Source organism: Chionomys nivalis, chromosome 23, assembly GCF_950005125.1.
Source record: "Chionomys nivalis chromosome 23, mChiNiv1.1, whole genome shotgun sequence".
Classification (NCBI taxonomy): Eukaryota; Metazoa; Chordata; class Mammalia; order Rodentia; family Cricetidae; genus Chionomys; species Chionomys nivalis.
In genome coordinates this window covers 22,560,512-22,632,600 of record NC_080108.1, presented here as the reverse complement: position 1 = coordinate 22,632,600, position 72,089 = coordinate 22,560,512, and the positions used below count along the sequence as shown (strand labels likewise).

The 72,089-nt window shown below is 44.6% G+C and overlaps 1 long non-coding RNA gene across 1 annotated transcript; it reads right to left on the bottom strand.

Annotated features, from left to right (window-relative positions):
• Nucleotides 1–18,879: 18,879 nt before the first annotated feature.
• On the bottom strand, nt 18,880–66,159 carry LOC130865327 (uncharacterized). The gene is made up of 6 exons (XR_009056093.1): nt 66,018–66,159; nt 22,161–22,272; nt 21,928–22,060; nt 21,605–21,676; nt 21,037–21,149; nt 18,880–20,795 (listed from the first exon to the last, which is right to left on the bottom strand). It is a non-coding gene; the product is annotated as an uncharacterized LOC130865327 (long non-coding RNA).
• Between the last annotated feature and the right edge of the window lie 5,930 nt (nt 66,160–72,089).

Genomic DNA, 72,089 nt, shown 5'->3' with positions numbered 1-72,089 from the left:
TAAGTTAGACCATACTTTTTCAGGGAAGATTTTAAAAAATTGATGCATCTTGCTAAATATTAGATTCCAAATGATACTAATTTTCATAGGAATGCAGAAAAATCAAGCCTTAGTCATTTTCTTCACAATGTCTAATATATATTTTTCATATTTACTATTTCCTTTTTAGGTACTTCTTTCTGAGAACTCTTTGCTTACCATGTGTTCTCTATTTCTGGAAATATATTATTTTTCTATGATCAATGTGTAATTATTGTTCAGATATGGTATACTCTAAAGGCTACATTTTTTCTTGCATACACAATTGTCATAGACCATTTATGGAGCAAAATTTTCCTTCTTACCATAAAATAAGTCTCTGTCCTTGTTGGAAATCAACTGGGAGTGCACAGATGGGTCTGCTTTTATAATGTGTTGGTTCCAGCGGTTTATTCGTCTGGCTTTATTTGTCTAACTTTTTCTGTTTAGTCTTTACATTTTAAAATATATTTCATGTCAGATGATGGTGGCTCACATCTTTAATCCGAGCACACAGGAGGCAAAGGCAAGGAGATCTCTGAATTCGAGACCAGCCTGACATATGGAGGGAGTTTCAGGACAGCCAGGGCTACACAGAGAAACCCTGCCTCAAAACAGAGAAATAAATAAATAAATAAATAAATAAATAAATAAATAAAGTAAAATACATCTCGTAATCAACGCATCTGTTTCTTTAAAGTAAAATATCAGAGGGGTGTAATACTTACCGTGTAATTCCTAAACAGCCCACAGCTGAACTTTTCCATGGGGGACAAATTAAATATATCTCTTTTTATTCCACTTCCATTTTGAATCCTTTAGTGAACACCACACCAAGCCCTGCCACCAGCACAGGTGAGTCCTGACAAGCCCTTTGCGGAACCTTAAAACAATCCCTGTGACCAGGTAGGCATGAGGAGATGGCTTCCCGAGAGCAGTAAGAGCTGATGGTGGTGACTGTGGTGAGGGACCTTTCCTCAAAAACTCAACTGGAGAGCAGCTGTGGAAGACACCCACATTCACACGTGTTCACACGCATGCGCATATGAATGTACACGTTTATGGAGCAGAAAGGCAGTGTAGAGAGAAGAGAGAGAGAGAGAGAGAGAGAGAGAGAGAGAGAGAGAGAGAGAACACATCCCTACTCCTCCCCAACGTAGCCCTAAAATTAAACTCATTTAAGATTGTACATGCCTTGATTTGTTTGTGTTGATACTGTCTGATTTTGGAAGAAAAAAAAATCATTGGCTTAGAAAAGAGTTTTTTTAGCTATGTAGCATGTATAGATTCTGAAATACATACAGTGGCACCCAGAGTGACATACACAAAAGAGAAAGTGTCGCAGTGGTCCAGAGATCTCAGAGCTTGGTTTGCTGCAAGGACTCAGCAGAAACTCTTATACCACCTGGCACTGGTTTGCCTTCTGGATTGTGCTGAGGAGTGGGCTGGTTTATCTTTTACACCAGTCAAACAACACACCTAAGCAAAAAGAGGAAAGGAAATGTTTTTCAGACCATGAGTAGTTTTTTCCAGAAACTGAGAGATAATTGGTGGGTGACAAGCACCTAACATTTTCTGGAAGTCTGGGTAAAGCTCTGATGCAATGGATCTGCAGAGAGTCAAAGCCAGGCTAGTCTCCCCAGGAATGCCTGAAGACTCAGCATGAACACTGTGTTTGGAATGTGATGTTGAAAGATGACTCAAGTGATCCTGCTGGCAGAAGATCTGCATTCCTTGCAAGTGCCTTCCAGCCTGGGCTGAGGCTCTGCTTGGAGCTGGTGAGCGGATTTCCACAGCACACACAGCTATGACTCCATCCCCTGGGACTGCTTCAGAAGCAGCTTGGCTATATCTCAGATGGATGCTTGGCTTGGTGCTCTGAGGATTACCCCTGTTTCTCTTTTTCCCATCTTCGAGTCCATCAAAATGTTGACTAATTAATGCTGTTGCAAGCATTCAAGCCAGAAAGGACGTTAGAGATTCGTAGAGCCCCAACCTGCTCATTTTCAGATGAGAAAACTTATGTTCTTAGCTCTCTGGGAGAGGGGTGGGGGGGACCTAGGTGAAAGACATTTCTTTGCCCTTTGCCAAGAAAACTTTTGTGTTTGTCTTACCTCCATGACTTTATTTACTTCCTACTTGCCGAGGGTGGAGCCCATGATCCCTCACAAGCTAAGTTCTACCCCCAAATTATACCCACAGTTCCCCAAGACTGTTTGTTCTTCTGAAACCATGTGTCCCAACTCCTGTTCTATTTCAACCAACCAACTGCACTGGCCTCTAAGCAGAATTTGAAGAGCAAATAAAGAATGACTTCAAGGGTTGAAGAATATAATAGGCTCTATCTCACCTCTCATTACCTATCGGGTTGCCTTGTTGAGCTTTAAAAGGAGAGAAGATGCCTAGTCTCACTATAACCTGATATACCATGGTTGTCTGATATCCATGAAAGGTCTGCCCTTTTCTAAAGAGAACTGGAGGAGGAGGAATGGATGCAGGATAGAAAGTAGAAGGTCGTGGTGGAAGGACTGCGATAAGAGAGGGAAAACTGTGGCCATTATGTAAAAACAAATAAAAAAATAAGTACAAAACTAAATCTCTGTGATGTATTATGATCAGCTTGTTGGTATTGTTTTAATGAAAAGCCTGACCTATCTGCCTTTGGTGCTATGACAAAGAGTGTCAGAAGGAATTAAATAATAGAGAACCCTAAGGCCAGATTTACAACTCAGGTATGATGCCTTAGAGCAGTGAGCATTCCTCATTGGCACCCTGTTTTCGCCATCTCGAGGATGCAGGTAGGTCTGTGAGCACCACCATAGCCATCCTAGATAGTCCCAAGCCGAAGAATGCATGAAAGACCTGGACATCTGGATGACACTCTTTGGACAGGTAAGACAGCCCCTTTCGCGTTTGCATCTTCTCTGCCCTTCCCTGGCCTTGCCAACAGCGTGTAACATAGAGCCCCTAAAGCCTGCCTGTTCCGCAGAAGTTCAGAGTCAAGTTCATTATGACAGGCAAGAAACAGCTTTATGAACACAATTTATACTCAGTCTTCCTTTTCTTATGATCATATTTCATTTGCCTCTAGTTTATTTGCCAATATAATTTGAATTTTTGTTGACCATTTTGAATCCTATTTTTTTTTTCATTTGTTTGTTTTTTTCAAGGCAGGGTTTCTTTGTGTGACAGCCCTGGGTGTCCTGGAACTCACTCTGTAGACCAGGTTGGGCTCAAACTCACAAAGATCTGCCTGCTTCCCTGCCTGTACTGCTTCTGTACTGAGTTTCTACTGTCCCTGGTGCTCATTTTTTTCTCCACATGTTAGGATGTTGCTTAGAGAAAGGAAATGGTGCTTTGCTGGGTTTCTTTTTTTTTTTGGCTTTTTGAGACAGGGTTTCTCTGTGGTTTTGGAGCCTGTCCTGGAACTAGCTCTTGTAGACCTGTAGACCAAGCTGGTCTAGAACTCACAGAGATCCGCCTGCCTCTGCCTCCCGAGTGCTGGGATTAAAGGCGTGCGCCACCACCGCCCGGCTTGCTGGCTTTCAAAGGCACAAACTGCAAATGATTTCGCTCTCCCAGTGACCACTCCATTTCAGCATAACATGGCTAAGGTGTCTCATTTCTAACAAATACCAGAAAGTATACTCGTAAACGGCATATTTGGGTCTATGAAGGAAGGCATTTCTTGGATGACTGTAATACGGATAGTTAAAAAGTTTCTCAGGTGGTTCCATTTTGTGCAATCACTGTTGAAAAACAATGATTTTAGTAACACTGGTACAAGTGTCCTTTCTCTGCCACCCTGACCCAGAGCAGCATGGTCTGACACACTGCTGTCACCAAGCTGCATTGTAAGGAAGTCCTCTTGGCCAGGTGTGGCGGGGCACACCTTTAATCCCAGAAATCTGCAGGTAGAGGCAAGTAGACCTCTGTGAGCTCAAGGCCAGCTTGGTCTGCACAGCAAACTCCACGTCAACCAAGGCAACACAGTCTAAAAGTAAACATGAAAAGAGAATCCTCCCTGGATTGCGTTGCTCTCCGGTTAACTATTCTTTCAGTACTAAGGCGATATATTGTACATTGAGATATATTGTACTCACCATGCTCGGGAGACAGTATTTTTGTCATTGTTGTTGGGTTTGTTTTTTGGTTTTGTTTTGCTTTGATTTTGAAATTGTATCTTGTACCAAATATAGAGCCTGCAACTTTGGGTCCTTTCTTGGCAGAAAAGCAGATTTTATTTTTTAACTGACCAAGATTGAGGACTGAGGTAGTCCTTTTAATAAAAGCTGTGTGTGTTGGAGAGACTGCCTAATGGTTAGAATCTTGGCTATTATCCCAAAGGACCTGGGTTCAATTCCAAGAACCTACGTGGCAGCTCACAACCGTCCATAAATCCAGTTCCAGGGAATCTGGGGCTCTCTTCAGGCCTCCAAGGGCACCAGGCACACAAATGGTGCACAGACATACATGCAGAGAAAACACCCATACACAGAAAATAATAAATTTAAAACTTTTTAAAAACATCTTTGCTAGGCAAGCACATTGGGTAGTTGAATGTGAGCATAATAACCATTTAGAGTAGAGTTCTTCCATCAGATCACTCTGTTTCCAGGCTTCCAATTAATAAATAAAGCTTTACTTCATTTGCCTTAGACTCTTCCTTATCCCATAGCGTGCATGCCCAGAATCGTGCTAGACTGAGGGAGAAGATTGTTGGTCCCTGAAGTATAGAACAAGAGTCTTGACAAGCAAGGTGGTAACTGTAGTTGCAGACAAGTGAAAACTCATTGTTAGGAGGCCACAGAAGGGCTGAGTGAAGGAACTCAATATGAGTTTGAATATTATTGGAAGGGGAGAAACTGAGTTGGGACTAGAGAATTGCTCCAGTAACAGAGCGCTTGACTAGTGTGATCTAGGCCATGGGGTTAATCGCCAGCCGCATATAACTAGGTAAGTAAGTAAGGAGACTAATGGATGGATGAATAACGTGTAGACCCCATATAGAAATGTGAAAGGGGAGAACAAGTCTAAAATGTTGATTTTTTCAATTTTTCCTTTGCACTCGCGCGCGTGCGCACAGACACCACACACACATATACACCTTATATTTTAGTGTGTGAGTGCATATACACACACGCATATGCTAAAGTGAAGGAGCGTATTCGTGTCATGATGCCAATATGAGGGTCATGGAAGAACTTGTAGAACTCCCACCATGTGAGTTCCAGGAATTGAACTCTTAGATCATCAGGCTTGGTGGCCAAAACTTTTCCCTGCAAAGCTATCTTGCCAGCCATGTGCATACACATAAAAGGTTTGCTATTCATGGCGGTGCACATATTTGATCCCAGTCCTTGTGAGACTAAGGCAGGCATGGCCGGTCAGAGTCAGTTTGGTCTAAGTCTTAAGTTTCAGGTCAGCCAGGGATACATAGTGAGATCTTGTCTTTTAAAAAGAGAAAGATCGATGGTGGTGGTGGTGTTGGTATATGCCTTTAATCCCAGTACTCAGGAGGAAAGATAATCTCTGTGAGTTCAAGGCCAGCCAACCTGGTCTACAAAGCAAGTTCCAGGAAATCCCCCCAAAAGATGTGTGTGTATGTTTGTGTGTGTATGAATACACAATGATTGTATGCATATATATATGCATACATACACAATGGCACATAGTTGTATGTTTATAGAGTGAAATTAATATATATCATGAGTAGAATTTTATTTTTGGCAGTTCCTCCTTTCTCTGCATTTCCTCTTCCATTTTCCATTTAAAATAATAATGGCTTTGTAATTCAGAAAACAGTTGGGCCAGGTATGACGGCACTTGGAGAAATAAAGATGAAGAAGGATTGTGAATTTGAAGCCTGCCTGCACTGTACTTCACAATAAGACCCTATCTCAAGGGGGGGGGGGGGGACAGAATGAGTGGTCCAAGAGCCCCAAGGTGACTGCTGTGTAACTAAGGCACATATTCTATTCCATGGATACTGTACGAGGAGGGGACGTCAGGACACCTCTGCATTCCACATGTGTTCCTGGTGATGATAAAATAATTCCAGAGACTTCACAGGTTTATAGAAGGATTTTATTACAAGCCATGGTACCTTTTGTGACAAGGATTTTATTTGGAAAGCTTTTGGGGAAATATGGCTTTTACACTATGAAAGAAGATTGGGAAAAGCATGTTGAACACTACGTGGTAGATACTGCCGGCATCTAATCCCCCCAAGTGCTTAGCGATCTTACATAATACTCAAAGGAAAATTAAATGTGGAGTTTAATTTGTGTTTTTATTTTTAAATAGCCGATACAAATTGATTCCTTTTTAATTGAAAGCTACATGACTTGGTTATGCAGCCTTGATAACAAAAACAAAGTCAGTTCTCAATCGCTTGGTTTATTTGAGTTTTGCAACCTAGCCAGCGCTAAATTACTTCACCTTCTAATAAAAATAATTCCTAATGTTGAGAAAATACAGACTAGTAGAGTGAAGCTTTATTAAAGTCGTCAGTATTAGAACTAAATCCTTTTTTCTCATTAAAGAAGATACTGTCAATTTAATTAATGCACATTAATCCCTGGTTGACATTAAATTCATCTAAAACTCTACATTCATATAGATTATTAACACCAAAGCACACAAGTGTTTAAATTGATTCATATATAGAAAAGGCACAGTTTGAGAAATTCACGTGATCACATTCTTAAGTATTCTATAGATGAACTAATCATTGAAGGTCATTTATTTAGTTTATTAAACACTTTTAATCTAGAGGAGACCAGAAAAGTAGTATTTCTAAGGAGAAAATTAGAAAATTTTTCTAAGGTATTAATTTAGAGTTTCTATTACCTTACAAATTAGCCGTGAGTCATTAAACTGTTAAAGCTGAGCCCCAAATTACAGTGGTAATAATAAAAAAATAACTAAATTTTTATTTCAAGAAATGGCTTTACCTTGTGATACATTTAATTTTATTCTTTTTCCAGAAAATAAAGATTTGTATAAAGCAAAATATAGTTCATCCCCAACATTTACATTTAAACATTTTATTTTTTAAATAATTGGTGTGTGTATTTGTGTATGTATGTGCATGTGTCTGTGTGCCCTCGCAGGCCAGAAAGGGGAATTTGGGTCCCCTGGACCTGGAGTTACAGGTGGTTGTAAACCACCCAATGTGGGTGCTAGGAACCGAACTCAGGTCCTCTAAAAGAGCAGCAAGTGTTCTTACCCCCTGTGCCATCTCTCCAGTCCCAATCCCCAACATTTTAAAAATCATTGTAAATTATAAAGTCATTTGGTTTACTGAGGCATGGTCTCATATACCTTAGGCTGCTCCCAAACTCAATATGAAAGTGAAGATAACCTTGAACCTCAGACCAGATACCTGCTCTGCCCTCTGAGTGCTGAGATTATAGGCATGTGCCACTGTGCCTGCTTCAAACAGCACCAAGGACTGACCCCACAGCCTCATTTATGCTAGGCAGTTTTCTACCAACTAGACTGCAACCCCAAACTAGTGATTTTATTTTAAAATACCTTTATGTATGCACTTATATTACCTGGAGTTCTAGAGCAGACCAAGCTCCCATTATTTAGTGGACTCCCAGCAGAATATTTGTGTTGCCAGTTTTATCAGTCTCGTTGGGGCCACAGTCGTCCTTACAACGTATGACACCTACCATGTATTTTCTCACTGATGTCAAATGGTGTTCTTATTCCAACAGTACACGGGGCAGGCCTGTAAAGGCTTAACTTCGACTCAAGAACTCCTTCCCATGGAGCCTAAACTTTACAAAGGGGCAACATGAGGCCAGCAAAATCACTGTCTTTTCGATCTCCACGAACCAAAGAAACTTACCTCTCTCACCCAATCGTTACTAAAAGAAACAGACTTGAACATTATCCAACTTTTCAATTTCACGATAAGCTCTGGAGCTAATTAATAAAATAGACCATAGGATGCCAATTTTCTTTATTTACCTTTTTTGGTCTTGATAAACATGAGTAAGCTTGAATAGACACCTCTATTTTCCTTCAGGTTTGAAAGCTTGCTTTCATGTGTGTGAAAAATGGCTAACCATGTCAGGGTTTATCAAACAGAACCTTGCATTTGTGGCTTGGTCCCTTTCCCCTTATCTGGCAAACACATTACCCTCTCCATCAAAATGGGGCAGAGCAAACACCATAGCCACCCGCATGCATAACCAGGGCTAACTTAAACAGCCTCAGCACTCTGTAAACTCAGCAAGAAAGCTGATTAGGCTCCAGATCTTTGGGCACTATCTTATTTTTGATAGCTCTGCTATGGAAAGGGAATAAAGAGAAAGCTATTCACTATGAAAGCCGGTTAGGGTGTCTGCTTACTTAGGAGCTGTACTTAAAAGGAAGGGGGGGGGGGAGAAAAGAAATGTGTAAACTAGTGGAACTATTTGCTAACTCTCAAAGGGAGCAAGGTTTAAAAAGGAATTTATTTACAAATTAGAGACGCGCTACGGTACTTCCTTCAACCTCACTTTCTCCATACAGGAAACAAGGGATCGTAGGGTTATCCTAATATCTGTTTGGTAGTATAAAGGCAATTTGGGAACTGCTATTTGCTTAGTTATAAGAAAGCCCAAGATTTATTTCAGACTTTTGGAACAACAGTGAAAAATGTGAGGAGAACGATTACACATTTCAGTAAGGTTTTCTTCATCTTCATCTTTAGTTAGGGAAAAGTTCAAAAAAAATGTGTAACACTGAAGCTGAGTTTAAACACCTAAAATTCATTTTTAGTTCAAGTGAAGCCATAAGAATGGCATTTGAAAAAACTATTTTATCGGATGCACAGAGTCCATCCCGGGTTTGGATCAGTTTACTGTCCACAAAGTCCAGAGTCACGGGACTTCCTGTGTTTCTGGTATACATACAGAAGAGAAAAGTGCTACCTTCTGAGTATAAAGGCATTGTAAAGAAAAGACGTGAGTTAGGGCATGGGACACTGACTGAAAGAGAAGAAGGGTGTGGTTCTAAGTGTGAGGGTGATGTTAACACTTCTGAGAACACCAGCTCCTGCCCTGGCTTGATCCAGGCGTTCCTTGGAGGAGAAAGAAGAAAAGAAAACCACTCAGACCTGAAGTGCTGGGATCTCACTGCAACAACAGCAAGCCTTGTTCTGTGTCCACGGAGGGTGACTCGCAGAGGAGGGGAGGGCTCTCTCTGCTACCTCACAGGTGCTCTACTTTCACTTGAACCCTCATCTCAAGTTACCACTGGAGGTGACAATAGGCCGGCTCACAAACAAAGAGGCTCCAGAGTCTGGCAATGCTGCCACAGTTTCGAGTGGAGGTCGGTGTTGTTATAACCCCAAACTCAACATGGATCAGGAAACGATCAGAATCTAAGTTTTTTATTATTATTATTATTTCAACCTATCTATTTTTCACATTGATGCCCTAGTTTTTAATCACCTGTTACCAGAACAATATCACTTTCTCCTAGAATTTGGGAAACCCAACAGTACACAGATAAAGCACATATTGCAACAGGATGCTTAACAAAAAAGGGGGAAATGCCCCTACTATGTTAAATATTAACAGAGGGAGTTGGGATGCACTATGAAGGATAATATACCAAGCACACAGCGAACATGAGAAAGAAGCATGCTGGTGTCCTTATGGAGTAAAGGGGCCGGAAACTGAGAATATGGCTATTTGACTCTCCCAGCCAGGATCTTCTGATTTGGTGTGCAGACATTCTGGTGACATTCTCACCACTTTCTGGAGCTGAGTGTTTGGGTAGACTTTACACATTAGGACTTTTTAGTGTGCGTCGAGCATAAGGACACAAGGAAAACAAAGATTGCTTTGCTTCTTTGGGGCTGCTTCACTCTGCTGACACTCGACTACAGTATAGTGTGTGTGGTTTTTTTTTTGTTTTTTTTTGTTTTTTTTTTGCAGTCATATTGGAACAAATTCAACCTTAGTTTGAGTTTTGGGGTATGGTCATGAAATTATAGGTGACCAGGAGAAAACATCATCATTTTCAATAGTGATATTAAAAGAGTGCATACCATGGGCTATAACTGATTTTTTCTTCAAATCTGTCTAGTGATAGTAAAGAGTTACAATAGAAATTATTAAACTTTCCTTCTTCGTTTTTTCTTTGTTCTTGAACAAAGAATCAAGCTTCTGGATGGCTAGAAGTGACACCTGCCCAGCTCTGCTTTAAGAACCTCTCAGGAATTAGTTCACATAACCCTTTCATAAGCCCTGGTAACAGGTAGAATTATTATTTCTCTACAAAAAGGAACTTGGGGACAGAGAAATGGAGTAACCTGCCCAGAGCTATACAATTAAGAAGTAGCCAAACTTCAAAGGCGTTAATTTGTATGTGTATCAGCATGTATTTAAACTAATCAAAATATTCCCTCAAAAATAGTTGGGACCTTGCTGGATTTGATTTCCCCAGAAAACAACATATAAAATGGTTGTATTCATTTTTGTAGATAATTAGCATAGTGTTTTATTATGAAAACTGGTGGGGCTGGAGAGATGGCTTAACGGTTAAGAGCACTGACTGCTCTTCCAGAGGACCTGGGTTCAATTCCCAGCACCCACATGGCAGCTTAAAACTGTCTGTAACTCCAAGATCTGGCACCCTCACACAGATACACATGCAGGCAAAACATCAATGCACATAAAATAAGAATAAATAATTTTAACAAAGAAAAAAGAAGAAAAAAGAAAACTGGTGTCAAATGGTTTTTCAAAAAGTTCATTCCCAGGCCTGGGATATGGCTTGTTATTAAATCACTTAGAGGTATGATGGTACATGTCTGTCACCTCACGCATGCCACAAGGCAGAGGCAGATACCAGAAGCTCAAGGTCACCCTCCAACTACATAGCAAGTGAGAGGTCAGCCAGGCTACATGAAACCTTGAAAAAGAAAGAAAGAATGAAAGAAAGAAAGAAAGAAAGAAAGAAAGAAAGAAAGAAAGGAAGGAAGGAAAGAGGGAGGGAGGGAGGGAAGGAAGGAGGGAGGGAGGGAGAGATGGAGGGAAATATTCACTCTCAAAGGAAATCAGTGATTTCTAAATGTTTTGGGGAATGACCATCAATGGATTCACATGACATCTCAATGCTTCCTAAATATGTGTGACTAAAATGCATAGAATTTCTTCACTGCAAATAAATCACCCTTTACTTCACATCACTGGGTCTGCCTTAGTTCACCTGGCTGCCATGGAGGTATGGATAAATATTTCCTTTGCCAGCTTGCCTTTCCTTCTCTCTAGATATTGTGTCTGTACTTATATTTTATCGTGGCTGCTTTCTTGGCAAAGAGATGCCTTTCCTGGAATTCTCAAATGTTCTGAGTATTTCTTTTTTTACAATGAGCATCATCTAAGGATAAATAGCAACATCTAGAGATAAAAAGAGTTGTTGAACATGATATATATTGTCGGCAAAGAAAATGTGCCATTGGTATCTCCCTAACCTGCCCCGAGTATGAGATGATAGAAGGAAGGCTTTAGTGACAGTATTAAAATTAAGGGACATTTAATAAAATAAATATTGATCAAAAATGGGAGGGGTGTAGGAACTTTGGTCAACGTCTTTGTCCTTATTTAAAGGCACACATCATGTCCAAAAAGAGCTTCTGTGAATATTCTTCAAGAATAAAGAAGAAATGAAGCAGGAAGGTTTAATAATTGCTATTGCTACTATCTACTATCACTAGGAAGATTATAAAAAAATCTTTTTCTCCCAATAATAACCTCAGAAGTGAATCAGAGGACTGCATTGGCTGTATTGACCTATGCAGTGTTAATTATACCCTTGACATCTTTCTTTAGTGTCTACATATCTACACCCTGGATATTCATACAACTGACCGTTTAGATAATGGCCATCCCATCTGACCTAGAAACCCCAAACAAACTCTGGAGAGGGGTGTTAGATGTCCAATACTGCCAAGATGACCTTTCGGGATTCGAAAATCTCTAAAAATCACAAATGCAAAACTCACAAGGCACAATAAACATGATTTTGTCACTGGTCGCAGCATACATTTCAAACTTGGTTTTTTTTTTGCATCTTAAAAAAAAATTACTGGCCAGAATAGCAGCAATACAAGAAGAAATATGTGTCCCGTTTTTCTCCCAGCAAAACAACTGTAAAAATGCACATGAGTTAAAGGATGTGTTCTTGCTGTTGCAAACAAATATGATTTTTCCCAATAAACTTCCTTCCTCTTAGAAATCGCTTGAGAGAAACTATTTATTGGTCCTATACTAGGTCTTACTAACTTCGGATTACATTTTTGCGATAATGAACACACACAGCTGAGATGTTTTTCTTTTTAAAGTACACAAATGTTTTGAATGCTTCTTAGGTACACTGAGGAGTTTGTCTCCTAGAACGGGGCGGGAGGGGGGAGTCTTTTCTGTTCGTGGAGTTAAATAATGGTAGCAATTCCAGCAAAAGACCTTATGAACTACATTCCAAAGACAGACAAGAGGAGCATCTGTGGGAGAAAAAAAAAATTCTTTTCTATCTATGTCTTCTATACCCCAAAGCCTGTTAATACAAGAGAAAGAAAAGGGGAAAAAAAAGAATTCTAGGCTATGTAACCCTGTCCCCGCTACTTCACCCCCAGTCCCAGTTTAAGAAATGCTGGTTCAGCCACAGACTCAAAATGAATTCTCTGCTACCACTTCGGGGATACAGGGTAAATAACAGTTGAATGTCCTGTGGTTGTTAATTATATAAATTGAAACATTTGGAGAGGTGTTTAAAATATTTGGGGGTTGCAGGTAGAGAAAGGTTTGTTGCCAGTAGTTGTTCATTCAAAACTCTTACAGGATTTTTTTTTTCTTTTAGCCTAGTCTGTGATGCAGAGCCTGCTGTGCTAAATTATGAACCAAAGGCTTTGGGGTGGGAACAATCAATCAAAATACCTGGGGTAGTGTGTAATGTGCACGCTCTTGTCAGCATGAACAGGCTGCCCCTGAACACAGTCCCCCAGCAGGTTAAATAAATATGATACTATAGACAAACCGACAGGATCACACGGGCATCAATCAGCTGTTGATAAAATACAATCTTCCTTTAATACATGCTGGGAAAGTTATTTAACGGTTACAAAACCTATATCCATTTCTTGCCTTTTTTTAAAAAATAAAGTCTTCTTCGAAAGTGTAACTCTTTTATAGGGGCAAGGCGAAAAATGACGAGGGTGGGGGGTGCGTTTAATGTGTCTCCAAGACACATTGAGGCTTAGCTCGATTAAGGAGGAGGGATGGACTGGCCAAGGGATCCTGACCTGCAAACCATACCTGAAACAGTGCCAGCGTCCTGTAATACAGGGTTAGCTTGTTGAATCAGTCTCTGCCTGGAAACCCCTGGTGCATTTCAATCCCATTTTTATTTCCCTTCCTTTGAGCCCTGAATGTTTGGGTACCTGGAGAACAAATGAGGTAACGGCAGCAGCGCTACTCTCGATTGATTCCGGGGGAGAAGAAAAACAGGGCAGGAAACAATTTAAAGCCGGAGAGGATAGTTGGAATTGAAGTATCCCCAGCCGAGCCGGTGGTAAGAGAGAGGTGGGGACTGACTCTTCTTCAGTCAGCGGGCCGAGAAATAGGAGGGCTCACGACCCAAGGGCCGCGGAGCACGCTGCGCTTGGGAGCTGAGCTTCGTGTCTCGAAAACATCCTTACAATGAGAAAGCGCCCCCTCTTTCGCCCCTTACAAAGAGGCAAAAATAAAAGGGGAAGACTCCACTATGGTCCTGAACTCCCGCAACTTTGCTCTCATCTCCTGAAGGGGGGTGGCAAGGCCAGCCGTGTCCCTGCTTTGCTCTCTGGTGTCGCACGCCAGCTCTGCACGTCCCCACAGTCCAGGTGGAGCTCAGGACACAAGCGGCCTTCAGAAGCAGAAAGGCCCTTGTTCAATGCTGACAGCCGATCTCCTAACAAGTGAAGATTAATGTCGCATCTAAATACTAAGTTCTCCTAAGTGCTGTCGGTACAACTTAAATACGGGGAGCAGGCAGATGCGTCGCCTGCTGCTCAAATCTGGATCGTGCCGATCCTGTAGAAAGAGCTCGCAGCACAAGGTGTTGATGGCCACATTTGTCTGTGTGTAGTCCTCCCTGTCGGTGAACCCGGCTCCTAAAAAGGCTGAGTCTGTTCCTCCGTGTCTGTAAGAAGTGCCGCGACTCCCTTAGTCTATCTGCACCCTCCCTGGTGGTTTCTGGAATATTCCAGACTGGAAAAAGGCTGAGCTGCTGGCTCCAAGGCCTAAACTCTGAGAGTTCACACAGCGCTGTAAATGGACTGTCCGGGGGACTTAGGCTGGGAGCGGAGGGAATGGGAGCTCACGGGTCAGTTTACGATGCCAGAACCGCTCCGCGACTCTGGAGGTGATGGCAGCTGTCTCCCAGAAGAGCCTAAGGCGGATTCTGAGACCAGTTCGGAAGCCTAGGACTGGGGCTGAGTTGGGGATTGAGGGAGGGGTCCATGGGTCTAGAAGAGAGTGGGAGCCAGGCTTTCTCAGTACCTCTTCCAACCCCAGAAAGCCACTTGAGATTCGTTAACACGCGCGGTTGGAGTTCTCTCCTCCCTCAGGTCCAGGGAGCATTGACTTGAGGAGGCACAGAAACCGCTGCAACCTTTTTGGAAACCTGGCGCTCTCAAGAGCTCTGTGCCCGAAACTGACACCCGCAAGCACTCCCCGGGGGCCTGTTGGGCAGATGGAGTGGCAAGGCCAGGCGGGGCCTGTTGACGAGACACCGGGACATTTGTCATGGGTGACCCTGTGCCTTGGCTTCTGAGCCCACTCCGGCGTGGGGAGACCAGCACTAATGTAATAAAGCGAGAGCGACAAGAGGAAAGGCCTCTCTCGCCCCGGGGCCGCCACATGCTCACTCCGTTTTACTGTCAGGGCTGGTCGAGGCTGTGCCTTCATTTCATATTCCATTAATATTTACAGCAGCTATTGAATTTCCCATTACAAAGTTCACCATACACAGTGCTAATATGAAATTTTAATAGTATTGTGCACATTATGAAAAGTCCCGCCATTAAAAGGGGAGGGGGAGGATCACAGGGAGAAGTTACCCTGAGAAGTTACTTGCCACTGAACGCTGGAAATGCTCCCAAGGCGGGGGATGGGGGTGGGGTGGGGGAGTCGTACTCATTTGCACCTATTATCATAAAGATGCGAAGCAGTGGGCTTGTTATCAATAGTGAAATCAAAAGAGAGGGAGGAAGTGGAACGTAAAAATGCAGGCTGACTAAATTGAGTTTTCCAAGTTGTGTGTGCCGGGCTTTGCCCTCACTTAGAGAAAACGATTCTGTTCTCGTGCTTTGTATGAGGTGTGTGAGGGACAAGGAAGAAGATGTCCAGGTTGGCTCGGGTTCCAGCAGTTCTTGGTAGTCCCTGGGGCTGTCCAAGGGCAGGTGTGCCTTCCTCAGATTCTGTCCCCTTCCTGCCAGCCCCCAGGGTCCTCAAGGTCCCTGCCATCCTGTCTGTGATTCCAAGGGAACAAACTTGGCTAAGAGTCGTGGAAATAACTTATTTCTCTATGTGGAGTTCAACTTTTCCGGGTTGTTATCTTAGGAGCTGCATTGGGCTGCTGAATGGCTTCCTTTACTATACCCCAAGGGAAGGCCAACTTGGGGTGAAAAGGAATGGAGACACAAGGAAAATGAGGCTGCCCAAGAAAGTGAGGCAGAAAGTGGGGAATCAGGTTAGGATTCCCTCTTCTGCCTCCCGAGGGCTGCTTAGGAGAGTCAGATCTGCTACAGCTTCCGGCTCCAATTGATAGCCCACCTTCTGGCACTCAGGAGCAGGTGGGCTGGAGGGCTCTGAACAGAGGCAAATGGGTCAGTTCTCAAAGGTACCCTTCTCTGCTTTGTCCAGATGACCAAGACCTTTGTACAGCTGCTAGCCGGTGTCACCAGCTCACTGGGAGGTATGCTGTCAGCCTATCCGGTGTGAACTCTCCAACTGTTCAACTTCCTAAAACACCCCAAGTTTCTTTTAAAATATCATCTGATCCTGCAGAGTGGGCAGATCAAGTGGAAGGGAAGTCCCCCCCTTTTTTTTGGTTGGGGGGGTGGGGATAAACTGTCTGCACTGAGCTTTCTCGCTCTATCCACCCACCCTCGCACCATCCCTCCTCACTCCTCCGGGTGTGAATTAATGGCAGTACTGCAATTTTTAATAGGCTTCTATTTCTGCAAGGAAAGGGCAATTCCTGAAACTTCAGGTTACTTTCTAGCTAAAGGAAGATGACGGTGACAGAAGGTAAAGATGGGTGACAGTTCTTCGGAATTGTCTGCTGGAGACACCTCCACTCACTTTTAAACCGTATTACCATTATTACTATCCCCCATATTCTCGTGAGTGGTGTGGTGAGTGTTAAAGCCCCTAAATGTGTCACACTTTGTCACATCCTCTGTGTGTGTTTTTAGAGAACCTTTGAATGAAAGGCTCAATGCCAGGTATTGGTGACACAGGGGGTGGAATTTTCAGCCGTTCCACAAAGAGTTGGCCACCTCTATTTGCATAAGGTCAGAGTAGGGCTTGTGGTAGAACTTCACCAGCATCTCTGTCTCTTAGCAACACTCTTGCACTCTTGGTCCCTGCATTAAATTGACTGGTCCCTTCCTTTTCTTCCTTTCATTGGGAGGCTTACAATAAAATGTCACCCTTCCAACCTGTGCCTGTCACCCAGTAGGTCATCTGTATCTCCCCCACACACACACACATTTTCCCTCCCTCCCCTTCCCCTCTCCTCCTCCTCCCCTTTCTCCAAAGCTCCAATTAGAGACTGAGAGGATTCACTGGGTGAAATCCCAAAACTGTTTCATTTTATGGTGTTAATTAATATTAATACCAGTTCTCCCTTTGTTATTAATTTTAAAAATCCCTCGTAAACAGGCAAGATAAAAAGTAAATTGCCATCACCTGCCAAACAATGGGTTTGGAGAGGGGAAATAAGGCAGATGGAGAAGGAGGGAAGAGGGTTTAGTCTCTACACCATTCAAATGATGAGGGGTTCAGCACAGCCTAGAAACCCTGGAAGTGCTTGGACTGTGCCAGGAAGCCCTCTTGGCTCTAGGATGGGGACCAGTGACAGGATCCAGATGCTGATAGGTAGTGTTAATGGAGGGTCACGTCTGGACAATAGTATCCATCACTTGCCTCCTGGCTCTTCTGTCAGCTGGAGTCATTTCTGACTACTCCATCACTCAGATTTAGGATAGATTCAATTATTACCTTCGCCTTGGCAACAGGATACACAAATTGGTACCCAGAGGACCAAACAGTAATGGTGATAGTTTTTATTAGTCGTTCTTATTATTAGCTTACTGTGCATCCCTTTCTTGTTAATTTTGAAAGAGCATCCTCGATATCTGATGAATCCTTTCCTCTTTTATTCCATCAACAGTTGCCCAGAAACACAACCCCACCGGATAATGGTTGCTTAATTAGTATACAACACACACACACTTTTGAAAGCCCAGATGATTTCTACTGATTTGTATCATTTTATCGGTTGTGCAAATGAGATACTTTCTGAATTCTCTACCATTTTGCAGTAGGAAATGTCTGTCTATAGACCCTGTTTTATAGTGCACAAACAATGTTTCTCGTCATTTGAGAAGTACTTATGCCAAATGAAAGCAGAAGTTGTATCTGAGACGGGGCGGGGGGGTATGAAGAGCCCTTGATATTTTTGTTGTTGTTGTTGTTCATAAAGCTAAGAATTTATTAAAGTAAGTGGAGTTTTAAAATCATAAAAAAAACTGTCTGAAGATGAGGAAGTCTCAGTAAAGGGGCTAAACTTTCATTGAATTCACCTCTTTCCCCTTGGACATAGAAACTCTCTCACTCTCTCTTTCTCTCTCTCTCTCTTTCTCTCTCTCTCTCTCTCTCTCTCTCTCTCTCTCTCTCTCTCACACACACACACACACACACACACTCACACACTTCTTAAAGGAACAGTTAGTTTCCTGAAACATATTACCCATCCATTTGAGTGTTGGGAATGGTTAGATATACACCCAGCTTTCCCTGGTATTTTTACAACCTCTTACCTCTGCTTTCTCCTCTCCTCTTTATGGCTTACATACCCTGTAATTCTTGTAACACATTCCCCGATAAATGCGCAGGTAATGGGGTCTGAGCAATGCACCCAGGGTTAAAAGTCAACCAGCTCCTCTTTAATAATTCACAAGTCATGTTTCTTCCATGATGTCAAGTTTGCTAAGGAAGATAGACAAGGTGAGGGCAACCACTTGAGTTTGTTATTCCGAGTCTCAGAAGAGAAGAGAACTTCAAAAACCAGTGTCCCCCAACTCCTTTACCACCTACACTTTTCTAGAGGGGCTGTTCTTCCCTTGCTGACCATTTTCCAGGGCCTCAGCAAGATGTTTGAAATGTTTTCAAAGGTTGGGGTGAATGGGGGGATCCTGGGAGTTTTCCCATACTCATTGATTCAAGTTTACAAAGTCACCCACTTCCTGCTTCCATCATACAATTCCCAATGCCTTCTTCTGCTCATCTAATTCCTGAGGTAAGACCTCCTCAGCAAGAGTCATTTCATTTACAATGATGGCTCCTACTTTGACTTTCTGTAGGTGACCCTTCTTCATGGAGTGACTAATTTTCCTCCCAGAGGCATAACTGTCGGCAAGCTTCCACAGTCTCTGACTTACCACCACCCCCCCCCCCCCCGTTCCTTTTCTTTCTAGAAGGATCTGGGGAAAATCTCAGATACCTCTTTCAACAGTTTGTCCTTTGCAGGAAGAGAGAAGGACACGGGGGAATAAAAAGTCGAGGAACTTTAAAGTGCACTGGAGTTTTATTCTGGAACATAAATTGAAACAAGATTCCATATTGAAAGAGGGAAGGAAAAATATAGAAGACTGAGGTGCACCTTCGCCTTTCCCAGATTCACACAGGGTCAGGGAGTACAACCCCAGCCTGGCTCACATTGCTCTATGGCCCCTGTTACCCTCATTGATATTTCAGGACTCACATTTACACGGACCATGCCGAGGCAGTAATTTCGTTTACAATGTTCCCCTCACAACCATTTCAAAACCAAAATATTGAAGGAACCTTTTTGACAGAGTTTTTTAAATTATTTCATATCCTACTTATTTAATCCTACTTTTAAAGATTTACTCGGCAGTAGTAAGCACACAGTTTTTTGTTTGTTTGTTTTTTGAGAACAAACATTCTGCATTTGTTCAGTTCTGAAAGATTTCTAACAAAATAACAGAGGAGAAGAAAAGCAGAGATTTCTCTTCATGGTCCAGTTATCGCTAGTCGTACGTATATCATGACAGAGGAAGAAGCGGCACCCATTACATCCATTCACCTTATAACTTCCTTGTTAGTAAAAATCATGTCTTGTGGTATGTTTACCCCCACCCTCTTAGTTTTGTGGCTATTTAATTTTAATATCTATTTCTGTGGTGGTTATTCAGCACACAATGGGGTACCCAGGGCGTTGTTTCAGGCTTAGAGGTGGGGATCTGTTCCTCGCTGATACAAGTGAGTGGGGAGTGTAGGAAAGCTCCAGGAAGAGGACAGATAATTAATATTTATCAAAGTCAGAAACACTTTGGTAGAAACAAAGAAAAATGCATCAAGTTCTGAGAAGAAGAAAAAACCAAAAAACTTGGGGTGAGGTTGAGAAAGAAAGTTGAGAAAACAAAGTTAGAAGGCACTGTTTTGTTTGCAAGGGGTGGTAAGCTGGCAAAATGTATCCAAGATCCAGTCTTTTTTGAACCACAAACTTTTAAAACCTTTAATTCTTGCCACTTCTCCAGTTAAAGAAGAACCCAGCTAAGTTTAGTTTTTTGTTTGTTTTTTACCAAGCAGGACACAGGAAGCCAGGAAACATTTGTGCTGTAAGCTATGAATTTACAGTGTATCTGCTCTTTCTGTCCCGATTATGGAATTGTTTAAGATTGCTAGTGCTTTTACTTCCATGGATTTTTTTTTTAAGAGGGAGAGGGAGCTGCAGTTTCTTTGTAACCGTTTGCACAGTGCCCTGAGTATTGCTGTTTGTCATCTTTCTTATTTGGGGCTTCGGCTGAGCGGGACCCTTCAAGCAAATGAGTTTGGGGGACAGGAGGCACTGCTGGCTTTGACAACTACCAACTCTGCCTTTCTTGGCAAGGATTCTGAGCATAGAGTTAGGATAAACATATTTCACATTTTGTATTACAAGGTTCCTCGGAAGTCCCTTCTCCTGCACTCTCCAATTGAGCAGGCATCCTCACGCCAACCTGAATCCTACAAGATCCGCCTCTAGCTGGGGTGCTTATTTTCTAGTGGGGGTCCCCACTATCGCAGTTTAGGGAAGAGCAGTTCTACCGGTCTGCACAGTTTCTACGCAGCACTGTTTTTCACTGGGAGATAGGTTATAAAACGCGCATACAGAACTGCTGGGGGCGGGTAGGGAGGAGGATAAGCTCTCCCACTCTCAGAGAGCAGTTCCTAGAAAGACCCTGGGTAGCTCAGACTGAGGCCACTTTACTAAGAAGCAAGCGGGGTGGGGGCAGAAAATATGTCTCTTCCCTTCGCCGGTATCACTTTTCCCCTCCCGTGCTAACTTCGTGAGAAGAGGGGAACTCAGAGGAAGAGAAGGTGGGGGGAAACTCTAATAAAGTCTAGAAGTTTGCAAAAGGCTCATCGTAGGCAGACAGCTTCTCGCAGAGGACCAGGAAGAAACCAACTCGGGAGAGGGAAGCGTCCATTTCCAGCCTGCCAATAAAAAACACACAAAGTTGCAAATTTGAGGAAGAGGTAGAACCAGCCTTTTCTGGCGCAACCTGCTGCAGCCGCCGGCTACTGAGAGAGTGCTGGGGTAGCCCACCGGCTCTGGACGTCGGCTGCACGGCCACCGAAGGCCAGGGGTGCATCCCGTGCCTCCTCCGCGGGCAGTGTCGCCACGCGGCTCCCACCCCGCCCAGCCCGCAGCCACGACCTCCAGTCCTGCTCACACCTATCATTTGGAGCCATCTTCGCTCAGTCTTCCAAACATTCCGAGGGTTTTTGATTCCACTCGCCGCTCCTTCTTATTGAGTTCTCCGCGGTCTCCCTGCAACTTGTCATAGCCTGTAATAAAATGCCCTTTCTGTCGGGAGTTAAAGTACAGAGGGCAGCGGTTCTATTTGCAACTGACAGCCGAGAAAAGGAGCTGCGGCAGCCTCGCTTTTGTCTGTCTAGGGCTTTAACTCCTGCAGGGCCGGCTACAGAGAACTAGCTGCTCGAAGGGCATCCCCAAGCACTTGAGAGGGCCTCAGGTAGGGGACTAGCATCCCTATACAGGCCCGGAGTAGAGATCTCAAGCCTGACCTATGCCCCGCCCTGAATAAGGAGCTCGGTTGTGAGAAAGTTCTGGACCTACAAAACTGCATACTATACTCTGTTGAGAAGCAGTCCTCAGATAAAGGACCCCTATTTTACTCTTTGGGCTGAGTGGGCTTGAGGAAGAAAAACAGTGTGGGGTAAGGACGGAAGGAAAGAAAAATGTTAAATGATTCCTATGTCAATATCCAGGGAGCTTTCACCTGGGTTAGTTACCAAACGGCTTCATCTATTTCTTCAGTGAGTCAAACTGTCCAAGAATTATTTCCATATCCCTGGGAACAAAAAAGGGAAGATTTATGCAGGAGTTTTTGTGGACCACCCAGTACCTGAAAAGATACGGTGTGGACAAGTGCTCTAAATCTCATCTGCTTGGGAAGTGCCCAGCCTTTAGCCTGCATCCCCCCCTCCACCCCAGTTGGCAGTGTATTCCACAGGTACATGGTGCGGTCCCAGGCTGTCTTCTGTATTCACAGACCTGACCACCACTAATCTGATGCATTTAGGAAACCAAGCCACTTCTTACCTGGCCAACCCCCCTCAGAAGTCACTCTAGGATACTCTAAGGGAGGGTGTTGGCGGATGCCAGAGTCCCCCAGACATTGTGCGTGTGTCTTCAACACCTGAAGAGTTTAGGAAGTTGATGGGAGTGATACCACCTGGTGGGGGAGGAGAATTGGGAGCTCTGGTCAGTGAGGGCAGTTCAGACTGGGAGAGGGGAGGCAAACAAGAGTTTCTCAAACTACTTTACCATTTTACCTTTTGGGCAAAGGATGTGCTGGCCATACGGGGAGCATGTCGCAGGTGTTGCCCTGTCGTGGGTTTCTTCCCAACTTCTAGGTCCTCACTCCAATCCTAGAACACTCCTTTTCTGAGTCCCAAAGGGAGGGAGAGTGTGAGTCTGTCTCCATCCAGGAAAATAGCCCTTCCTCCCTCTGGCTTGCTGGCTGGTCCTCATCCCTTCTCATGTACAGTGTCCAAAAGTACATCCCTTACACACAGTGTACGTCTTGCATATGATGTTCATACAATGTGCATAAGTACATCTTTTTTGGCTGTCCCCAAGGAAATAAGCATGCCTATCTGGCCCCCCTGTACCTCTCTATCTTCATACCAACCACACACTACCTTCTTCTAACTCTGTGAAGATACTAAGAACTTGAAATCAATAGTGTCAAAACCCAGGAAAGCTGAGAAATTGACCAGCTGACCTCCGCAGATGATTTTCTTCTAGAGGATGGGAAAGCCTGTGTCCTAAACTGATAACACCAAGAAACCAAAAGGATTCTGTTGAGAGTAGGAGTTATACAATATTCCTCAACAGAGAGTCCATTGTGCTGAACTTGAAAGAGAGAGGGAGGGAGGGAGGGAGGGAGGGAGGGAGGGAGGGAGGGAGGGAGGGAGGGAGGAAGGGAGGAAGGGAGAGAGAGAGAGAGAGAGAGAGAGAGAGAGAGAGAGAGAGAGAGAGTTGAGCATTCCACATCAGAAGTCGCCTGTTAGAGGCAATGCACAGCTGCAGTAGGGAACGTGTGTTGTCTCAGAAAACTTAAGCAGGAGAAATTTTTTAATTCCCCTAAAGAAGGGGGAAACACTGTACAGCACGCTGTCACCTTGTCAGCTACAGTCCTCAGTTCTGTGTTTATCTCTCAAGCTTGATCTCTGGATCTCTAGCAAGGCTCTTGATGCAGACCCAAAGTGGTAGTTTGACATCCTTCCGCCAGCACCACCAGCTTTGTGTAGGTGACCAAAACCGTCCTTTCCTATCCTTAGGAAAAGTTAGAATTCTCTCCCCCCGCCCCAGGAGGCCAACTTTTACAGGAAACATTGTTCATTTAAAGCACTGGTTGGGATACTCAGGTCATAACTGAAGATTTGGACAATAATACCCTTATTCTCTCAGTTAGCTGGTGGCTTCTATTCAAAATGAAGCTATTTGGGGACATGTAAAAGCCAGGAAATTTCCTGATGTACAATAGAAAATGACACTGTCTGCCTTCTGCCTATTTCCACTCCAAAGTGAATGATGCCCCAGTTACCACCCGGCCTGACTTGATTTATCTTGGTTAATAGGATTAACGTGTCAGCCTTTCTCAAGAACTTCCAAGTGCATACCCGGAGTGTCACTGGCTGGCTGGTGTCTTCTCTCCTCTCTGATGGGCATAATGACACACCTACAAGCCGAGGGCCTTTGTCCACTGGGAGCAAGCAGATTATCTGTCTCCAGTGCAATAAGGCGTGCGGTAGCCTCCTTTGCCAAGACTCAGAGCCAGAAGCCAGTCACTATAAAATAATTGTGTCACTACCTCACCAGTACACTGGCCCTGCTTCATTTGTCTTTGGGCTGTAATTGAACGGTTGAAGAGCAGAAACGTAGACAAATTCCAGCTGTATTGAGATCTGTTTCTTCCTCCGCTACCTCGGCCCATCGTTAGATACTTTCCCTCCCTGTGCAGGAGGTCAGAGTGTATAAATATAAATTGCATTTTGCATTACTTCTAGATGAGTGAAGCTGTCAAAGCAATAATATGAGCTTTCAGACCCACATTCTACCACTTCTTTCCCATTTTTTGGCCAGGAGGTCATGTGCAAATTGAACGTGACAACCCAGAAGACATGTCCAACAGACTCATATTGTTACCCGGCTCAGCTGCCTGGCTCATAACAACATTAAACCCACATTAGTCCCCAGCCTCTGCCAGGCAGGGGCTCCCAAAGGCAGGGCCCAGGCTGCTCTGAAAGTTCACTTCAGTGGTGACATGTCATCTGCGAGTCATGGGCAGCAGTGACTGAAATATTTGCCACGTAAGTTTCGGGAGGATATCCCATTACAAAGATCAGGACGGTGCTCTGTAAGGCAGAAAGCAGAGCACAAGGTGCAGAGCCAAAGGGGTCTCCAACACTCAAATGTTAGAACACACACACACACACGTATACACACATGTGAACACACACACATACACATACAGTAGAGATACTCTTGATCCTGTCTGAAAATATGCATACTTTCCAGAATCCAATTGAAATTTGGTTGGACATAATTTTTGTTGCTATCTTTACAAGGAGAACATCATTTTGAAAGCCACCTGAAAACGCCCATTGACTTTAGCATCTCATTAGCAACTCTGGCGACTTTTGATAATGAGATTCAATTCCGTAACAAAGATGAAGTCTCAGCCGCTTACAACACATGCCTAAAACGGTGGCTGGCCCCAAACTGCACTGTACTGAATGAAGGGATATAAAACTATCAATTTCAAGGACATTGAAAGACTTGGAGGATCTGATCAGCAAGTATCTGTCTGCGTGACCCATTCATGTCTTGCCCATATTGCAGCGAAGGGAGAACTGTTGTTCGCAGACAGGGTGTTTGATGGCTTCTAGGAAATGAGTGGCTGTTTCCATTCGTGTTCCAAATGGACAGGTGTCGACATCAGAATTGGCAACCTGGTTGGCAGACTCAGAGAGCGGCCAAGGGACAAATTGTTTATGCAGAATAAACTTCCATCCCTCCCGTGATGACAGTGCACATGTGAACACCGGCGGTAGGTGGGGAGGAGATGTGGAGATGCTGGGGCAGAAAGATTAATACAGGGTCCACTGTAGCCCTTTGAGTCCAAGAGGCGCCATATGCAATGGCACTTCTGGAGCTCGCTGGGCTCTAAAGGCACGGATGAAAGTCACTTCACCTTCCATAGGAAGCACATATCAATCTCAACAAGTAAAATTAATCGAGCCGCACGTTTGTGCAGACTCTGTTAAATGAGCCGCAGTTCCGCTCATCTTTTCTTTCTCAAAGGAAGTGTCCTTGCTTTTAATCCCCTTGAGTGAACTGGGTGTGTTTAAATATTGAGTGTGAAACCATAGCAACTGAGGCCCACGCCTGGGAATATGGAATTCAAACGAGACGTTCTCCTTTGTCATTGGTGGATATCACCATATATTATCAAATACTACCTACGGGTGATTTCTGGATTTGTGGAAGCTTCCATGTCTCCTATCATTTGTACTCATAACTCTTAGGATCCAGATGTTTGTGCTGAATTTTGCTTCTGGGGTTAGCACACTATACAGTATGATGGTTGTGCATGAGGAAAACAATATTATGGTAACTCAGATCCAAAGTCTTTTCATAATTCACTTTTATTTTTGTTTTGTTTTGCTATGTTATTTAGGAGAGGATCTCAGGTATCCCTGGCTAGTTTCAAACCCACTGTACAAATGAATCTAACCTTGAACTCCTGGTCTTCCTACCTCCACCAGCTGAGTACTAAGATTCAAGGTATGCACCACCACTCCCAGTTAACCTGGTATCCTTTTGAAATTATTCACTTGTTTTATTATATGAGTATAATGTGTGTGCACTGCATGTGTTCAGGAGCCCGTAGAGACCGGAAGAGGGCATCAGATCCCCGGGAACTGGTGTACTGACAGTTGTGAGCTGCCATATGGGTAGTGAAAATAAAACTCAGGTCCTCTGCAAGAGCTAACTGCTGAGCAATCTCTTCAGTCCCCTAATATACTCCTATTATCACACTTCTCCTGTCGCATAAATTAAGGCTGTTTTAACTTGAAAAGTGTTGAGAACAGTATTAGAAACACCTTTGATTGACTAAAGAACCAAGGTAGCTATCTGTTGGCACTGAAAATATAGGCGCATAACCGTGGACACTTTTCTGGGTGCCTACAGTCTTTTTTTTACATTTATTTGTGTATGTGTGTGCGTGCACATGTTCACGGTCACAATAAACATGGGCAGGCCAGAGAGCAACTTGGGGAAGTTGGTTCTCTCCTTACACCATGTAGGTTTCCAGGGATCAAACAGCTTTTCAGACTTGTTCACCAGTCTCTTAATCCACTGAACCATCTTGCCAGCACCTAACTATAGTTAAGAATGTCTAGCTTTTAATTACACCTTTAATCCCAGCACTTGGGAGGAATAGGCAGGTGGATCTCTGTGAGTTCGAAGTCAGTCTAGTCTAAATACTGAGCTCCAGGCCAGCCAGAGTTACACAGTGAGACCTTGTATCAAAAAGCAAAGGTATAGATGTTTGAAATTTAAAGCCATTACTTTTCCAGTCACAAGTAGAACATAGGTCCTCTCCTATATTAAAAGGCATTGATAGCGCTAACCTGCATTCTTCATAAGAACTTCTCATTAGTCTTGAGTAGAAAATTGAACTCTCTAGCCTAAGAGTGTTGGTAGTTTTTAATTTATAAGTTATTCAAAGATTCTTAAAGTCATGTTTTCCAAAATCAGAGCAATTTCTCAGAGGCAAGTATAGTTATTGCTGCTACTCATGATAGTCACAACAAAACAGTGAAGCTAGGACCTCCTTAAATGTCATTATCTTCCCTGTGAAATGGAATTCCTGATTCCCAAAGTCAGATAAAGTGTATAAAATATCCAGCACGGTAAGCACACTGGGACTTGCTGGCCTAGCCCCAGATTCGGTGAGAGATCTATGTCAAAAGAATAAGGAAGAGAGTAAAAGAGAGAACACCCAAGACCTTCCTTTAGCCGCCACGGGCACATACCACACCCATGCACTGGGCACACATATACACACAAACTTCACGTGCTATGCTGATGCAAAGATATGTCTTAAAATCTGAAGAAGAATGCAGAGCATTGAAATATATTATTTACTCTCTGATACTGATGATTCATTTGTAGAAATGGGACCAAAGCTTTCTAGGTGCACTTCTAAAGATAAATGGTGACATGATCTACAGACTTGGACGCTGAAGGGATGCTGAAGCCAGCAGCCTCCAGCCCCTAAAGATGTTTACATCATCCTGAAAGATCTCAGCACTGTTGGTTCTTTGAGAACTTCACGTGGAACCAATAATTCAGTGGGAAAATGTCTGGGAAGTTCTGTGTACCCTACACAAAATTTCACATTGATAATACTACTCCATATCTTAGTAAACTTCCTCTTATAACAAAGTTCACAGTTGTATCCTGCTATGGGCCTTTCAAATGCTCCTGTGCTGAAGGCTTGGTGGCAGCTGATTATGAAGTTGGGAGTTGCTGAGGCCCAAGAGGAACTCAGATGATGCTGACTCTGCAGTTCTGTGTTAAAAACCAAATATCCATTAATCGATTAGGTGAAAACCAAATTGTTCCAGTAATTACCAACTGAATCAACTGAATGTGTGTGTATGTATGTGTGATTATTGCCCAGTAATATTTAAATCATTTCCTATATTAGTTCAACAAGAAAGCCAAATGGAATTGACTTTGCTCCATTCTCTCTGAGCGTAAGTATCACGTTCTGCAAGAGCAAATTGGATTCAGGGAACATTAAAATCTGCTCAAAGAGAAGCAACTCCTCTTTCCACTCACGACCCAAACAGCCAAGTGTCTGGCATTGGCCTGTCAGCTGCTTTGCTGACCATAGGGAGCAGCCCACATGACAGGAACACAGATGGACACCCTGAATGATTAATGTGTCTACCAGACTTGGTAGAGGAGAACGCACAAAATGGTGGCAGAAAGGAACTAGTTTCTTTGTGTAGTGTTCCATCCAAGCCTGACATGGAGAAGATCAGGAAAAAATAATCCAGCTCTGTCCTTTGCTGGAAAGTCTGATTGCAACCTACCTTTCTTTCTCAAGATCCAGCTTTCTACCGGAAGCTGTACCAACTTCCTGCCTGATCCCTCATGGTTGTTTTCGCCCTCCCTTCCTCTTCTTTTCCTTTCTTCCTTTGTTCCTTCCCCTCTCCCTTGCTTTGTGAGATGATGCATCCTTCATTTCTGTGCCTTTTCTCAAGCACGGCCTTAACTCAGTGACCTCTGGATACAAACTAGACAAGCAGAGCTTGCACTTCAGAGCGAGGGACAAAGGGAAATATGTTGCTCTGAAGGGAAGAGGGGAGACAGTATGAGGGGGAAACCTGATGTATCTGAACACACCCTGCACTTCCTAACCAAGTGGGTCACCCCTATGCAAGGTGTTCCTAATGTAACAGGAACACAGGACACCAAGAGTTCACCATTAAAAATGGGTCCCACATGAGACTATAGCCTTGGGGTCATCCCTCAAGTTGGGGGTTCTTCCTTTTGTAGTGGTTTCCTTTGTTTTGTTTGGGTTCTGGATATTGAACTTGGGACCTTACACATACTAAATGTGTATTTTACCACTGAACCACACCCCCAGCCACATGGATTCAATATTTTTAGTGTACTATGAATATGTAATAGAGATACTTACTTTTCAAAATTAATGTGTTTTGAATAACAATAGAAACATGGAAAAGGTAAAAAGGAGAGGAAAATATTCTGCTGGTCCTAGTTCTTTACCCCTCCCCACCCCATGCTTACCAATCTTTCATTTCAAAAAAATTAACTGAAACTGAATGTGTGTACTTAGCTTGTTTGAAATCTTAGGCCCTTAGGCTTCACCACAGTGTGTGTGTGTGTGTGTGTGTGTGTGTGTGTGTGTGTGTGTGTGTGTATAGAGTTTTAGGTAGATAGAAAGTTTGAATGGGACATATAGAGAGGTCACATACATCCCCTGCCAACTTCTCTTATTATGTATGTTTTGCTTTGGTATAACACATTTTTATAATGGCAACATCATATATGTGTGTGTTGCAAAATTTAAATAGTATTTCAAAGTTATTATAGCAAAATATACATTATAATTCAGTACAATTATAAATCATTTTTATGTAACTTCATTTGTAAACGATATTATTGTATGCACAACTGATGTAGGAAGTCCTTTTGTATATGTGTTGCTTTTATTGGTTAATGAATAAAGAAACTGTCTTGGGCCTGTGAAAGACAGAACAGAGCTAGGTGGGGAAAACTAAACTGAATGCTGGGAGAAAGATGGCAGAGTCAGGGAAATGCCATGGAGCTACCAGAAGAGAAAGATGCAAGCCACCAGTCGGAACATTGCCAGTAGGCCACAAGCCTAGTGGTAAAACATAAAATAATAGAAATTAGTTAATGTAATATGTAAGGGCTTGTTAGGAACATGCTATAGTGATTGGCCAAGCAGTGATTTAATTAATATAGTTTCTGAGTAATTATTTCAGGGCTGAGCAGCCGGGAATGAACAAACAGGCTCCAACAACAATGTACAGTTATTTGAATTCCAAGTCCTAAAGTGTTAGAAAGTGCATTTCACATATTTTCTGTGTGGCATTATATATTGTTACTGAAAAAAAACATTTTGTTTTGTTTCGTTTCATAGCCCTGACTGTACTGGAACTCACTTTGTAGATCAAACTGGCTTCAAACTCACAGAGATCTACCTGCCTCTGCCTTCCAAGTGATGGGATTAAAGTGTGCACTACTACCCCCAGTGAGAAATTTCTTTCCTTATATTTGGGTTCGCTATTGGTTTGGAATGATCTATAGGTTTTCACAAGGCTGCAATGCCATGTATGTGCCCTTACTTCTACATGCAGTGTTGTTCAGTCCTTCTCAATGTCCTGTGTTCTCTGCATGTTTTCCTGTTGTCCCCTCCCCCAACCCATGAAATAATTGATGGTTTTCCTGCCCCTGTAGTCATTGTCTTTTTGTGCCTTATTGTTGCAGCCTTCTCTAATCTGCTTCTTTCACTTGGCACCATGCCTTTAAATTTACGCTCTCTCTACTCATGGCTTGATAACTCTTTTCTTTTGATTGATGTACATCCCTTTGATTGACACAGCTTGTTCATTCACCTGCTTAAACACATTTTAGCTGCATCCATCTTTTGGCAATTAAGAAGAGCATTACGGTATAGTACTCATCACTGTGGCAAAGTATGTGACAGAAACTACTTGGAGACAAGGTGTATTCTGGTTCTGGGTTTTGGAGCGCTCAGTTCATTGTGATGAGGAAAGGATGGGTCAGTCCAAGTTTGCGATCTTGTGCTGGAGGCTCTTCCCACCATAGTGGGCCAGGAAGCACAGGTTTCAGAGCTGAGCGTGAGTAAAACTTTCCAAGACCACCCTTTAGTAACCTGCTTCCACCAGTTAGACCCCACCTTTTAAAGGTTCCATTCCCCCCAGCCCACTAACCGGGGGACAAGCGTTTCAAACAGGAAGAAACCTGTGGGAGACATTTTGGACGTAAACCATGATAGCTGCTGTAATGTTTGAACACGAAGGTTTTTTGTTTTGTTTTTTAAAGATTTATTTGTTTATTTTGTATGCAGTGTTCTATCTGCATGTATGTCTTCAGGCCAGAAAAGGTTACCAGATCTCATTACAGATAGATGGTTATGAACCACATGTGGTTGCCTGGAAATGAACTCAGGACCTTTGGAAGAGCAGCCAGTGCTCTTAACCTCTGAGCCATCTCTCCAGCTTACGCACCGCAGGCATTTCCAAAAGGTGGCGAACAAGATCCTGACAAAACACCCCCCACACTCATGAACACACTGAGGCAAGAACTGCCTGCAGGTGGAGGAACACGGGATCACTTAAGAGAGTGACTTGATTGACCACAGGGCTTCTCTTTTAGTTTTGAGACCTACTTACTCTGTGATCTCTGGAGAATTATAAACTTTCCATGTTAGGGTTTCTCAACTCTAATTAGGCAACAGCAATAGCAGCCAAATACTAGGATCCCAAACATTACCTAGGAAGTCCCATACATATCTCAGCAAAAACACTAGGGATAAGTAAGTTCTCAATACACATTAGTCATTTTAGTGTCCTGTTACCTAATAACCTTCTCCTACCAAATAGCCATCACATCCCTTAGGGATAAATTTGCTCTGCAGTGCACTCAGAAACACCATAGAATAATTAGATGTGCTGATGAAGCCTGATGAGGAAAATCCAAGTACAAGGCAGGTTAAAAAGAAAAACAAGAAAGAAAAAGAAAGGAAAGCAGACCTGGGAATGGAAGTCAAGAGAAACTGCTTCCTCCTTCGAGGTTTTGGTCCATGAAATAAACTTCCTTCTTGTACTATCAGCCCTAGTTCTTACTTGTTTCTTGGCTCTGAATCTTCTGGGGCAAAGCCTGAATTACGAAATACCCTCTCCCTGGTGGCCTGCCAAAGCCTGCTCTGTGAGCACCCAGGCTGACTGGCATTCCCACATGTGAGCAGACTCCTCACCCTCAGGGCCTGAGTAACTCTGGTGCCTTTTCTCTCCTCAGACACCTCTGCAGGAGGGTGGGAGGGGAGCCATATTAAGCAATCCACGTGGTAATTGTTTTTATGTATTCTTTGGGCAGTTCTCACATGATGATAGAACAAAAGATGCCAACGGTGAAAAATAAATACACAGGGACTATGGATTCCTGGGATTCGGTTTGTATTGGAAATTAACAAATGAAAGACGTTCTCTCCTGTGCATTCCTAATTAATAATCCATGGTTCTCTCCACGGTGCTAATGTGCCAATGGGAGCAGAGCTGTTCCAGAGTGTACCAGCTGATTTGCCATCATGATATCGAATAACTAGTCTTCTTGCTTTAGCGACGCGAGCGGAGTCTAAGTGTCCTGAGGTCAGAACATATGGAATTGTTTTTAACTAAGAGTAAACAATGAAACCCAATAGCTTAGGTGGGGCAGAGGCTGCAAAGCAAACACTCACTATCAGAATCCGCTCCGCATTACCAAAACACAAGACGAAGGTCATATTTAGATCAAAATATTGTTGAGCAGCTATAAGACTAAAATATGCCAGAAGAGCTCAGAATCGTGAGTCAGAATTCTAGACAAATTGAATGTGAAAGCTAAACCACAGGAGATGTGACTCTTCTGAAAGGGTGGCGACAGCTGGGTTTCAAAACTGTCTCAGCCGTGTCCTCTGTAGAGGAGAATAAAAGAGCAGGGAACTGAAATGAGCTGGTTCTTCTTGTTCATCTCCCTTGCCCCATTGCTATATCCACGAGAGTTTCTGGTATATAAAGTGTTCTGAGGCTGGGCATGGTAGCCTGCCTATGCCTCTCATCCCAACTCTTAGGAAACTGAGAGAGGAGATTTAGTGCAAGTTTGAGGACAACCTGAACATCGTGGTGAGTTCCGAGGCAGCCTGGGCTATGGAGTGAGACCATAATTCACAAAAAGAAAAAGAAAGAAAGAGAGAGAGAGAAAGAAAAGAAAAAAAGAAAGAAAAGCAAAAGGGTCTGGAAAAAAGAAATGAAGAACAAAAGAAAGGATGGAAAATAAGTAAGTTTCATATTCTAAATTTGGTGTGGATGTGCAAGGACCTAGAGAAACATCTCTGTTTTCTCTAAAATATTTTTATACTGTCTGATCCAGCATGATGAGTTTGAACATAAAATCCGGAATCAGACCCTTGACATGAGCTCTGATCTCCGTTCCTCTGAGCCACAATTTTTTTTTTATCTGAAATATGTCTCATGCCTGTTTAATGATTTGAGAGCAGTGCTTAGCAGCGTCTTCTACATATAGTAATGCTCAGTCTGGCTTGTTATCGAAGGTTCTTGTCTTCATTACTATTCTAAGTTGACTGTCCTGTTATGGAATATTCCTCTATCTTTAAACAGGAAATAGGCAGAAAAGAGTTCAAGAACAAAGTACAGGTACAGATGCTGTAACTGGGTTCTTCTGCATCCTTTGATGTCACCAAATATGCTAGAGCATCCACTTAATTCTGTGCTAAGGAACACTCCATAGGCGACCCCATGAGGAGTTCTGGAGAATATGTCAGTGTGTAGGTTAAGAAGGATGTGCCTGCCCAACAATCACATGAACTGTACAGGAAAAGTCCCCAAACAGAACTGGCCAGTTAAATTGGCTGTTCTGTAAAATGCCCTTGCAAATAAAACTCAGCACAGAATATTAGCTTCTTTTCACATCTATCTGTTGGTTAAGGGGGCAGTGAGAGCTGGGGTACTCCTGTAAGGTGAGAGGACACTTGATGGTGTTAATGTCCCTACCTTGTGGGGTTCAAACTCAAGCCTCCAAGCTTGACACATGCCTTTACCCGATGAGCCATCTCACCAGCCCAGAGTAGCTTCTTAGAACATAAAAGAATGTTCAGTTTTTCCAAAGCCTTGTGCTCCCTAAAATATATAGTGTCTTAGTTTAATAAAAATAATATCAGTATCAATAGAGCTGGCGTTGATGATGTACAGAGGACCCGGATCTGAGGACCTAAGATCAGGAGAACTGGATAATCCCATCAGCAGATAAGCCTATGAGAGTGTGAAGGTGAGTAGTTGAATTGATGCTGTAAGATTTAGAATGCTTCAGGGGGCGGGCGTGGCCCACACTGTGTTCTTTATGGACAGTGAGTCAGACCTCTGCCAGGCACACGGTGGTGCCTGACTACTCAGAGGCATTCTCCAATAGCAGTTTCCTCCTGGAGACCCAGTTGCTGTAGCTCTTAGTTCTGCAGTGTGTGTGTGTGTGTGTGTGTGTGTGTGTGTGTGTGTATGTGTCTGTATGTGAGTGTGCGCACTCACAGGAGGAGGAAGAGTAGAGCTTTTGCCTCCAATATAATAGGAGCTTGAAACTAACATTCTCAGTCAACATGAAGCCAAGCAGAGGAAATATGAGCCCAACCTTTAAATCCCTCTTACTGTCAAAAGAACGACCCTGTAGGGTGTGGGATCTCAAATTGCCTAATATTTTATTTGTATGTATTGCATGACCCCACCCCCACCCCCACCAGAAAGTGGGAAAGAAAGAAACAGAAAGGGAAGAAACGAGTTCCTTCTGAGAGCTGACGTTAAAAATGTCAAGTGTCTGAGTCAGGCCCACTGTCACATGCACATGACTGTAGCCTTGGGTGTGGAGCGCAGAGGGAGTGCCAGCTCAAGACCAGGCTGTGCTACAGCTGAGACCAAGAACTAGAGATCTAATCTCTGTGGTTCAGCTCTTGCTTCGTGTGCACAAGGCGCTGGGCTCGACTCCCAGTACTAAAAACAAGAATGTTGTGTATCTGGAATGTGCTTTCTGTAGTGTCTCAAAGTTATAAATGTTGATGCTGGAGAGAAGGTGCCTTGGTGAGCAATTCCTGCATGCCATTGGGGTCGGCTCTGCCCGTCCACAGGCGCAGTGGCCTCTGCTGCACACAGCCCCAGCTTTCAGTGGCTGCCTTTCCACATCTTTAGGTCCTTGTTGAGGAAGGAGGAGACAGGTGGAGATATTTCAAATCATTCTGAGTCAATTAATTATCGAAGCAGGGTCATATATAGCCCAAGATTACCTCAAACACATTTAGTAACAAAGGATGACCTTCAGCTCCTCAACTGCAGCCTCTACCTTCCAAGTACTGACATTAGAGGTATGTAATCCCATGCCTGAACTTTTCCCCTTCCTTCCTTCCTTCCTTCCTTCCTTCCTTCCTTCCTTCCTTCCTTCCTTCCTTCCTTCCTTCCTTCCCTCCCTCCCTCCCTCCCTCCCTCCCTCCCTCCCTCCCTCCCTCCCTCCTTCCTTCTATCCTTTTTTTCTTTTTTTCTTTGGAGAAAGGGTTTCTCTGTTTAACAGTTCTGGCTGTCCTAGAACTCACTTTGTAGACCAGGTTGGCCTTGAACTCGCGAGATCCACCTGCCTCTGATTCCCAAGGGATTAGAGGTGTGCACCATCACTGCCCATCCCATGCCTATCTTTTGTAGCCTAGGTGACAGAACTCAGGGTTCTGTAGAGACTACAGAAGAACTCTAGCAACTGAACCATGCCCCAGCTTAGTTCCTGAATTTTAAACATGCTCTTTGAGGTTCTATTCTAAAGCTACTTCAAAGAGATTTTTTAAAAAATAATTTTCACTCTCGATAATCACTATATATTAGGAACAAGTACACTTTTTGTCTCCGCCTCCTCATTTCCTGTGCTGAGGATCAAACCTCACACATGTGGGGCAAATACTCTGCCATGATCAAGCACCTCAGTCCTTCACTACTTTCTGAGTGCTGGCATTTTCTTTTTCTTTCCATGAAGCATCAACTGGTTCTCCTTGTAGGGCAACTCTCCACCTTCAACCATGCCATCCAGACCTTCTGGTCTTCCTTCAGCTCCTCTGCAAGGATTCCTTTTGCTGTTTTTCTTCTCCTGGTGGCCCTGGCTCACTTCCACACACCCCTTACATTTATTTCTTATGGGAGCCTTTCTCTGTTCCTTCCCTTTTCCTAGGTCAACACCATACAATTACTTGTTGTTTGCCTGGTCCTATACTTCAAGCCTCCTTGTCTTGTCTGTGTGTCCCGGTACCTAACCCAATGTGTATAGTAGAATCTGTTGTATCATAGTTCATGGAAGAAGAAGAGAAAGAAGATGAGATAGAAGAAAAAAAGAAAAGGAAAGGGAACTGAAGAAGGAAAAGGGGAAGAGTCACTGCGGAGCCATTCCCTAGCTGTCTGTCCCCTAAATACAGTGTCTTCCTTCTCTTTCATGCCCATTTTCTTCACAGAAACTCCAAAATTAGCAAAACTAAAAATCAACTCTGCCTTAGTGGACACCCTCAGTTTCACCCACATTTTTGTTCTTGTTGATGCTGTGAATCGGGTGTGTGTGTGTGTGTGTATTGTGTTTCTCCACCTGACTCCACGGTCCCAGGGACTTCCAAGTTCAATTGTCTCAACGAGAAAAGAAAAAAGAATCAGGATTCTATCACACACATCTCAAATAAGTGGCAAAATAGACTTTGTCAAAACATAATTTTTATTTAAGGTTTAAAATATTACAAAAATATATTTTCTGTAGTAAACAACGACTTCATCTTGATACATTGTAACACCAATGAAAGAAAGACAGTAGAAAGCAGACCATTCGAGGGTGATGAGAGAAAAAGCTTATTTGGGGGAAAGACTAGAAAATGGGGTCTTCGGACGACTACATGTTTTATTTGTTCGTTGCTTCATTAGTAGCAACGCCCGAGGCATCTATTTCGTAAGACAGAAAAACATTCTATTTAATTAAAAAGAAGGTTTATTACTCTCCTCACGGAATGCAGAAATTAAAACTAAGATAATCCCAAGATCCCACTCACATTTCCTGGAAGATGTAGCAAAGCCAGCTCACCCTTAGAGCCCTTGACAGGGCCCAATCCTTGGCTTCTCTGCTCACAACACCACGCACATCCAAACTCAAAAGCATGCAGCGCTAGAGTGAGCCGCATCACACTGCACACAAGGATGAAGTAGATTTAGTTTCTGTTTGGTTTTGTTTCATTTTGTTTTAGATAGGGTTTCTCTGTGTAATCCTGACCGTCCTGGAACTTATTCTGTAGACCAGAGTGGCCTCGAATCCAGGGATCTCCCTGCCTCCACCTCAGGAGTGCCAGGATTGAAGGTGCGTGCCACCACACTTGGCTGAGGATGAAGTCGATTTATTTTAAATACTTTCAAAGAAATTTTCCTTTGCATTCAATGAATGTCCTCAATTTTGTAAAGAGATGTTTTCTTCTGTTTTCAATGAAGAGAATAAAAATAAAAAAAAGAGTGTTAGCACACCAGTGTTCTGAGGGAGAAACAATGCTTGTTCATTTGGATGGCTGTCTTGGTTCTTCAGATCCTTCCTTTAGGGAATGCTGTTTGGGATGGCCCATGGAGATAGCTGTGCAGGTAAAGGTGCCTGCTTTACCTTTGCCTAAAGGCAAACAAAATGGCCTGAATTCAATCACCAGAACCCAGATAAATGCAGAAAGCCAGAAGTGACTGTGTCAAGTTGTCCCCCGACCAAAACATACAGATCATGCACACACAGACGTGATAATAACAATAAGTAAAATTGTGAAATTAAAAGGGAAAAAAAACAATGTAGTGCGGGGATGGCTTGTTTCAGAACAGGACAAGGACATGAATGGTACAGAGATAAGATCACGACAGGACTTTTCAAAAGTTAGAATGACTGAGTCCAGATGAGACCATAGCAGAGATTTACTTAGGTATTTAAGATTTGTTCTAGGCAATAAAACTGGCAGATCCTTGTTCCGTTTTCCCATAAGAGACCAGGCCACTCGGAGACAACGCTGCTAAGGAAATTTAAAGCAAGCTAAAGGAAATATCTCTTCACCTGCTGGAATCCACGTGGAGGAATTTTCAGGCACCGACAGCTGTAAAATCAATCACTGAGTTGGATTTTTCCGTCGGGGTAGGATAATGTATGATCCACTCCTGTGGCTAATCGGAGAGGAGAGTCAATCAATTCGCTTGCCTCTAGGAGATCACAGTTGATTATAAGTAGGTCAGGAAAGGATGTACCCTATACTTGATCAGGATAATTAAAGACTGTTGATCCATGCTTACAAGTCCTAGAAGAACGGAGGATATGAAGACCAAATGACTAGATCCGAGATTCCAAATATTAATTGGCAGAAACAAAAAAAAAATTAAACGATACCAAAAAATAAATAAATCTTAAGAGTTAACGATCTTCCTAAAGTCATTTTTGTAGCATAAACATCCTCTGGTAATTTAGATAAAATGTGATATTTTGCTGTGTTTTATGTTTTGCCATGCGGTGTTGGAGTTCAGGATGGAGCCTGGGGTCTTGCGCATACAAGACAAGCCCTCTCCCGCTGAGCCTCATCCCAAGCCCTGATTTGCATTTCTCAAATCTGATTCTCTCGCCAGCATTCTTGAAGTATTCCTGACAAACATGAAAACAGTTAATATGTATTTTTTCTCCTGAGGGAGAGTAGAGTCTGGCTGAAGCTCCAAGTGCAATGCAGATGTTATTAGTAAGGTGACGTTAATTTTGAGGTTGTCATGCTGAACGTCAGTAAGAATGCCCTTCGATAAAGTGATCAAGGTTTGGATACAGTCTTTTTTGAAAAGCTGTTATCTTCTCTCACCTGTTTCTCTCTCTCTCTCTCTCTCTCTCTCTCTCTCTCCCCTTTCTTGAAAATAGGACCAGTCTTGTAGAGCTTCACTGCGTATGTTTACAGACGGCGAAAGCAGTATTCTGTCTCAGGCACGCTTCCAAAGAACTTCTAAGAGAGCACATGCCTGAGAGGCAGAAGCAGAGCCTGCACTTCCATTCGAGGTAAAACACGGTGTATAATATACCAAGGAGAGAAAATTTGCTCTAAGAATTACAATGCAATAAAATAAAGTCCTGAATATGTCATGGTAAAATCTAGCCTTTGAATAGAATCCAAAAAGCATGATAGTTCTGAAAAGGCAAAGTTGTCAGCTCTTAAGACTCAGAAAGTGTTGCTGACTCTAAGGGACAATGACATGTTCAGTCTTATTATGGATGCTAAAGAGAACGTCAAAGAAAAGTTAGATGGTCTCTGAAAGTGCCTCAAAGCAAACTGGACTCGTAATGTTACAATTTGGAGCTTACGAACATTTTTTTCTCTGGATTTATGACATATGCCTGTAATCTCATCACTCAGAAGGGTGAGGCAAGAGGATTGTCACAAGTTTGAAGCCAGCCTGTGTTCCATTGCCAAGTACCAGATAAGCCAGGGCTACAAAACAAGACTGTTTCAAAACTCAATTAAATAAATTCTTGTTTTATAAACCTTATTTAAACATTGTCTCAGTCATCTCCACTAAAAAGAAATTGATACTGATAGATATGTGTGTGTGTGTGAGAGATGTGTGTATGTGTGTGTGTGACGTGTGTGTGTGTGTGATGTGTGTATCTGTGTGTATATGGTGTATATGTGTATGGTGTGTGTGTGTGTGGTGTGTGTGTGTGGTGTGAATGTGTGTGTATGGTGTATGTATGTATGGTGTGTGTGGTGTGTATGTGTATGAGTGTGTGGTATGTTTGTGTACGATGTGAATGTGTGTGTGTGGTGTATGTGTGTATGGGGTATGTGTATGTGGTGTGGTGTAAGTGTGTGTGTTTGTGCCTGTGTGTGTATGGTATGTGTGTGGTATGTATATGTGTGTGGTGTGACGTCTGTCTGCTGTGCGTGGTATAGGGTGTATTGTGGTGTGTACTGCTGTGTGCTAAATAGCTTGTTCTAGGAGGCATGTCTACAAGCCAGAGACCAGTAGTAGATGCCTTTCTTGGTTATTTCTCCACCTTATTCCGTCACTAACTTTGGAGCCCACCATTGCAGCTTGACTGGACTTCAAGTGGACCCCTGAAATCCACCTCCCAGGTACTGGGTTTACAGACACACGCTACTACCCTCAGTTTTCACGTGGGGGCTGAAGATCAACATAAAGTCTTCCTGCTCACATAGTAGTGCTTTCCTTGCTGAGCCATCTCTCTGGCCCTAAGAATGTCAGATCTCTTAACGCTACCGGGAGAGATTTTACATTCGGCATAGCCCTGTGTAGAAAGTTCTGGAGGGCATTCCAGCACCAATAGACTCCTAGCTGCTGAAGACCTTTGGGACGAGGGCAAGTGGAGCCAGAACATCAGGCTCGAGCTCTAGCCCCGCCTCTCATTAATTTGGTTTTCCTGGGGAGTGGAGACGGAGGACAGATGAAATCATTTGGCTCATCTAACATCCATCAGTTCATCTCTATCACATATAGAGCCGGGTCTCACACATCATAGGATCGGTGGAAGTTTAAATAACTATAAGGCATCTGCCACTGCGCCTGGCACAAAAACATCTTCATCATTGCTATTTGTATTCAGTCTCCAGAAATCCTGGCTGTTCCAGAGAGAAAAGGACAGGAAAGGAACACCAACTTTTATAGACTGGAGCATAGGAGCCAGATGTTTCCATTGTATCTTTGCCTCTTAATCCAACTCAAACCACTTCTTACGTCTCCTGTCTGACTGGTTTGCCACTGAAGACTCCACTCCATGAGCCAGATAACTTCATTCCCTGCATTTGTTCTAGAATCCTCTTTAGACTCGAGGTAATTGCCTCCTACCTTTCTCCACTAGCCCTGAACTGGATAGAGTCATCCCTCTGCTTAAACATCAGCATCTTGAAGGATAACCCCCGAAAACCTGGGCTAGATGTTTTTCCAGCATTCACTAATAGCCACCCTACTTTCATCAACCAGCTCCGGCTGTCTTTTCTGCATCTGCACTAGACTGGAAGCTGCCCATGGAAGCTGGCCTGGCTCTTGCATTGAGTTCTACTTCTGTACTCTTCAGTGGTCCTGCATGGATGGAAGAAACAGCCAAGGTCACCAGAACAGGCGTTGCCACTTTGGAACGTGCTTTGCCTTTCCATCTACTGTTACTCGGCAAGACTTCCTACTGATCAGAGTCTGGCCCAAGGAAACTGATGTCTTGATCATTACATGCAAAGCCAGCATTTCAAGAGCACCCAGACTGGAGCTGTGCGGGAACACCTAGTCTGAAATTAAAACTGAGGAAATATAAATCGCGGTCTGAATTAGGAACGTTCAAAACAAGACAAAAACAAGGGAAACAATTTCCATGGAGTGTTTATGATATAAAGAAGGTTTCCAATAAACTCGTGTGGGCTTTTAGATCTGTAAATTCCACTAATCGAGTTGCAGCATTTCTGTTCATCTTGCAGAATGAGCAAAATGATCTTTTTTTAAATATTTATTTATTTATTATGTATACAATATTCTGTCTGTGTATATGCCTGCAAGCCAGAAGAGGGCACCAGACCTCATCACAGATGGTTGTGAGCCACCATGTGGTTGCTGGGAATTGAACTCAGGACCTTTGGAAGAGCAGGCGATGCTCTTAACCACTGAGCCATCTCTCCAGCCCCCGAGCAAAATGATCTTGATCCTATCATCAGGAAAGTACTATGGTATATCCTTGGCTCCGTGACGGATGCTCAGAATGAGGCAAAACACAATTAAAAGGTGAGGTAGTAAAGTAAGCAGCACCTTGAGGTGATCTCTCCTCCTATGGTACCCATACTTGAAAGATGTGAGGATCAGAAACAGAAGCATGGCGCAATCCACATCAGGGATCCAGATCTTTATTTCTCTATGTCAGTGCAAGTGGAGTCTGCGTTTCCAGACACATGATGATAGCAACAGCAATAACTGGCCTATGTAAAGCAAGAGCAGTGTTCAGAGCCCCTGGTGAGGGCTAGCCCAGCATTATTTCATTTAACCAAGCTAGAATTTGATGAGCGATGAAATGCTCTAACAGTCCACAGCAGTAATTTGAGGTTAAAGGATTAAGAAACCCGGCCAAGGTTGCATAGCTAACAATTAACAGTGCCTGGCTCCAAACCCTCGCTTGGTCATCTGATTGCAAAGTCTTTTTGTCAGCTTCTAATCAGCCATACTGCCCTCAGCCAAAGTCAGACACAGATGAGCACTGAGGAAGATTCGAGAGCTGAATCTAGAGACCCACTTTGGTTATTGCTCACAAGAGTTTGAGTAAGTCGCCTCCTCTCGGAATCTCTACTCTGTCATCTGTCATGTGAGAAGGTAGCATTACCCACCCTTCCAAAGTCTCTGAGATAATCAAGCAGATAGCTCACACGCGAGAAGTTGGGAAATAGCAATGTGCTATATGAATAACAGCTGATAAGATTTGTTTAGAAGAACAGCTTCTTGGTGGAATTGTATGAATTTAGTTGTTTTTTTACAGAACCCTTTTGTATGACAGAGATTAGTTCCAAACCAGCATGACTGGGAGATACAAGTGGTGCACTTTGTCCACAGAGGCGAATGGGCCTGCTGTGGTGGACATGGCTGGCTGTCCCATAACCATGCAGTCTTGCCATGGGCAGCAACACAGAAATGAGACACATGCTAAAATTTCCTTCCCAAACCTAGTTGTCATTACGGTCATTTTTGCTTGCAGATTAGGCCAGAAGAAGTGTCAGATATTTGCTGAATATGAAAAAAAGTCATCCCACGTATTGTGGCATAAACCTGAAATCCTAGCACTCGAGAGGCTAGAGTATCTAGACTCCAGTGTCTTCCTCGGCTGCTCGACGAATTCAAGACCAAAACAATAAAAATAAGGAAATAAATAAATAAAAAGACAAACAAGAACACAGGGAGAAAAATATTTTCATCTAAAGAATGAGCCAACAGCTGAATGTTGGCTTGTTTAAAAGTTCTGCTCATGCCAGGCAGTGGTGGTGCACGCCTTTAATCCCAGCACTTCAGAGGCAGAGGCAGGAGGACCTCTGTGAGTTCAAAGCCAGCCTGGTTTACAGAATGAGTTCCAGGACAGCCAGGGCTGCTTCATAGAGAAACCCTGTCTCGGAAAACCAAAATAAAATAAAATAAAATAAAATAGATCACTTATAATTCTACAAACTTATGCTTTACAGTCTATAGTCTATAACACCTATTTTTTTTATTTAAAATTAAAGCACAAAAAGATTTTACCTACTATTGTTACATGTTCAAAGCTCTAGGGAAATGTAGTGTCATAAGGTAACTTGAAGAAATGTCAATTATCAGATTTTTCTACGTGTCTACAGCATCCAAATTCTCACTGCTTTTCATGACATAAAGGAGAGCTCCTGGCTACAAGAATTTGCTTTCATTCCTGCCTTTGTTTTGCAGCCAAGCACATTCATAGTTAACGACTAAAATACACATCTGTAATCTTTCTATGTCCAGCATCTGCCCCTCCCTCATTTGTAATAATATCACCTTGGTTTTCCCTTAAGCTTTTCCCCCCTTCCCTATTCTCAATCCTTAAGGCTTAAAAGAATTCAACTCTACTGTCCCCAGCTGTTGGCAGGTGTCCTAAAGCTCAACAAGTCAAAATGATAGTTGTTGTTTCTCTCCCCAAGTCTGGGCTTGTGTTGCAATCAAGAGCCACAGATGCAAACAGTGGAGTGTCCGAAGCAGCTACTGAGAAAGATATTAGACAAGGAGGGCAGAATGCTTGGGATACTGGTAGACATCTCCACTACAGCTGAAAAGGACCTATTTGACAGCACATAAGCTCAGCAGAGACGGGTGACTAGGAAAGGGACTTCCTAGAGGCATTGATTGCCCATTCAACCCTTCCCCTCATCCTGGCCCATTGTATTGCATAACTAACTCTCTTCTCTTCTCTTCTCTTCTCTTCTCTTCTCTTCTCTTCTCTTCTCTTCTCTTCTCTTCTCTTTTCCTCTCCTCTCCTCTTTTCCTCTCCTCTCCTCCACCCCCCTCTCCTTCTCTCTCTCTCTCTCTCTCTCTCTCTCTCTCTCTCTCTCTCTCTCTCTCTCTCTCTCTCCCTCCCTCCCTCCCTCAAAGAGGTTTTTCAGTTGTGGAAATGCTGCATGTATTACATGCATCATCTCTTGGGCCTCCAGTGGCTTCCTGGGAGCAGAAAGTAAAACAAGCAAATTCTTGAGAGATGTTCACTTTTCCATCTCTACTTGGTTATGTTGGAAATTAGTGGCAGAAGTCACCATAGGGCACTCAGGGTATGACAGAAACTCTTCTAGTGACTAGTTTTGGGTATTGTCAAAAACATGCTTACTATATTTCCAAGAGAATACAAACACCGGAGAGATTAGTTGTGCCTCAATTAACACCTTCCAGATATTAGAACAGATTATACTCTTATTGACATAAGAACATAGAGAGGCTGGAGAGATGGGTCGGGTGCCTGCTGCATAAGCATGGGGACCTCTGTTTAGATGGCCACCCATGTGGTATCGAGCTGCTGGACAGAGACGTGAAGATGCTGAGGATTTGCTGGCTCACCAATCTAGCCCAAGGAGTGAGTAAGCTGGGTGAAGACTAACAAAGAAAGACAATCTGACCTCGGCCTCTGGGTTCTGCGCACACTGGCCCAGGCAAACACACTTGAACACACTAAGAAATAAATCAACCAGAAACATTAACATCGTTTTAGGAATGTTAAAAAAGGAAGAAGAAGAAGAAGAAGAAGAAGAAGAAGAAGAAGAAGAAGAAGAAGAAGAAGAAGAAGAAGAAGAAGAAGAAGAAGAAGAAGAAGAAGCCGCCACTAGGTTGACACTAGGAAGCTAAGCATGATAGCACACTCTGGTAATCCTCGAATGTACTTGGGAGGCCTGAGGGTGACTACAGCCTTATCTATATTTGTAGTACTAGGTCTGTTGGTACCTCATTGTGAGACTCCTCCCCAACTCAAATGAACAATAAAAGAGATGCTTTAGAGCCAAAGACCCAGCTTCCACCCCTGGTTCTGCCCCAGGTTTGCTTCACGTCCTGTGTTTTCATTTAGGCCTCAGTTTCTTTATCTGCCCAATGCTGATTACATAATGTGCTGTAGAACACAGTAGCCATCCCTGATGCTCGTCGACATGCAGCTGGCCTACCCTTCTAGAGGTAATGCTGACTCTCTTTCATGGGCTGTTCAAGTTTATGATTGATCAAACAGCAGTTGAGTCAATAGGACACGCTCATGTGGTGTGGCCTAAGAGAGACCCTCCAGTGCTTTCTTTCCTTTGCTAGGACCCCAGAGAACATTGCTAATATGAAACGGCCCACTCACTGAAGGCTGAGCCTCCTTCACCTCAACCCCCGAGCTGGTTTGTGGGTCAGAATCACCCCACACACCCAAAATAAACACATGTTCTGCATGAGAACAGTCTTATGCTGTGATAAGCCATGGCTAGTCTAGGGTTTCATTCCTAAGAATATCTTGGGCATGTCAGCTATAAAAATAACATTCCCTTCGCTTTCTTTGGTCAGCTATATTTACTGAATGCAACATCTGGGTTTTAACCTCCATAGTCTGGGAGTCTTCTAGTGAGAGACTCATAAATATCCCTTCACAAAAGCAGGGCAGATGCTCAATTAGGCTCCCAAGTATTTCATAGCTGAAGAGACTGATTCATTGACAGATAGAAGCAACAATAAATATGTGTCGACTGACTTAACTTTTAATAATTAAAGACATCCTGCCTCCAGAAAACTCTTTTTTGAATCTACTTTAAAAGCGGCTCTCAAAATTCACGAAAATTATGGAAGGACATAAATCAAACCTTGCCCTCGTGCATCTTAACTCATACCTTCAGCAAACATTTAGTAAGTGCATTTGTAATCAGTACCAGGTACCCTATTGGTTCCTTCCTAAGGGTTTACTGGTTAGCCGTTTCTGCTGCAAATTAACCAAAGACACCGCGAGTTCAAACAACGGACATTTTAGTTTCTCATCATTTCGAAGGGTCTAAAAAGGGAAGTCGGTTTTCCTGAATGGTTTCTATTTAAGATCTCTCATGAGGCTGTCATCAAGCCGGTAGGTAGAGCTGGCCTGATTTGAAGACTCAACTAAAATGTAGGGCCTGCTTTAAAGTTTACTCTCATGGTCGGTGGGTTCTTGGTTCCTCGATAGCCAGAGATGATGATCGAGTTGCTCTCTACCTAGATCTCCCCTCACCAGGGATGAAAGAGAGAGACACACAGAGACAGAGACAGAGACAGAGACAGACAGAAAGAATCTACAGGCCAGAGTTGGCCTTTTATCACCTAGTCTTCAGAGTAGGGTAATGCCACCCTCAGAAATTTGCGGTAGGCTCTTAAGGGGTGGATTATGAGAGAATCAACTTTAAAACTATGAAGGAAGATTGAATAAAAAAGATAAAAGGTTAACATTTTCTTCATTTATGCTCTATATTTTTGCTAATTATAATCAGCATGTGTTGTTTTGAAACTCGATTTTCTGTCAATAGACAATCTACATCATTCTATGTTATGGCACGGGATGAGAAATAGTTAGACTTGTGTCTCTGACCTCTCTCAATCCTTCCAGAAAAAAAACTGGAAAGCATCAGTCCCTCTTGAAGATACTGATGATCTTTCCCCAAGGGATGCTATTTTCTGTTCATATGGCAGCCTACTGCATGTATGCAGAATGCTAGGAGGTTTGGGTACTTGAGTGGCTCAAAGACAATAGGGAAAAATTAAGATGGCATAGAACCTTAATTTATTTCTTCTGGAGATGCAGTGTGCACAGCACCTATATAAGTCAGAAGACAATTAATGGAAGTTGGTTCTTTCCTTCTACTACGTGGGTTCCAGGGGTTGAACTCGGCTTGTCAAGCAAATGCTTTATCCTCTCAGCCATCTCAGCAGCCCACAGAAATTTAAGACCATTGGAGAATCTAGGAACTTCCATAAAAATATACTTCCCAATGAATTTTAATTCTCCAATTTATTCAACTTTTGGTGGTTTGACTCTATTTTGATCTGCTGAACTGTCTAGTAGATTCAAATTTTTCACCATTGTCCTTCACCTTCTATAATGAATTCTGAAGCAGAAATTCCATCTGTCACTTTAGAGGATACAGCGTCTCATCTCCGAAGTGAAATCAAGTTCAACAAGCGAAGCACCACTTCATCATCAGCAACGTGGAAAGCTGCAAATCAGTTGAACTCCCCTTGCATTCAGAAGAACCTGGGAATTGCACCTACAATGGGTTTACAAAAGGGATTGGTGGTCTGTGGTTCTCAGAAGCGCACAGGGGTCAGCGACACTGACTCTTTTGGTCTTCTCTGTGACTCAGACCCCCCTCACTCTTCATCTGTCCTGCTCACTACTGCTCCGCTGCCATACCAACCCCGCAGTATCCCTCCTTGCGTTATTTAAACCGCAGAAGAAAACCACATGCAGTTTTCTGAAGAGCTGCATGTGGCTAAGGAAGCTGCAGGTTGGAATGTGGCCCTGTAATCCTCTCATAGGGGTGGAGAGGAAACAAATCCAGAGAGGGCTCCAAATGCCACAGATGCCCCTTCCAGCTAAATTTTGCATTTCGTTTTCTCCCTTTAAAATCTCTACTGGCTACACATCTGAGAAGGCTTAAGAGCATAATTTATTCCATATAAAATTCCCAGTAATTTATGCTCCGTAAATTGGCAACATAGGAAGAGTTTTTTTTTTTTTTCATTGACTACCTAGGAAGATTATTAAAGGCGGCCTTGCGCAAGTAAAGACTGCTCGAACAGCCATACTATTCACATAAGGAAATTGCCTGGCACCTTGGATTTTAAATGGAAACCATTTGTAACTTTAGAATTCATAAGTTGATAATGCCATTTTTTAACAATTGTCACTTCATGCACAAGCCTTCTCCGCGTCGTCTAGCTCAGGGATGGACTTCATCTTACCCAGACAGAGTAAATACAAGAAAATCTTCTCTCTATAGCTCACTCTATTTCTGTATTTTTTTTCAATTTCAGATTTATACCAAGATAATAGCTCAGTGCCCTGCGATGCTTGCTTTCTGACAGGTAAATATTAACTATTTGTTCTCAGCTCTGCCTTTCTCAGCAAGAGATGGAATTAGTACCAACTACTTTGCTGTTGTGCCTTTGGATGAAAACCAGATTGGATCTATATGTACAAGGTCAACCCTATGCTGGCAAAGCAGGAACTAGGCTCCATTATTTAAACAAAAGATACCAAGCGTTTAGATATTCATAGTTTGTACCCAATCTTTTGAATTTCCCTCCCGAGTTTTTTTGCATCCAGGAAATATAATCAAAGATCGAAAAGTGTTATTAGTAATTATTCAATAACAAGGTCATGGCACTTCCTTCCCTGACGTTTATTATGTTAGGGCTCCTTGCACTGAGAATACCAGACAGACAAATTTGTTGAAAAAAAAATTGTTTGGATTCTTAGTAGTAGGAATTTGCGTGAGAGCAGATTTCTGCAAGTTGGTGTGTGGGGGGGGGGATGCTGTTCTGTCTACCGTGCTTACCAGCTTTGCATGACTATAATAAATACCTGAGATAATCAGCTTATAAAGAGAAAAGGTTAATTGTGTTCACAGTTTTGAAGGTTCTGGTCTATCAATGGAAGGCAGTACCCCAGCGTGGGAGCATATCAGCAGCAGAGCATATCCCAAGGCTGGGAAGGAACATACCTGGGAGGAGGATTGAGGCTAGCATTCCCCTAGTGGGTATGCCACAGTGATGTCAGGCTTCCTACTAAATCTCATCTCTTAAAGATTCTACTATTGCAACAGGACGTGAGGGACTTTGGAGCAAAGTTAAGATACGACAACAGGAAGCTCACATCAGAATCCTAAAAGTAAAACCAGCCCACGTTATATAGCCTGTGCGGAGCAGTCAGAACACAAGAGAGTTGAAACAGGATCTTCTGGGTGCATATTTGTGTCATCTACTTCCTCCTGAATCTCCTGAAACAGGCGGTAGAGACCCACACTGTAATGTTGACAGCCAAAGTTTGATTCTGTCCTGTGAGGGCTTGGAAGTCTCACAATTTTGCCTGTATTTGAGTCATGTGACAGTTGCTAGATATTTGTACATTTCCTCAATTGTCCAGATACCAAGACACAGGCAAATATCCGAGAGATGATGGTTAAAGCCAACACAGCCTTCTCAACTCAAAACAAACAAAAGCCAGAAACTTCTTTACTGAAAACTTCAACTGCTCCCTAGAGCTGTGAACACCAGAAGGCATATGATCCAAAAATGTGTTTTTCTTCACTCATGAAGCCCTTTGAGATATGATTTCTTAAAAGATAATTCCCATGAGAGATGGGAAAGAGTCAGGAATTTTTAAAGGAGGAATGAGTCTAGAAAAGAATAAGAAGATGTCTTGCCACTAAGTCAGTGGGAATTTGAAATTACTCCAAGCCAGCCAGGAGAGTGGCTAAAACATAAGGTAGAATTCAGAGGGAGCTGATCATGTTTTGATTGAATTTAATGCTTTTCTCTATGCTTGGTTCTCAGCTCTAATTGATGTCTATGTTGAAACATGTTAACATAGGGCAGTGGTATAGAAGGAAGACATTAAAGTCTCATAGGTGTGTGGATCTTCCCCTGTATGAATCTTGCCCTCTGCCCAAGACACTGGCCATAAGACATTCTTAGCTTTTAAGAGTCTGGGTTATTGCCATTTTCTAGGCCACTCCAAGTTATAAGGAAGCTAGGTGGAGAGAGAGAGAGAGAGAGAGAGAGAGAGAGAGAGAGAGAGAGATGCCAGTACTATACATGATGTAATAAATATATATGCAAAGGTCAGGTTTTAGTTCTGTGAGATTTTACAATGGCTCTGAGTTATAGAAATACCAGTGTGGGGAACATGGTTGAGCACGAACATCAAGCTGTGACTCAAGCAACAAATAATAAAGCATTGATTTGAAGACTCCTGAACGGTGTTTTTTACACTTAAGTTTCTTGAAAGTGAGTATCCAAGGTCAAGGTTGAGTGCCCAGTTCAATGTCTACACCCAGACTCTTCCATTTCCCCATGCCGGCCCCGCCATAAATAATAAACCATTTGACAATGACTACTTTATGCAATCATAATTAAACATCCCAAATGGCAAACATAAAAAGATGTTCAGATGCTCCCACCATCATTACATAAATTAAAAACCTATATTCTTCAACATGCATCATTCATTCATTCAGAATATACTGAGCTTTAATTACGAGCCTGGCACAATGCCAGGAGCTGGAAACATAAGAGAAGTCAGCCAGCCTTCCAGCCTCCAAGGAGCATCCAGCCCTGAGGGAAAGACCCATTGAGAAGGAACCAAAACAGTGTGCTTCATCTGTTCTGATGGAGGCACAGGCTCTGAAGAGGAAGCCAAAGGTACCAACATTTTTGGCACCTGCGCAAAGTTAGCAAACCATTCTGGCAGGATTGTTTTGGGATGTCGTTCCTCCTGTACTAACCTCCTCTGCTGCTTCAACAACCGTACCTAGTTGGAAGTGTTCTCCCTGCCTTGATCTCACATCTGAATGTCCAGGGCACAAGGTACTGAATTGATCCCACCTAAATTTGACTAGAATAGAAACTTCATCTTCTAGGTTATGATTTTAATTCTCCCCCACTCATAAAATGACACAGAAAGAACACACTGTGATTCAGAACTGCGTGAAAATTTGTAGATGCTTTATGCAAATTCTAGTGCTCTAAGGAGCAATGATTTTGATCATCCCCCAGAGGAAGTAGAACCTGGCTGGCCCCTGCTTTTGCTCTGTGATTCCGAGGAGCAGGGCTCTTTCTGGCACATCCACAACGTCTGAGTCTCATGTCAAAGCCACCTCTATTATGCGGCTTGTCTACAGATAGTTGTCCTTCTAAGGTTCTTGTCATTATTTACCCGGGTGCATGTTTTCTTGCATCATGATGGACATCTCTTGCCTATTCAAGAAATACATAAATGTGTAAGTGAGCATGTTCGCATGAAAAGCACTAAGATAATTACTCTTTCTGTGCTACTAAATTCTCACCCATTGACCTTAAGTGTGTCACTTGATTCTTTGTAACTTTTCTGTTCATGCTTAAGGTCTTGGTCGTAAAGATTATGGAATATAGCTAAAAAATCAACATCTTGTACATTTTGGACCTCCTGAAATTACTATGAACAGATAATGGAAGCAGATTAAGAGCAAGATGTCGAGCGACGCCCTTTGGTACTTGTTCCTCCACCAGCACACAGGAACGGGTAATGGAAATGGACATTTCTGTGGGCCACTCTTTAGAGCACATCTGCAGCTCTGTGCAGAATGTGACAGTTACTTAGGGAAAATATTATTCTCGTTGTATTACCTTCAGCATTGTGCCCGCCCTCACTGAGCACGTGCTATGGTAGACCAGATGTTCTGGTGTTGTGGATAACATTGCTTTCCTGTCTCCCAGCCTGCAGTGACTTGGCCACTGCATAGTTGCCCACATCACAGGTTTCCTTCTTTCTTTCCCATTCTCGTACAAATGTAAGGTACTTCTGATATGCTCTCACAAAGAAAAGGAAGGAGAGGGAGAAAGAGAAGGAGAGTTGGAGAGAAGGGTGCTTAGTTGCATGGGACTCAGAACTTTTAGAACTCTTTTCAGCTCTCCTTTCTGTTTTCTTGTTTGTCTTTCCAGAAACCGGTTTGGGGCACCATGGTTTTTTATCACGAAGGTTTCACTGTGAGTAATAACGTGAGAACTGCCGCAGCCAAGTCTGGAGATGCGGATGTCAAAATTGCATGGATATGGCTTCTATCAGGATCAGTGGCCAGGCAGACATAGACCAGGGCAGTGAAACCAGAGCCAGCGGCAAAACCTCCCTCCTATCCTTGAACCTGGTATCTTGGAGCCCTGCCAAGAGGATTTTCTCTGGGTCCTTGGGTGCTCTGGAGCCCGTTCTCCCTGGAGTGCCCTACTCCCTGCTCTTGCAAAGAAACCTAGAAAGTCAGGTGCAGCCCTGCCAGGGTTGAGGATGCTGAGGAAGGTCAAATCAAATATTCTTGGACCACCTGCTGAGGGAAGATAGGACCTGTGCTGTTTCCTGGTGGTTCATCATCAAAATTCATCCTTACCCCAGCTCTCAGGTCAACTCCAAGTCAGAACCCTCGTTTTCCAGTCTTGCAGGCATCCCAGCGTTTCCACCATCCAGTTCTCCTCCTCCGGAGTCTGGAGCATGGTGACAATTCACCCACCCTGCCCCCAGGACACACAGGAAGATACAGAGGAAGGTAGATACAAACGAAGCTAGCACCTGGGTGGACCGGAGGAGGGGTTCTCATACTTCTCCCCCATGGCAGCTCCAATCCCGCCTCCCCCACCCCCAGTACTTCTAAGACAGAGGCCCTTCCCCCACAACTAACGAGGTGTTTGTGAAGTGGTAAAGCAAAGATGACTAAGCCGGTTTGTACCCTACTAGGTTCTTTGGTTAACCCCAACCACAATCTGAACGCTCTCCCAGGAAGCCTTGCAGGACCCACTTGTTGCCTTTTCCTTGGAGCCTATCAAAATAGGCAGTAAGGTGGACAGGTAGATGTACCTGCAGCTATGAAGCTAGTGACCCAAAGACTACACTAAAGGCTAGAGGATTCTGACCTTCCTCAAAAGGGAGGGGGAAAAAACTAAGATGTGCTATGTACCCAAAAAAACTACACTGCGGGGGGAGGGGTGAATCATGAAGAGTGAGAGTGGCGGAGGGGGAGGGGATGGTCCTTCCCATCAGAGGGCAGACAGAGAGCGCCGGTATGCGGAAGAGTGTGGGAAGATAGGAGAGGGCAAAGTGGAAGGCGGAGTCTGGGAGGTGGTTCTAGCAAGGGAAGTGGTGGAGGGCACTGGATGAAGCAAATAATTCAACTCTCCGGGGGGGGGGGGGCAGGGGTGGAGTGTGTGTGTGTCTCTAGCCCCTAACCACGTAGCAGCCAACCCGATTTCCTGCGGCCACCAGGAAATCACCAGGGCAGGATGGTGGAGCGCTTTGCAGCAGAAAGCTCCGGAGTTCTAATTAAACGGAGATGCGAAGGCAAAAGCCTAGGCGATGTGAAACTCCTATCAAAATAATAATTTTTCTCGATGTCTACCATTGCACATCTCACGTCTGCCACTTCTGGAGTTTAGCTTTGGACCCTAGTTCGAGAGGGCCTCCCACACTCCGGGGAGCTCCTGGAGTATCGACAAGAGCAGGGACACTCGGGGCTCGGCATGAATACTCCTGGGATCAGCTTCCGGATTTTCCTTGCTGGGTTGGCCAAGCGGTGCCCCAGCCCGGTGGGGCAGCTCTGCCTGGAGTGTGACCTGCGACACACAGGCAGGGTCACAGGCAGCCTCAGGCCGCAAACACAACTTTTTTGAAACGCATTGCTGTCCCTCTGAAAGGTGTTATAACAGCAATTCAATTACAGTAAATGGCGCGCATCGTCCGCACAGCTGGGAAGTCAGAAACTAACTGCGACTAAATTCAGCTAGACATGTCTCTCTCTCTCTCTCTCTGTCTCTCTCTCTCTCTGTCTCTGTCTCTCTCTCTCTCTCTCTCTCTCTCTCTCTCACACACACACACACACACACACACACACGCACGCACGCACGCACCAACCCTTCTCCTGATTTCTCCGGTTCTGTCCTTTTATTTTCCACGCGATTGCAAACGCAGCTAGGCCACAGATTAATAAACCCCAAAGCGCTTAGTCTATCTGGACAAGACGTGCTGAGAAATTAGCGCGAAGTCCTGAAAATTGGACCTGGAAATAGAAAGATTTCCAAAAGTTTCCCCCATTTTCTTCTTTGCCTCCGAGGGGCAGAAGAACTTTTAGACTGTGACTTTTAGTCTGTGACAAAGTTGCCCATGGTGATCCCTCCCGGGGAGCTGCTCTGAACACATTCACCTGGGGGTTTGGGGTTTGGGAACTTAAGTAATGGAGTCTCCTATCTGGAAACGGTGTCCTCTACCCAGCCAGCGTGGTCTGCAGGCGGCTATGTTTCCAGATCTAGATTACGCTGCAAATTACAGACACCCTGGACACTTCCAAGAGTCAAGGCTCATGCTGCCCGTGCTAAATTTTCAGCAGCCTCCATGAAATGAGTATCAGCAAAAAAGAAGCAGAGGAAGAGGGGGCTGGGGCTAGAGAAGAAAGAGACCTGCTCCGGTCAGCCACAGCAAACTTTTAAGTAAAATGTAAAATTGGTGGTTTTTTCATTTGAAGTTGAAATGATGATAGTTTGAAAGAGGATTTTTTTTTGTGGGCGTCATACCCACTCACCCAGCCACCAATAAATAAATAAATAAATAAATAAAATGAATAAATTAATAAAAGAACAAGAAGAAAGGGGTTGCCTGGTTTTGGTTTCTTCATACTTTTTTTTTTTTAATATGTTTTAGTAATGTCAAGATGATCCCTCAGGGGATTCTAGCATGTTGTCCCCCACTCGTCGGGACATTCCACTGCCTGCGGTGGCACAAGTTTTCCTGAGCGAGGCATAAAGGAGCTTCAAATGGTTTGGGAATATTTTCTTCTCAAGCAACATACTGTTGTAGCCGGCCAAGGATTTCAGTATTTGCCTTTCGGGAGGGCACCTGTTTGGGTGAGACCAGGCCACAAAGCGTTACTTAGTTCTCCACTTGGGCCAACCCCGGTTCTGTTGTGGGCTGCGCCCTTCTCTGGCAGCCTGCTTATTGAGAGGGTGAGCAGGATCTGATCCGGGTCTCTTGATCTGAAGCCACTGGGCAGAGCAACGTCAAGGAAAAGTCTGCGAGTTTGAGTTCAAAGCTCTGCTCCGCCTTCGTTCTGCCCCAGAGACAACAAGGGAACCCAGGTCTGCGCACTACGAAAGGCGTTTGAGCTGCTTTCGGCTTTGTTTGCTTTAAAATCTAGCTACAGTGTTTCACCCTAATCTCATAGAGAAGCCTCTGACCTACACTGTGTAGGATCCCTCTCTAAACTCCTGTTTGTTTGTTCAATTTTTTTTTTAAGAGAGAGAGAGAAACGGTGGGGAAAGGGTTACCCCGAGCTGGAGGTGGTTAAAAAAAAAGAATTGTTAAAGAAGAGGTCGCCGGCTGCCTGTGATCCGGGGTTGCTGCCCTTCAGGGTCTTTGCCCCTGGAGAGCTAGGTTATGAAGTTGCCGAAGGGACGTTCTGCGCCAGTCCTTGGCAGGTCCAGGTCGCCAAGGATCTCATCCCTAGCCCCCTAGGCGTCCTCCTTTGTAAATAAAGTTAGTAGTCTACCAGAGCTCTACACTAAGGTGTTTTGTTGTTGTTTTTAAGAAGAGTCAGGCTAGCTTTAAACACTGCAAAAGTTGCCTCCAAGACCTCCTCATTTTGCCTGGAATCTCTCGGGCATCTTTCAGGAGACCTCTGGGGCTCTGAGCCAGCTTGCGACTGCGGAACCTGATGCGAATCCCAGCTGGAACTGTCTCTTCCCTAGCTATGGAGCGACACTGCTCAGGATCGCTCAGGAGTCCCCTTTCCTGTTCTCCCCTCCAGTTCTTGCCTCAGGTCCATTTTCCCTCTCTAGCACTCAGTCAAAAGTCCCTTCCAATTCAAGGCGCAAAACCCTTCTTTCCCAGCGGGAGAGGGATGGAGGGAAGGGCTGGGAGCCTCAGAGGTAGCTAGTCCTTCTTAGCACTACACCTCCCCCGTTCTTTGCGTCTCTCTTCAAGTTTTTTACCTACGTGTTTGAGCTTCTCTCAATCCCTCTACTGTGGATTTGATGGTCCGAGGAGTAGCAGCAGCTCCCACTGTTATTCGACCTCTGCCTTCAAATTTTCCAAAATAGGAAGCTCCCTGCTTCAAATGGACAACTTGAGTGTCTCTGGTGGGCCCTGGATGTGGGTTGCAGCCAGGGGCCAAGTTCTCTTCTGCTTAGCACACAGGGACGGGGGGGGGGGGGGGGGGGCGGAAGGGTTGGGTTGACCAGCTTGTCAATCACCTCGTATAGTTTAACCTCTGCACCCCAACCCCGAAGTGTCTACCTTGACCAGGACAAGATTCGAATCTTCAAAGTGAATCTAGAAAGCCAATCAGAGTAATTCCTACACTTTTCTTCCTTTGCCTACTTACGAAACAATTACATTATTAATGTAATGGCTTGGGTCCATAGTTGAGAAACAAGAGACCTTTATTAAAATTCTGTTCGGTTATTCTCTTCCACACTTCTCAACACTTAATATATGCACTGCAGAGGCACCCTCAGAAATCTCACTTCTGATGGTCTTGGTTTGGGGTTTTAAAAGACAACTCTTAACTCACATCATTTCCAAAATACCCTGTTTATTTCCCTGAGATAGCCAGGGAAAGTTAAAACAATCAAAACAATGTTGAATTGGCCGCTATTTTTTTTTTCTGCTCCAAAAGTTTGCTCAATCGTACACAATTCTTTCTTCTGGTTCTCATTTTTGCTTCTCTGCAGTTGTTTTTGTTCCCAAGGCAATGTCTCGCTGCTCCCCCGACTGTCTATCCAGCCCTTTTGCTTCTTATTTCAGAGTTTCTTAGATTATTCTATTCTCATATAAGTCTTCTCATCAGATTCTTCTCCTGTTTTCTCTCTGGTGGATCAATCACAGGGACAACTGTTTTATTTGAATAGCTTGGGGAGAGGGGGTAAAATTCAAGTGAGCATTTACCCCCTGGGAAAAAAAAATCAGGTAGTCAAGCCAATCTTTTAGGGATTGAAGGTGCATGGTGTGTGTGTGTGTGTGTGTGTGTGTGTTTAAGTGTATATCTATGCAATAATGCTCACAGATGTGACTATGTATGGAGTTGACAATGTTGATAAGCTGTCTGGTATCAACATGAATATTAGTCTTAGAGTGTAAACTGAATGAGAAATCATCCCAGTGTGGGCAAATGAGAAGCAACCCTAAGCTTAGGAGTTAGTTGTTAATTGTTACAAATAAAGTTCTTTTGAGCTCCATTCACTTGCTAGAAATGAACCATCAGCTCTCTCTCTCTCTCTCTCTCTCTCTCTCTCTCTCTCTCATTGGAAATAAGAGCCTAAATTCTTTTTGGCTAAAAGGACTGAGACTAAGATGCAGTTTTGTCTTTCTTTTCTGACTACTCTGTCATCCACACAGAATCACAATCATGCCAGGATATCTGTCTAGAAAAAAGAGAGGGAGAGAGAGAAAGAGAGGGGGGGGGGGGAGAGGGAGGGAGGAAGGGAGGATGCTAGTGAGAAAAACCCTACAGCCATGGCCATCTTTGCATCAAAATTTTCCAGACCTCTATTTTTTACTGTGATCCCCCTGATCTGAGTTTGAAATGCGAGCGCAGTGAAGCCCCTAAGCCTTCAATCCTGTGAAATTTTCAAAAGATCTCTAGAAGCAATCTCAGGCTGCCTGACCCCTGACAGGCGCCGATCTCTTTATTCCTCCGGCTGCCAGCACTTCATTTGTTGGAATATCTTTCAGATTTGCACCTCCAGATGACAAACCTGAGTGTTTATTATGTGAACATGAATCGGAAATCTCCAAGCCCGTACAAAAGCACCATCTTAAACATAATATTTAATTTCTCAGCCTAAGTGCCAGCTTCTTTATTTGCTTTTCATTAGCTTAAATATTTTTCCAGGTCTCCCCCATGTGTCACTTTGATATTTAGATGATTCTCTTTTTTAATCATCATTTTCCCCTTGGGAAAAAAAATCTTCTGTCTCCAGTGTCTGCCTTGCTTGTACAACATCACAGTGCTGCGGTCAGCCAGGATGCGCGGCCTGACTTCTAGCCCTGGGAAGGGAGCTGCATCTCCAAGTAGGGTGGGGGCCATTTCCACACCAATTGGGGAAAAAGCTTGTTTCTTAACCAACACTCAGTGCAGGCAGTGGACCTCCAGTTCATTCCACTTTATTTTCCTCCTGGCCTTTTAGATTCCTATTTATTATTATTTAAAACAAAACAAAACCTCAGGTGGCTTGAGAAAGTGCAAGGGAAACCTTCCTTGCTCCCTAAGCACGCCCAGCTTGGTGTCAATACCTCCTTGAGTATGTTGCCTTAAAATTTTCTGTCTAAAAATCCCTGACTCCTGCCTTGGACATTCATTTCTGCCCTGCTATTCTTTGGGGTTAGAGGACACTGCGGGTTGGGAGGGAGCAGGGGAGGTGATGGACATATTTCCTGAGATAGAAGAGTTATATTTAAATGCCTTCTGCCAAATAAACATTCCACCCACAAAGCATTGAGGTGGAGATGTTGGCCACCCTTGTCCTGGTTTCAGAGATCAACAGGTCGCCCTGGTGAAGAATGAGTTGAGATCTAGGTGAGACCCTGGTGAGATTGCACGGGTGCATACCCTAGGGATGAGTCACCAATATGAAGCAGTCCCAGGTCCAGCGAAGGTGGGCTGACACCCCTTCTACGTGTTTAGATGCCATGTTGCTATGATTAACTTATTAAACCTCCTCGTAATTATTTTAATTTGACTGGAAAAAAATTACTTTGGGCTGAGACAGGACGTGTTTGTATTTATCTCCCCCACACACACCACACACACACACACACACACACCCATAAAACCTGTGTTAAAACAAATGTTACTTTCCTCTCTCTGTACATAGGCCCTCCCTTTATGAAATAGACCAGAGGAACTGCCATTAGATCGAATGGCAAGTCTTTATGGAAAGTGTTTTGCATAATTACATACCAAAGCCAGAACAGTCACCTCCACATTTTATGGGTCACAAACCATCAACAATTGCCACATTATTGTCCACGAAACCTTCGTCCCTTCATTGATGGAGCAGACTCCACTGCCTAATCTAGAACGGGAGAGGATGGAAATTTCTTCTAATAAGAACCCAAGAAGATTATGTCTTCAGTGACGCCGTGTTTACACATAGTTATAAAGTTCAGAGAACCGAAGGGGAGAGGAAAGGCCTGGTTAAGTACAGTGCATCCATCTAATATAGATAGTGCATCCAAAGAAGAGTCTGGGTACCTCTCCCCTTTCAGTTTCAACCCCTTTTCTACCTTTGTGATGCTGTAATTAAGATATTCTTATTTAGACAGACAGCTTCGCCGGTAACTGAATAATATTAGCCCCCTTTGATGTCAAACTTTTGACAGTTATCACACCAGCACTGGGCAATTTAGCACAAATGCCCTCCTTAAAAAAAAAAAAGAAAAGAAAAAGAAAAGAAAGAAACCCCCAATGTCTTTGAAGAAATCTAATAAGTGTGATCTTTATCATCAAATGATTTAAATCGCCACCGACAGGCCGCCCAGCTATGAATTACATTCGATTATACATAATAAAGCTGAATTTGGGTTTTAGTTCATTGATGCAGCACTCGTGGGGAAGGCTCCCAAACACATTTTCCCCTCGTCTGAATCCCGAAGTAGTTGCTCAGAGCAAGAGAAAGCACCCAAGATTTACCAGGCCAGGGTACGGAAGCGGCTGGGATGGAAGCTAGTGAGGGCAGAGCCCCAGTGCCCTTTCCTCAGCTCCGGGGAGTCGGGCAGGGGGCAGGACCCAGTCTCGGGATGAAATGTCGTTGTTGCTTTCCCAGCTTGGTCGCCAAATTTGGGACTTGCCAGATGGCGAGATTATTTATCTTCGCGTCTGTTATAAGTGTGTGTGTGTGTGTGTGTGTGTGTGTGTGTGTGCGGATGCGGGGTATTGAACAGAGAGTGAAGACAAGAAAGTCCAGAGACTACTCTGGCTCCTTTAAAATGCTCGCTTGTTCGCTCTTAACCGACTCTGGATTCTGCCACCGCTTGGACCTTCGTCCGAGCTTTGGCATCTTGGAGCGGCCTCGCCGGCAGGCACAAACAACACCAGCGCCACCCGGGTCCCTCAGTATCGACTCCCTGGTCGAGTCTCGGGACCTGGAGCCCAGTGCCCAGATGCAAAGAGCAACGCGTTGTGGGGTGAAAAAGAGGAGTAGGGTGGCTGTTAGGAAAGGTGGCGAAGAGGACGGGTTGGGAGGGGTGAGATAGGGACGTTGACACCTGGAAGGCTTTGTCCTTGCGAGAGACACCTGTCAATCTCCGCTGAGGGGTCCTGGGGCCAGGGGCGGCGGGGGCCGCCTTTCTCCTTGGTGATGTCATCTCGGAGTCTCTTCCCTGAGGAGGGTGGGAATGGCTCCGAGGGGCTCAGAGCCCAGAGGTCTTAGAAAAGCGTGGGGGAGGAAAAGAGAAAATAAACAGAAGTAGCTCTTGCGGCTGGCAATTTACATGGAAATCAATAATCCAACTTTAATGCTATTTTTAATCTTGCCTGACCGTCTCGCCTTTTCACTGGGGGAGGAGGGACAGGGTTACAGCAGCCCATCTTTCAACCCACACAATCGCTGGGGAAGTCTTGTTATCTCAAATCCCGACGTAACCGACCCTTCCCCCAGATCCAGCCCCCCTCTTTTTCTGCTGGTTGTTCCGAACGCAGCCTTCAGGCTTGAGAAGGAAACACTTGGGGGATGAGTTTTGAAAGTCTTCCGATACTGCACAGGGTGAAGGGGGAGTTAATTAACGCCAGGCTTGCTCAGCGAGTGGGAGAGGGAGCCTCGGCGTGGGTGGGCGGGCCAGGTCGAACGCAGAGGTGCGCGCCGTGCGGGAGGCGCGGGATCTGGAGGCCCAGGCTTGCAGGCCCTTGCTAGCAGGAGGTGATCGTGAGATGGCTCGGGCAGGGGACGCTGAGATGCCCCCAAGGAGTCTCTCGGTTAATCCTGGGGAATTCTGATCTCCCACCTACTGAGCCCCCACTCCCAACCCACCGTGTGCTACTACAGAACTCTCATTCTTTTCGGCCGGAGCTAATTAGCAGTCTGCCAGCGGCCTGATTTATGGAAACGCTCGGGCGGGCGGAGACGCACCGCTAGCGGAGCTCTGGCTGCCTCCAGGCGGAGCGGAGGAGGAGTCTCCACCGACCTCCTCCGACAATGAATTCCCCCTCCTCCCTGCAGGGGGGAAAAATGGAAGTTGCTGTTTCACTGCTTCGACCTGGCTGGTTCGGGAGCCTACCCTAGCACTGGCCACCTTAGCCTAGGGCGCAGGGACGTCTAGGCTTCTGCGGGAAAGACCGAGATTGTGGCCCAGCAGTAGTGTTTTTTTTTTTTTCTTTTAAGTGCTGCTGCTGCCAGGCTTCAGTTCCAAGCTACCTGGGAGGGTAGGCTAGAAGCAGATAGAACCTGACCCTTCCAAGCCTGGGTTGAACCTCTGTCTGATGTCCCCAATGAAGGGACGTCAGGTGTGAAGTCTCTGGCGTTGTGGCAGGAGGTTCAAATCAGATCTCTAAGGAGGTAGGGGATAAATGGATGCCCGCAGAGGGCCAGACCCAAAAGCTCGGTGTCTGGATCTTCCTGAAGGGCGTGATCTTTTCCACTTTCTAGTTGTTTCTTTTAGGTACTCCAATGAGATCCTCTCTTCGGTCCAAGCGAGTGTCCAGAGTGTCCAGAGAAAGGCCACTACTAGAACCAATTAGCCAGGCATTTACCCGTAGGCACAGCACAGTCTGACGGCTGCCCTTCCAGGGATTTTGCCGGTGACCAAGGAGAAAGCGGGCACGCAGTTCTCCCCTTTCGCCTTGCAACTCAATAATGAAGGTGGAGAGGAAAGTGACCGAGAAGGTCAGAGAGAAATCTCAGCATGGACCTGTTGCTAGCGTTCAGGCAGCCCTTCTGTTCTTCTGGTTGCCAGTGTTTCTCCAAGAGGCACCGGAGGTACAAGACCGTGAGAATGAATATCCGTGCCCCCGAAGTATTTGGAGGGGAAAAGACAAGCAAGCCCAGAGGCCAGAAGCTAAGGCAGCCTTTGTGACTCAGGGGCAGCACGGTGGAAAGCGGGGATAGGGTAGAAGTCCCTGACAAGAAGACCGACTCCCTTAAGCTCAGTTCTCTCTCAACCCAACACCCCTGGCCTTCTGTGGCTGAAATGGAAGTTGTGGAGAACTGCTATCTTTAAAACCTCACTCAAACTTGATTGTAAAACATCACATCGTTTTTGTTTTGCCGTTTACAGAAGTCAGAATCAGGAACCTTCATGGCTCTCCTCAAACCTGCAGATACCTGTCATCTCTACCTGTTGTAGTTACACAGGTCCTCTCCCCTCCCCTTTCTTGTGAAGACCAGCCAGAGAGAAGCTAAAACAACAACCCACAACCACCATTTCCAAAGGGAGTCTTCCAAACCCTGACAGACAGAGCTGGACCGGAGGTCCCCTCTATACTGTGACATTCAGTCCCTTGAGTGATGGCCTCTCTGAATTCCCTGCAGTCCTAAAGCTTACCATCTGCCTGGCCTGGACGCATCACAGTAGCCAAATCCACTACTGCTATGCAAGTATGAGAGGAGGAGACACAGGCTGACCAACACGTCCCCCTTTGGATCTTTCTGGTGCTTGATCCCCCCCCCTACACACACACACACACACACACACACTCCCACTGTCATTTTTCAGACCTCACTAAGCCCAGTTGCTGACAAGTCAACCCCGGGCACAGCAAATGCTGGGAGGTAGGTGCCCAAATAACATTCCCCATTTGTCTTTTTCAAAGTTGATTTATAGCGATCGACAGGTTAAAGGCTCATCTGACTTCATTATTTTTTTATTTTTTTTTTTTTGGTTTTTCGAGACAGGGTTTCTCTGTGGCTTTGGAGCCTGTCCTGGAACTAGCTCTTGTAGACCAGGCTGGCCTCGAACTCACAGAGATCCGCCTGCCTCTGTCTCCCGAGTGCTGGGATTAAAGGCGTGCGCCACCACCGCCCGGCTGACTTCATTATTTTTAAAAGCTGTCTATTTCCCAACTGTCGCCTTTCATCACTTAAGCACAAATAAATACGTGAAGAAATGAATTGGAAGAGACTTTGCGATCATGCTTATAATTCTTGGTCGCCAGTTAACATTCTTAATGGCCTGACCCTCTGAGCTTCTGTAGACTCCTAAACTTGGTTTCAACATCCCACCATTTCTACTTTAAAAACTTCAAGGGAAACGGCTGAGATGAGGGGTTAGCCGGAGCACAGCTAGGCTACAAGCATGCAACCGGGTAAGCAGAGAGCAAAGTTTCCCCCGGCAGCTTGAAGGCTACAGTACTGGAAGGGCAGGGAAGAAGGGGTGCCTCGTGAGTCAGGGGACCCAGTAGAACCAGAAGCTAAAAAGAGGGCCTCAGACCAAGAGAACAAATTCTGCACGTGCGTTGGTCCTGTTGCAAAACCACGGCGACGCTCCCATAGTACAGAACTGTTTGCTCAGAAAGATTACCGCCACTATTATTTCTAGCATAGTTTCCAAAAGGGTCTAGGTGACTACGGGACGTTTTCTCTCCCTCGTCTTTAACTTGGAGCTTATGAGCCTGAGCCCCCAGGAAATGCGAAGGTGACGTGGAAATGAAACGGCGTGGATTGAAATCCATGCAATAAATCGAAATTGTTTATTGTTTCTTCAATTTTACTGCTATTTATTCGGCATTCAGTCTCTCTCTCTCTCTCTCTCTCTCTCTCTCTCTCTCTCTCTCCAATGAGGGTGCAAAAATAACGAAAGTAGAAGGAAAGCAAATACACAAAACTAAAACAAAAAAAAAGGAGCGAGAGAGAAGGGAAGAAAATGGCAATAAAGAGAAAAAGGGTTGAAACCAGAAGGAAAAAAAAAGACCTAGTTTGGGAGACAAAATGGGGTGTATCAGATCTCCCCCTTTATTCTTATTCCTCCTCCTCCTGCTCTTTCTTCGTCTTCTTCTTTTGACTGGGGTCGGGGCTGAGGCCAAAGAATTAACTAAAGCGGGATATGTGAAATTTCTGTGAGTTTTAGGCAGCCAGCCTCGGTTGGAAAGGGTGATAGGGCGGGACCGGGCCGAGGGCCCTCTGCAGCATCTCCGACACACTAGAGTCCCACCAAGAGTTAGAACTTTGCAGATTCCAGGAAAGACCCAACGCAGAGCAAGCCCTAGTGGGCTTGACCACACTGTTGCCACCACCTTGTCCCAAGTAGTGACCTCAGGTCTTTTTTTTACCCTTGTAGGCCACTAGGCCTAGGAAGGTCTGAGGACCCTTGGACTCTGCATCGAAGGTTAAGGAACTCTGCGTTTACAGCGCTCGGGGACTGAGGCTTTCCGGAGCGAAGGCTGCGCTGCCTGACTGCGGAAACCAGGGCGCTGCAGTGCCCTGGAGCGCCACCTCGCTTCGGAAACTGGAATAACGCGGCTAAGCCTTCCACTCTCCCGCAACCTAACTTGATCTTCACCCGTTCTATTTCCTTTATTAACATCTCCAAAGAAGCCTAAACGCCTAGGCCTCCTTCCCCACTAGCAAAAATAAATAATAAAAAAATCATCCGTGACCCACATAGCTCAAAGTAACTGCACAATGGAAGAAAACTACAGAAGCACAATTTCACTAAACAAGGGTAGTCACCTAAGCTGTAAAACTGCTTTCGGAGGAAAGAGAAAATGAATTAGACACGTTGTCAGGAGGCCACCAGTTCGGGCTGCGCTGTGTTTTGAGTCATTCTGCTGTGGCCAATGCAAATGTCTCCCACCAAGCGGGTGCCTATGAAGTTAGAACCTCCCAGTTATGATTTTCACAGAAATTCATTCATTGTGACCCGTGGGGTATCAGAGAGAGAGAGAGAGAAAGAGAGAGAGAGAGAGAGAGAGAGAGAGAGAGAGAGAGAGAGAGAGAGAGAGAGAGAGAGAGAGAGGCTTTGCCAGACCACTGGCTGCCCCATTGAAGCCTGGCTCCTCAGCCTTACAAAAAAAAGTGGGGGGGGGGGCTCTAAATGCAATCCTCAGCGTGTCCACCTTTCAACGAACGAAAGCAGCAGCTGCCAGAAATTATGAGTTACAAAACATTGCTCCTCCAACGTGCAACTTGCTATTTGCCTCCTTTTCAAGCAGTTGGTCAATTAAGATCTTTATCCACCCTTAAATAGATCCACTGGACTAGACTCTAAAATATATAAAAAAAATAAGCTCACTGATACACTATGGTCAGTCATTGTTTCGTTTTTCTTTCCGTGCCAGAGTCAAGTGTGATAAGAAACAACCTATTTTCCAGTTTGAACATAGTTTTGAATGTGGAGCATCTTGCTTATGGGCCAGTGAAGAGCTGTGTGGTTCATTTCATTTGTTTTGAAAAGGACATGGAACTTCCATTTAACGTAGTTTTTACTTATTTGTTTAACCCCTCTCTGTCTCTCTCCCTTCCCCCCTCCTCTGTGTGTGTGTGTGTGTGTGTGTCACTCTCACACACTCTGTGCGTGTGTTCAGGATATCCAATAGATTAACTGGGTAAAATGATGGCTACCCTGGGGACAGTGGACAGAGGAAGAGCTTGAGGAAAAAGAAGGTGGTGGCATCTAAGCCCCTGTATTTTTCTGCTTGAACAAAGCAAACTTAGAGAACCTTTTGGGAAACTTTGCACTTCTCGTGGAGTTGGTAGGGAGGTCCCTGGGCAGTCAGGCAGGAGATGGAGAGAGCGCGGTGCCTCTCTGCCCCACAAGGCAGATTAAAAGGCTCTCAGGACTCCCACTCAGAAATTATAGGGCTGAGCCAGGAAAATAGCCAGTTTAGTTTTCTGGCCGGCTTGTCCCTTTTTCACTAGGTTACAACAGGTTCCTGAGAGACCATACTAGAGAGAGGTCTCAGATTCCTAGCAGGATTTAAGGAGCAGTCCCTCAAGTGGCCAGCTGCAGAGGGGTGGCCAGGTTCTTGGGAGTTCCAGCCCCTGAGGTGAGAATGCCAACTTGTGGATAAGATGGCTGCTGACAGATTCTGGGAGCTAAGTGACAACTCCAGAGAGGACCCTAGCTTCCACTGAGGGGTGGCAGTAAGGAGCAGAGACAAACAGAAGGAAGTCACGGAGCAGACCGCACTTCAAGCTTCAGGCCTTTGGTTTGCAGGAGGTTCTAAACTGGAAGACTTTTACTTCTCCCGCTTTCCCTCCGTTTCTTTCTCTTCCACCCCCATTCATATTTTCTAAGATTCTCCCCCGCCACCCCACCCCGCCACACACACAGAATAGAGCCTGAGGATGAAAAATTACTTTCTTGCTATTACCCTTCCTACCACAAGATGCAGTGCAAGAGTTAGTGTTACAACTATGGCACAATGTTTCACCGACGCAAAACATGCAGCCAGAGGGGGTTGCTAATGACTCCTGGACTAGAGCGAGCCAGCGACTGGGAGAAGGGGAGGGAGAGACAGAACTACGCAGGAGAGAGGCATTTTTCATTAAAACCCCGGGTAAGGGCGAATCAGGACTAATAATCCCATCCGTATTTCCGATTTCAAGGTTCTCTCTGCTTAAATGTGTGAGCTAGAGAGAATCCAGTATCCTTTTAAGCACCACTTTTTGCCATATTAATAACAATTATGTTTACAGTTACGTTGCGTGAAGAGCTCTCCTTTGGGAAGGATCAAACACTAGAAATCGCTTAATACTAGATTCAAAGCTACTCCGATATGCAAGCCCTTTGAAGGCTGTGGGGGCCTGGTCATCGTTAACCGAGGGTCTATGCAACGCAGGGCGGCCAAAGAAACTCAAGCCTCGCTCCCCTATTAGGGCACACAAATGAACAAACGCTTGTGATGAAGTGGTGGGAATCAGAATGACCCAACCAGGCTATGGAGCAACCTGCAGGTGCAGCGGCCAGCGGTTGCCTGCCCGGCCTGTGCTAGATCTTGACAAAATGTCCCCACCGGCCTCGGAACTCCCCTGTGCCCTCCCTTGGGACCAGCTATTTGGGGGTGCATGAGGTTTCGAGGTTCCTACCGTGGCCCAGGTTGGTCCCACCGCCCTGCAGTCTGCTTCTGCACCCCAGGGCACACGAGGAGGGCATCCCCATGGGCTGCGGCCCTTTGAACCAGGGAGCCCTTGGCTCCCTCCCGGACCCGGACGCGCGGAGCTCGTTGGAGGCCCGGCAGCGGAGCGGAGTGTGGGTGGCGGGTGGGGTTGAAGGGGAGTGGGGGAGGCGGGAGGGGACAGAGGGGCGGAGGCAGGAGCGGGGCGTTAAGCCTGGAAGCTTGGCTGTTTACCCAAACGATTTTCTTTTCAGGCCGGAGACGCCAATGAGACAAGATCAAACTGCCCTCCAAGCAGTGCGTGTGGGGCGACGTGAGTGTGTGTGTGTCCCCTTTGCAAGAGGGGCTTTGTGAATGGGGCCTCCAGCACTCTGGCTTGGAGGGATGAGAGGCGACCCGGCCACCAGCGCCTCCTCCCGGGGGCTGGGAAAAGCCTGGTGTGTAGCGTGCCTCAGTACAGGGAAGGGCAGCCCGGGCGAGCCGTAGTCCAAAGAGACTGAGCAAAGAACTGCAGCGGCACGCTCTTGAGAGCTAAGGCCTTAAAGATCTAGAGCATCATACAAATTCCATCCTTCTTCCGACCCGTTGATTTTCGATCCGTCTAAAGCCTACATCCAGCTCTTTGGGCCATTGGTTTGTTTCTTCCTGACTGCCTGACTCTAGATCTATTGCCTGAAAATTAGGGCAAGGTTTTAACGATTAAGTTACAACGCAAGCTGGGAAGTGCACTGCCAGCCCTAAGCCTGGGTTCTTTGCACCACAAAATAAAGATCAACGGAGCAAAGACTGTCTGTATTAACAAAATTTGTGATTTTTTTAAAAAAGGAACCTAACCCCAAGAATATTCATTAACTGGGCAAAAAGTAAGAGAGAGAGGCAAGAGGGGAGGAGGGGGTGAACTTGGTTAAGTTCGAGCTACAGCGCAGATGGTGACTGTCCTTCTGGATGTAGCTCCTGAAGCTGCCCCAGGAGCCTCAGGAGTTGAAAGGTCGTTTGAAATAATAATGGCATTCTATGTGACAATAAAAAGAATGGTCAGTCAGGGCTTTTTTGTTTGTTTCTTGAGGTCGAACTATAATTAAAATGTGGTAGCATAGACGTTGTGCCTGTATCTTCTATTTTCCATAGTTTATTCTCCAGTAGGGCCCACTGTAAGCTTACCTAAGGGATCCGAAGAAAACAACTTCATTTCAATGTTCCTAAGGTCTCCGTCTCTATTACTCCTCGATGACCCCATCCTTGTCCCTCCCATTCTTTGCCACTTGTCCTTTGGATAAGGGAGATTAGACTGGGACCTAGGTTTGGGTTCTTCTCACACAGGCACTCTACAAGAGTGGCATTTCCACTCCCATAGGAGCAGACATTCCATTGCCCCATTTCCAAGAGTTCTTATTTACCTGAAACTCTCCTTCCCTGGGGCTGACCCAAGGAGGGCACCTTGGGGACCTGCTGAGACTTGCTTCAGGCTCCTGTGACCTCCACTGTGGTGGCCCAGGTTGGCACCAACATACTGAGAAAGAGCCTACAGGCCCCCACCTTCTTGCCAGAACCTCTCCGGTGGAGTTTGCAAGTCTAGGACTGAAGGACCAGGGACACCTGATGCCTCGTCCCCTAAGACAGATTAAAGACAGGCCTGAGGACTTGCCTGAATGCTGGCTGGTCTGCCATGGGTGTAGGCCAGTGGGGGTTGCTTACAAAGGAAGGCAGATGTGCCTAATTTGAGAATGATGAACAGTTACTTTAATGAGAGAGTGGGCTACTCTCTCAATGTGCCCATCACTGCCATCATCCAGGGTGGTTTCTAGACTTCACAGCAAATGGTCCCGACCAAGAAATAAAAAATAAAAATAAAAAAGTCTTGAAGCAAGGCAGCCAGAAAGGCAAAGCTATTTGGCTAAGGGAGGGGGGAGTCAAGGTTCCTGGGCTCAACACAGTGCCCATCAGAGGGTAGCAGAGTGCTGTTGAGGCATCCAAGAAGATCCACACCCAAGGGATGTCCACCTGGAACCCTAATTCCTTACTGACAATTGTGGCTCCTGGGCCTCCAGGCCTCTGATCTGGGAGGTGGAAAGGCAGAGCTGTAGTCTTATTTCTTCACGCTGGAATCCTGGGAGGAAAGACTGGTGATGGCTGTGGTGTCCATGTGTGGGCAGGTGGCAACCGCTAATCACCCAAAGGCCAGGTCCACATCCTGGGTTCCTACCACTGCGCTGCTCCAAGCTAGATAAGCTTACCTTGAGTGTCAGGGGGCACTGGACTGAGTACCAGGACCCTCCAGAGAGGGGCCTCCTAGTCGGTGCCCAAGCGAGGACCCAGAATCAAGGGGCTAGGACAAGACACAGGGCACTGTCCTGGCCGCCCCTGGCAACACACACAGTTCTTTCCAGGGCCCTCCGGCTGGGCTTCTCTAACCTCCAGCCACAGGAGGACACAAGAGAGAGTTTCCCTTTACCCTCCCCACCCCTGTTTCTCCCATCCCCCCACCCCAAATCTGAGTGCCGAGACTAGCTGGTAACCAGGGGCCGGTGGCTTGCCCCCTGAGTGTGAGTGCGGAAAACACCAGGCGCTGCGCTGTCTGCAGACAAAAGACCCGAGATGACCGGCTCCAGCAGGCCCAGACGCTGCGTCGTTCGCACCCGCCTCCACCTTTGCCTAGGCAGCAGGCGCAGGTGGGAGCAGGGGCGCCAAGGAGCAGAGAACTTTTATTGATTCCCTAAATTGAACACCTCCGAGTCCGCGGGCAAAGGCAGGACCAGGCATCTGTTTCAGAAAAAAATAAAATAAAATAAAATCTGCCCCCGGCACCCAGCCATCCATCCTCCCATAAAGGGCTGCTCGGTGCTGGTTTTTTCCCCTTACGTGTCTCATAGCAAGTCACCTGGCAGCTAGGAAAAGCTATCCTCCTCCCACATCGACCTGCAGGCGTTACTCCCCCCACCAAAAAAAGGCTCTTGTCTTCTCTTCCTCTACTAGCCCCAGGGAGAATTCACTGACTTTAGCATTAAGGAGTGGGGAAAAAAATCTTTACATTCTCCCTAGGTGTAAGACGCTGTAAGAATTGGGAAAGGCTGCTGGCACTCCACACCTCTCTCTCTCCCTGCTGCACCTGGAAAGCCAGCTCTGAGAAGAAGAAATAGTCTTTTCCTGCAGTCTGTCATTCTGCTCCCAGAAATAACCGGTGTGAGAAATACCCCAGGCTTGAGAATATTGATAGATGATAGTAGCGATATTCACAATCGATCCTTTAATAGGCAGACGTCATAAATCATGTTCAATGCCCTGACAGAATGGTACTTCACTTAATAATATAATTAAGATTAAAACTCCAGAGGTATTGAGGCAGCAGCTATTGATAACTGCAAAAAAAAAAATGCAATACCACAGTGGGATGCAATAGGATTTTGGGAAAATACAATCTCCTTTCAAAAGATGGACTTTTACCAGTGTTCCCATCTTTGAGCTCCTTTGGCCTTGATTTCCAGCCCCACCCCCAACCCCTCTTTCTTTACCAGTCATATTTCTAAGGACAGCTCTTAAAAAGTTGGTTTGTTTTCTAGCCTTCAATATGAAGTTTTAAAAATTATCACGAGACCTAAGAAACGTTTGTTTGTTTCAATACACTTAAGTCCCTTAGTAAAGTTTTCCAAATTGCCACATACAGGAGAGCACATACATATACATCAGGCAGCTCCAGCCCTGCACCCTAGCCTCTGCCCTTTGCAGACTGCTCCACAGTCCAAACCATGGGCCTCAGCATAGGTAACAAGGTCCTGAAAAGGATCGTGAAGTGGCAGGCTCCTATCCCAGGGTGATAGTCTGCCATCTGCATCGCATGGCTAGAGTTGATGGAAGTGCAGCTTGAGACGAGTCTAAAGAGTGGAATATTAATCAGATCAATGGAAGCTGACAAATGAGAAATATCTGATAGTTAGTAGCAATTTACAACTTTGTTATTAGTTAAGAATCACCTGCCTTGTAAGAGTAATTCATAATGCAGAGAGGAGCCCTTTGGAAATCCCCCTCCTATTCTTCCCATTTCCCTCTGTCTCTTAAGGAAGGAAAGGGAAAGAAAGAAAATGAGTGATCAGCAGAAGCAGAAAAACAAAACAAATCAAACAAGCAAACAAAAAAATGGCTGCATTTGTGGGGAGAACAGAACTGCGGAATATAAAAAGGGGGGGTGTTAATTCTCTGGGAAGCTATCAGGAAAGAAAAAAAATATCAAGGGAGGGCTGATAAATGGGAAAATAAATTCTGTAACCATACACCACGAACTGGCTAAAGGTTGAGTTTCAAATGACCCAGATGCCATCAAAACCAACAGTGCCGCTACAGTGTAACTTCACAGCCTAACTCAGCCCTGAATTCCAGGCAGAGCTCAAGGCATTGTCTGCGCTGTTGTTCTTAACGATGTATTTCTTTACAGCCCAGGAGCAGACAGACGTGTGCAGGCTCTTTCCCAAATTCCATCCCTGGAGACCCAAGCCGGCTTTCATGTGCCTAGCATCAGCTCTCTTCTAGGCCCTATACAATCCTCCCTGACCCCAACACACACACACACACACACACACACACACACACTCATTTTACATTGATTATTGGATGGTTTCAGCCTCACCAAAACCACATTCCAAAATAAAGACTTGTTGAAAAACTGTAAATCTTTTCAGCACTGTAGATTGAGAAACCATTTCAATCAACAGACTGGCTGTAAAAAAATAAAAATAAATAAATAAGAAATCAAGAAACCTCCAGCTTTCTGCCCACAGAAGGAGAAAATGCTGTTTTGTTGAATCTTCTATTTGTTAAGTGGACTAATATTTTTCAGATTTGGGTTTGTTGTTGTTGTTGTTTGGTTCTGGCTTTGTTTGTTTGTTAGATCAGAGGAAAGAAAAATAATCTCAACTTTAGAAAACTTTTTCTGGTCATGATTACAAACTCTGGTTTTGCCTCCCTAAGTCCAGGCTGGATCCACAAAAGGTAGCTAGAAATTGAGATTTATTGGCCTCTAAATGAAAAGATTCATTTGAAAGAAGAGGTTAACTCTGAGTTCCTTCTCTGTGACTGGGTTCGGCAAATGCTTCAGAGGCGTGAGCATCGAAGCAGCTCAGAGAAGCTTTCAAAGGACACAAGGCAGAGACACACAAACACATGCACACTCCAACCAGATGCATCTCCTCTTTGTTGTCTCCACTGTCACCGTGAACCTCCAGATTCTCTCCAGGTAGCTAGGATCATCTCCGCCCCACCACTTTGATTCTTTTGCCATTCCTAGAAATTATTGAAAGAATAAAGGGAGGCCGGGAAAGTAGAAAAGAAGGGGAAAAAAAAACTAATTCAGATAATCCAGAATATGTTTGTAAATAATGTGCATGGAGAAGATAGGATGGAGGAAGGGGTTCCAGGATAAAAATAGGCAAATTGGTTAGTAACCATGAAATGATTTTCAGGAAATGGGGTTGATGTGGGGGGAGGGAGAGAGAGAGGGAGGAAAGGGGAGATGAGAGAGAGAGAGAATATAAATATGAATCTATCAGTAATACTAAGCTTAGAGAAAACAGCAGCCTGAATCCGAGCAGACTATGGAGATGCTAATGAGAGGAAATTAACCTTCGGGTTGGGTCCCTGACATGGGCCCTCCACTGAATGTCTGACCCAGGGGCTGCCAGCAGCTTCTCTCTGCACCAGGGAAATGAGATAATCACTCTGAAACCCACCAGCCTTGGTACAAACTCGCTCTGAGCTACTGAGCAGAGAGCAACTCGCAGCTCCTTGCAAAGGAGAGGAAAACAAATACACAGCTACCAGTTCCGCAGTCAGGAGTGGAGAGCAAACCTGGCTAGGTTCTAGCTCAGAGCGTCGCCAGGATGGAAGGGGGTGCAAAGACAAGGAAATGAGAAATCACCTCATCCTTTTTTGCTCTAGTCTACCACCAAAGAATCCAGAGAACTGGGCCTCAGTAAGGACATATAAAAGAAAAGTGGATTTTATGTCTAAAGAATTTCTGCCTAGCCAGAAGGAATATAATGGGTCCGGGCTGTGT